Consider the following 72089-nt stretch of genomic DNA (forward strand, 5'->3'; position numbering starts at 1 on the left):
TTGGGTATTAAATCAGATTTCATGCTCCAGAACTGTGATCAAAATATTCCCATGCTACTTTTTCCTCCCAAATGGAACCAAAGTGCTTTAAGAAAATTTACTGAATCCTTGAAAACCTAATGATCCCTTAATAGCCTTAGGTAAGTTACTGCAAAATTTAATTTCTGCTAACCTACCTGAGATTGCAAACAGAAAAATAAACATGTGATACTTACCTGCCTGCTGCATTCTCCTCTCTGATCCACAATTCAGAGTGTGCCATACTCTTGTAAAACAATCAAGGATGCCTATTGTCTTGCAGTGACTCCAGGCATCTGTAGCATTGACTTTTGTCCCTCTTGGGCCATAGATAGAGAGTCTCATGGTTCACCCTTTAAGAGCCCATTTATCTTGTTAAGAAGGCCATTCTACAACTTTTTTTCTTAACCAGAATGAACATTGACTTGTTTCTGAGAGTCTGATCATTAAAAACAAAATAATAGATACCAAGGATTATATATTTATTTAAAACATTGTTTCCGTACATTTAATCATTTATTGTATCGGTATGCTTTAAAATGTGTGTGTGTTTTTTTTAAATCTTGAATCTCTATTCTCCCCCTGCCTTTTTAGACAGCAGCACCATGCTGTCCTTTTAGTGAATTATGTCTCCCCACTTTGTGGGCCCTTGATGCGGCCATTAATCAAGGCATGCTTCTCTCCTCTAGTCAAAGGGCAGGCCAGTGAGCAAGGCTAGACCAATTTTGAGTTAATTGATAGGAAAAGAAAACAGTTGGCACTGACCCCTTTCAGGGCTGGAACCCTGATGAGTTAGTATCTAATTAGGGGCCATAGATTGGTTTCTACTATCTAGTTCTCCAGAACTACCCTGAATGCTGTTCCCTTCCCAGCCTGGGTTTGCAGACTTTCCTTCAATTCTGTATGCAACTAATACCTTTTTAATGTATATATTTTTTTCTGCTTGATAAACCAGAATAGATTTTGGTGCCTGGAACCAAAGAATCCTTATTATGAAAGAACTTAAAACCAGATGTGATGTTAAGGATAAAGACAGGGAACATTACAAAAATAGAGAAAACAACAGCTCACTGTGTTAGTAAGAAACAATGGGAGGATAGCTAGCAAGAATCACAGCCAAAATCATGCCACAGACTCAGTCCAGGGAGAGGAGACCACTGCTGGTACCAATCTTCACCAACTGGTGCAGCAGCCCTGAACTCTGGATGTCACTACTGTCCCCATGGCATTGCTGCCTTTGAATAATGGATATGGTTGCTGCCTGTTCCACCAAAACAGAAATTTTTACTGTCCCAAGTAAAAGATCCAGTGGGTGCATCTAATTGACTGAGTCAAGGTTACATGCTCACACTGCAGCTTTCTAAGGGTGTTACAGTATCTTGCCATTTCCACTGTTAGTAAACATTCCCAGTTAGTAAACTTGATTGAATTAAAAATTTCATTCCACATCAGAAACCCCAACACCAAGGTAGCCATCCAAGTTGCACCTGCATTCCTGACCCACGGAAACTGTGAGAGAATAAGTATTTGCTGTTTTAATACACTATGTTTAAGAGCAATTGACAACTAATAAACACTCCAATTAAAAAACAGGGATATTCCAACTGAATATAAAAGTAAGACTCAACTATATGCTGCCTACAAGAAACATACTCTATAAAGACATAAATAGTTTAAAAGTAAAAATGTGGAAAAAGATGTATCAGGTTAACAATAATGAAAGACAGCTGGAGTGACTCTATTAGTAATAAATAAAGTAGATTTCAGAGCAAAAATATAACTAGGGAAAAATATGATCATTTCATAATGATGAAGGAGTCAGTTCACCAAGAAGACATAATAATCCTAAATGTTTATGCACCCATAACGGAACTTCAAAATATATGAAGCAAAAACATATAGAACCAGATACATCACAATTATACTAGAAGATTTCAACACCCCTTTATCAATAATTGATAGAATAGTTAGAAAATTAGTAAAGTTATAAAAGACTTGAACAATACTATCAACCAACCTGACCTAATTTTTTTGTTTTTTGAGACAGGGTCTCATTTTGTTACCCAGAGTGGAGTACAGTGGCATGATCATGGCTTACTGCAGCTTCAACCTCTCAGGTTCAAGTGGTTTTCCCACTTCAGCCTCCCAAATAGCTGAGACTACAGGCATGCACCACCATGCCCATCTAGCTTTTTAATTTTTTGTGGAGACTGGCTCCCACTGTTACACAGGTTTGTTTCAAACTCCTGGGCTCAAGTGATCCTCCTGCATTGGTCTCCCAAAGTGCTGGGATAATAGGTATGAGGCACTATGCCTAGCCAACCTGACTTAATTGATATGTATAGAACATGCCACCAACAGCAGAATATACATTCTCTTCAAGTACACACAGAACATTTAGTAAGATAGGCATTCTGAATTATAAAATACATCTCAATAGATTTAAAGGACTTAAATCATGTTCTCTGACTACAGTGAGATTAAATTTGAGATCAATAACAGAAAGTACACTGGAAAAAAACCCAAGTATTTGAATATTAAGTAACACACCTCTAAAAAATACTTAGGGGGTCAAAGAATAAATAAAAAGGAAAATAATAATGTATTTTGCGCTGAATGACAAAAACACAGCATATCAAAATTTGTGGGGGCAGTGAAAACAGTACTTAGAGGGAAATTTATAGTGCTAATTGCCTATATTAAAGAAAAGAAGGTCTCAAATCAGTGACCTTGGTTTCCATGTTAAGAAACTGGAAAAACAAGAGGAGACAAAAATATAAGTAGCATAAGAAAGTCTGTAGTAGAAGTAATGAACAAGTAAAAAGTATTAGAAGAGAGGAAATTATAAATATCAGAACAGAAATCAATGAAATAGCAAACAGAAAAAAATGAACAACAAAGAGCAAACAGGAAAAAATCTGTTCTTTGAAAATATCAGTAACATTGATAAATGTTTAACTAGACCAAAACAGAAAATAAGAGAGAAGACACAAATAACAAAATTACCTTATATCTATTAAAGAAATACAATTTTAATAAATTTGAATCATCATAAAGAAGACTTCAAGCCCAGATGGCTTTGTTGGCAAATTCTACTAAACATTTAAGGAAGAAATAATACCAATTCCACATAAAATATTCCAGAAAACTAAAGGAGGAGGGATAATTTTCTTCTCCCGCTATGAGGCCAGAATTATGATACAAAAGATAGGCAAAGATATTAAAAAAAGAAAACTGGCCAGGCATGGTGGCTCACACCTGTAATCCCAGCAATTTGGGAGGCCGAGGCGGGTGGATCATCTGAGGTCAGGAGTTCAAGACCGGCCTGCCCAACATGGTGAAACCTCATCTCTACTATATATACAAAAAATTAGCCAGGCGTGGTGGCAGGCCCTTGTAATCCTAGTTATTCAGGAGGCTGAGGCAGGAAAATCACTTGAACTTGGGAGGCAGAGGTTGCAGTGAGCTGAGATTGTGCCATTGCACTCCAGCCTGGGCGACAAGAGTGAAACTCTGTCTAAAAAAAAAAAAAAAAAGAGGCCAAATCCTTCATGAACATAGATGAAAAAATTCTTAATAATATTTTAACAATTTCAATTCGACAATACAAAACAAAAATATCATGCCAAGTGGGGTTTAGATGAGGACTGCAAATTTGATTTAATAGTTGACAATTATTCAGCGTATTTTTAGCATATTAATAGACTAAAGAAGAATACTCATATGATCATTTCAATAGATGCAGAAAAAGTATCTGATGAAATCCAACATCCATTCATAATAAAAACTAGAAATAGAGGAAATCTGAAAGAAATTATGTGGCTGACATACTTAATGGTGAAAAACTGAATGTTTTGCCCCCATACTAGGAATAAGGCAAGGATGTTCATTCTCACTTCTCTTCAACATTGTACTGAAGGTTCTAGCCAGGGCAATCAAGTGAGAAAAAGAAATAGAAGACATATATTTTGGAAGAGAAAAAGAACTAAAGCTATCCTAATTCACAGGTGACTATGATCATCTTCAAAGAAAATCTGAATCTACAAAAACTGGTACCAGAACTAATAAGTTTCAGGATATAAAGTCAATATATAAAATTAATTGTGTTTGTAAATACTAGCAGTGAACAATGGGAAATTAAAATTTTTTTAAAATTATCAATTATATAAGCATTAAAATATCACTTACGGATAAATCTCACAAAAGATGTACAATATCTGTAAACTGAAAACTATAAAACATTTCTGAGAAAAACCAAAGAAGACCTAAATAAATGAAGCTATATACCATGTTCATGAATGGGAAGCATCAATATTGTTAAGATATTAATTCTTTCCAAGTTTATCTATGGATTCAATACAATCCTGCTAAAAAATCCCAACAGAATTTTTTGTATAAATTGATAAGCTATTTCTAAAATTCATGCAAATATACTAGAATAACTAAAACAACTTTGTAAAAAAAAAAAAAGAATAAAGTTAAAGTACTTACACTTCCTGGCTTCAAGACTTACTATAAATCTATAGTGAGCAAGATGGGTGGTAAAGATAATAGATCAATGGAGCAGAAAAGACCCCTTAAGTAGACCCATGCATATAAAGACTATTATATTCCAAGAAATGTGTAAGTATGGAGAAAATGTGTGTTTTTTCCTACCCTTTTTAACAAGGGTGAAGAAAGGATGGTCTATTCAACAAGGTACTGGAACAATTGGATATCCATATGCAAAAATATGAACTTTGATACATAACTTGCACCATATACAAAACTTACCTGAAAATGAATCACATATGTAAATGTAAAACTGAAAAATATACAACTTTTAGCAGAAAACATAGGAGAAAATATTTGTGTGTTTGGGTTGGGTAAAGATTTCTTCCACATAACGCCTGATAGATTACTGTAAGGATTAAATAAAATAATAAGAGGAAAGCTCTTAGGAGAATAGCCATGGAATATGCAATAAATGTAATCTCTTATTGTTAAATGCATGCATTACTTTGAGGTTTTGAATATTTTTAAATTTGAACCTTATAATGACCAAAGGTGGTAGGAAGGGATTATTACCCACATTTCTATAAAATAAGGAACTGAAGTTCAGAGAGGTTAATGACTTAAGTTATTCAAAGTTACCATATTAGACAAAAGTGAATTTAGCTTCAAGTTTGTTAGCTTCTCTTGGGTAACAGAAACTTTAACAAATATGAGTTAATTTATCTCAAATAACATAAAATTGGGGGAGGGCACTGCTGGTGTTGGCTCAGTGGCTACACAGTCAAGTCAGTTTTCAAATCATGGCTCAGGGTACATGGCTCTTGATTGTTTTGACTTTCCTCTTAGGGATGTGAGAAGGCTACTGCATCTCCATACACCCACTCAGAGGAAGTTCAGCCCAGAGGGCTTTTCTTCACATCTTCCTCTCATCATGGAAGAGATATCTCTTCTGGTAACCCCATAGACTTCCTCTTACTTCTCACTGTCTAGAGGTGAGTTATAATTTTCACCCCTGGGTTAGTGGCTGGGTCCACTTTCCTTGAGATGGAAGAATCTCTTTCATCTCATCACACACTTGAATAAAATTGGGATTTTGCTAGTAGGGAAAACAGGACTAACTTCATTACCAATATCCACCACAACCACACAGACGATCATGGAGATGCCTGGATTCAAACTAGGTTTTATGACTTCAATTCTAGTCTACTTGCCACTACATAAAACCAGCCTAGCACAATGGCACTGTGCTAGCATTGGGCTACAAGGATGAAAAGCCATATTCCACGACCTCAAGAATATTCCCTGAGAAGATAGAAAACATTTATAATAATAAGCAAATAAAATACTTGCTTTGGAGATATATATATGTCTCACATTGTGGTAGATGGAGATGTCTGACTGGAGGAGTAAAGCCTCCCAAAGTAGCATTTGAAGAGTGAGTTGGAGTGAGTAGGCATTTACCAGGTAGACTTGACTGATGGTGAGTAAGGAGTGCCCAGCATGATCAAGGGCATGGAGGTGCAAACAATATGACATTTTCAGAAATTCGATATTACTTTATTAAAGCTTAAAATACAGGAGGTGTGTATTAGTTTGTTCTCATGCTGCTATAAAGAACTGCCCGAGACTGGGTAAATTATAAAGGAAAGAGGTTTAATTGACTCACAGTTCCATGGGACTGGGGAGGCCTCAGGAAACTTACAATCATGGCAGAAGGGGAAGTAAACATGTCCTTCTTCATATGGCAGCAGGAAAGAGAAGAATGAGAGCTAAGTGAAGGGGGAAGCCCCGTATAAATCTTACTCACTATCACGAGACTAGCATGGGGGAAATCACCCCTATGATTTAATTACCTCCCATCAGATCCCTCTCAGGACACATGGGGGTTATGGGAGCTACAATTCAAGATGAGATTTGGGCAGGGTCACAGCCAAACCATATCAAAATGAATAATTGGACTACCAAAAATTGAAGCTGGACAAGGAGGCTGCATATGTACTGTAGTTGATGGGACACAAACAAACAAAGAAGCCTGTTTGATCAGGGAATTTCAATTTGGTCAGGGAAGGTGATTGGAAAGATCATAGTAAGGTTTTTAGTTAAAAGACGATTCTGCTTCTGTCTCTATATAAAGTAACCTAGATGACAGCTGAGGTCACCTCATCCTTTGAAGGATGAAAATTAAAGAGAATGAAATTTTATCCTTTGAAAATTAAAGGAGTTCAGCTTCTTCTTTGGGTTGTCTGTCCTATGGAAAGTTTGATGCCCACCCTAAGATTCTGGCAACTTTTCAGGAGCTGTATTAGTTTTTGATGGCTGCAGTAACAAAGTTTCAACAAACTGAGAGTCTTAAAACAATAGTAATTTATAGTCCAACAGTTCTGGAGGCTGGAAGTCTGAATTCAAGGTGTCAGCAGGGCCACGGTCCCTCTGAAGGCTCCAGGAAAGAGTCCTTCCTTACCTCTCCAGCTTCTGATGGCCAAGCCACTTGACTTGTAGTGGCATAACTCCACTTTCTGTCTCCATCTATACAGGGCCTTCTTCTGTCTGTGTCTCTTTGTCTTCTTCTCTTTTTATAAGGAGAACAGCTGCTAGATTTAGGACATCATCCTAAATTTAGGATGATTTCTTCTTGAGATCCTTAATTATATCAACAAAATACCCTGTTTCCCAATAAGGTCACATTCTGAGGTACCGGGTGGACATGAATTTTTGAGGGACACTATTCATGCTACTGGAAGAGCTCATAGTCTCATGGTTAGTTTGGCTCTAAGTTTCTGCTCATAATAAAATCTTAATCTCAAATATCACATGTTCTTACTCATATACAGGAGTTAAAAATGTTGAGCTCATAGAAGTAAAGAGGAGAATTGTGGTGACTAGAGGCTGAGAAAAGTGGAGTGGCGATAGGGAAAGGTTGATTAATGGACACAAAATTACAGCTACATAGAAGGAATAAGTTTTAATGTTCTCTAGCCCTGAAGAGTGACTTATAGGTAACAATAATTTATTACATATTTCAAATAGCTAGAAGAGAGGATTTGGAATGTTTCCAACCAACAAATGATAAAAGTTTGAGGTGATGGATGAGCTAATTACCCTGATTTGATCATTACACGTTGTATACGTGTATCTTGTATACAGGTACCGAAATATCACTGTTTCCCATATAGGTACAACTATTATGTATCAATTAAAAATAAAATTTAAAAATCTTAATCTCACATCTCATTTTCCATGGATATATTATTTTCTTTGCTAGATACCAGCCAAGATATAGAACTCAGTCCTTTTCCTTGATGTGCCCCAAATCTGTTCAACTAAGTTGTTTATGAGCACAGAACTTACAGAGAAATGGATGATGCACACATTTCAGCAACACACACATTAACTTGGAGGATGAGGAATTTGTGTTCTTAAGTGCCCCTTGCTAGGCTGGGTGAGGTGGCTCATGCCTGTAATTCCAGCACTTCGGGAGGCTGAGGTGGGCGGATCACCTGAGGTCAGGAGTTGGAGACCAGCCTGGCCAATGTGGTGAAACCCCGTCTCTACTAAAAACATAAAAATTAGCCAGGTGTGGTGGTACACACCTGTAGGCCTAGCTACTCGGAAGGCTGAGGCATGAGAATCACTTGAACCCATGAGGCAGAGGTCGCAGTGAGCTGAGATCACACCACTGCACTCCGGCCTGGGCGCCAGAGTGAGTGAGACACCGTCTCAAAAAAAGAGAAAAAAAAAGTAAAAAAAAAAAAGTGCCACTTGGTGAGCTTGCTTCTGGAAATTTTTCATTCTCAAACTCATCAGAACCCAGAACACTGTTTTATTCCTGTCCCTTTCTCCGTCTTTCTACCTACCCTGCTATCTTTTCTTCCTGGCTCCTCCCTTCTGCCTGCCCCCTACCCACCTCCCCCGACTCTGATTATTCTTGTGAGGTTTGTTCAGTTTGTTTCACTACCCTTTCATATCCAGCCCTCAAGAGGTCATCTTCTATGTGTAGCAAAGAGTTCTCTTCCACAAAAATAGTTCTCTCCCAGAGGAACCCAGGGGCCATCTGTCAAAATATTAATATTAGTTGTTTCACCCTACTACAAGGCAAAGAATGATAAATAGCACAAAAATCAGAAACGTCTGTACATAGATTATGAAGTCTACTCTTTGAAGGGGTTGAACACTTTTATTTCAATTAAGTTTCATTATAATACACTTGGGAGGCTCATTTAAGTAGTTAATGAGCTAAGGCACTGATTGAGACAGATGTGTTTATTGCTGCCTCACTAATAAGAAACAGAATTTTATACCGTGTGTGTGTGTGTGTGTGTGTGTGTGTGTGTATGACATACTTATGATATATGTATGTATATAATTAGCATGTAGATATTTAATCAGTATGTATGTATATGTTATGTATATTGCTAGTATGTATATATTAAGTACATAGTATATATGTATTTAAGTAGCATGCATGTATATTATGTATATAATATGTTATGTATATACTATGCATGTATACATTATGTATATTAGTATTTGTGTATATAATATATGTATTCTATTAATAGTACGTATTAGTAAGCACTTTGCTGAGTAATATCCATTGAGTTCCTTATCTAATCCTCATAATTAGGAGTTAGCTATTGTTATTTCCTCCACTTTACAGATAAGGAATTGAGACTTAAAGTTGTGAGATGCCTTTCCCAAGGTAAATAATTAGGAAATGACAGAACCTGTCTCTAGTAGTGTCCTTGCTCTTAACCCAATGATTATCACTGCTGAAGAACATATACTAAAATGTTAACAGTGGCTATATCTGGGGGGAAGATAACATTTAATTAAAATATGCTTTTCTGGATTTGTTAAATTTTCTCCAGTGAACACATATGACATTTGTAATAGGAAGCCTGCTCCCCCCTCCCACCAATAAATTTTATAAACAGACAATCACACCAGTTTCTTAACTGATTGAAAATGCAGGGCTATTATTTTTTAAAAGTCAACATTAAACTATGATAATATTATTGCCTAATATTTTGTATATTGCTTTATAAAATACAAATTATGTTCACATGCATTTCTCATTGAGTCTTTCCAATCTCTGTGGATTAGAAAGGTAAATATAATGAGGTATTATTATCACCCATTTTGTTTGTCAAATGAAGATGAAAGAATCAATTCACTCTCCGCTCTCATAAAATCATGAAAAAAACTAGCTTGACTTCAAGCTTCCTAGGGACTGGGGCCGTATCTGAAATGCCCGTGCAGCTACATCTCCAGCCCATAGCACAGAACTTACCACATAGTAGGTGCTAAACAAAATTTGAAAGAATGAAATCCAGTGCCTTACTCTTGGTCATGTCTTCTACCCATTGACCTCTATCTCTGGCCAGCTGAAATGCAATCTTTTTATTTGTACTCTCCAGTTAGGACTTTAAAAAGTTTGTTTTCTTAGACACCACCCTTAAGAGGGATTGCACACAAAAATGGAGGAGTTGCAGAGAGCCATTTTAGCATTTGTGTGTGTGTGTAGTAAAATATACATAATAAAATTCACTATACTGTACAATTCAAGGGCACTTAGTAAATTCACAGTGTTATGCAACCATCACCATGATCTAATTCTAGAACATATGCATCACCCCCGAAAGGAAACCCATGCCCATTAAGCAGTCACTTCCCAACTCCCCATCCCCTCAGTCTCTGGCAACCACTATACTGCTTTCTGTCTCTATGGATTTGCCTCTTCCAGATAGTTCATATAGATAGACTCACACAATATGTGGCTTTTTGTGTCTGGCTTCTTTAACTTAGCATAATACTTTTGCGGTTCATCTGTGCTGTGGCATTTATCAGTATTTCTTTTATTTTCCTAGCTGAATAAAGTCCATTGGCTGGATATTCCACCAAATCATTTTCTAAGGGGAGAAAACAGGCCCTAGTACGAAGAGAGGTTTGCCCAGGGAAGAGGAAGTTCACTCAAGCTTGCCTTCACTTGGACTTTCCAACTCAAGAAGAGTTTGTTTCAGGAAGATACTGAGGAGTTATTCTCCATGTCTGTGGAGAACAAAATGAAAGGAAATCCATGGAAGGAAGAAGAGATTCTTGACTGAGCATAAGGGAGAAGTTCCTGATGATCTGGGCAGTTAAACCAAGAAACCCAATCAGGACCGCCGACCTTGAGAAAGAGAAGGGTCATCCCTTCATTCCGGATCAGTATTTGTGGGGCATTTACCACCTAGAAGCACAGGACTAGGCCAGGTGACATTTCAAAATCATTCTCACGCTGTAATTCTAGGATCATGGGAAGGAAAACTTAAAGGATTGAAAAGTAAATCACAGAGAGTTTGTGAAGATAGAAAACTGACCACTTAGGTAACTGCATAAATAGCTTAAAATTACATAAATTGGCTATAATGTTAGAAAGGGGCATGTGACATTCTAACAGAAAAACAAATTAACTAATGGAATAAAACAGCAATTGATGGCATTGATTATAATTTATAGTGCAAAGAAAAAGGTCAACTTATCTCCTGAATTTTATTTGGGTTAATGATAATTATGTTTAGGTAAAAAGAAATGAAAATCCTAATTGCAAGATAATGTCAGCTCTTTAGAGAACATTTTGTGCCCAACCTAAAAGAGATAGAGAGAGAGAAGAAAGCACAATTATTATTTCCTTCATTTCAAACCCAAGTTAATATAAATTATCTGGAAGGAAAAATTATCTGTGCAGATTTAAAATATTATAAATTCTGAAATAATTAGACTTAGATATCTTAAGAAAAACACTCACCAGTGCTTTTAAGCCAGTTTTAAGTCCTAATCCTTGTATGCTTAAATAAACATTGCACACACAGATCTAGTGTGTGAAGCAGGCTCTGCTTTAAGAGGGGAAAGATTACGTTTCTGTGTTTACCCAAGAGCTGACTAAAACACATTCCATTTGGCCGGGACACACAGAAATTAGTTTGGGAAACTGGAAAGGGAACTTTATGTGTTTTAACATAACAGACTGAACGTGGTGTATATTTTACAGATATCATGAGAAGTTTCTCTCTTCCACCTTTTACTGAGCCATCAAAGAGGCAATTGTGTGAACGAAATAACACAGTAACATGTCACATTCCATTTACATCGATTTATCAAATCCAGGAAGAAGCCTTTGCACTTTCCGGACTAGTGCTCAGCACTAGGCCAGTATGAAAAGCTGAGAAATGGAGAGTTTTCAAGGAAAATACACATTAAAAATAAGTACCAAAAAATCATTTTTTTTTTTGCACATACTTTTATTGACTTAGGTTTTGAAAAGTTAGTCTAGGGTAGCAACATGACTTTTGGGGGACTTAGGCACCTTTACTTTGATGGATCTCATTCTTCATTTAAAAAATATTAAAAATTATATCCTATGACTGCATTGGTATAGAGATGAATATAATCCAGAGTGGTTTTATTGTTATATATTCACTATTATTCAATTCAATAGTTTCTCCTGATTTTAAAAGAAATGAAAATGAAACCATTTTCATGGGCCCCTAGAAATGTTGTGGGCTATAAATCTGTGTCTGCTGTGCCTGATGGATACATCAGCCCTGAGTCAGCCAGTACGCAAATAGCCCATATGGTGAGCAGAGGTCTGGACTAGGCCCAGAGGCAATGCAAAGAAGTGTAAGATGTAACATAAAATGCAGTTGAATTGAGGAAACTTTCATTCATAGAGGGATAAGGAGCTAAAGACTGATACGAGACACTGGGAATTATGGGGTGGATGGGAAGGACAGACAGGGGTGAAGGTGAAGGGTGAAAAAGGTGAAGGTAGCAGATTATGTAGGAGGTTACTGCTGTATCCAAATTAAAGTTTTAAGGACTCGAGTGAGCTTGACGACAGTACATATGTAACTAACCTGCACATTGCGCACATGTACCATAAAACCTAAAGTATAATAATAATAATAATAATAATAATAATTTAAAAAGAAAGAAAAAGACTTGAGAGAAAGGACATAAAGAACAAGGAAGGGGAAGAAGTCACCAACAATGCTGTGGTATTAGATGGCATCTTATGCCTCAATTCTTAAAGGTTTTATGTCACATTATTATGATTTTCTTACATGCTGGCCTTCAATATTTCACTTAAAATGTTCTCTCTTTATTTCCTGTTCCCACAAAAGACATAGCCAGACTTATAATTAAAATGTGACTTTAATTGAGCTATGTGACCATGTTTCCATCTTGTTCTTAGCAGCCATCTCATTCTCTCCCTACCCCCACCCCCAATACTCTGCATTTGTCAAAATTGGAAGTGCATTTTAAAAGGAGATTGGTTCAAATTCATGTATCTGGCCTTTTAAAATTGTGGCAGCCTGGACAAAATGTCCTTGCCACCCATCACATTCTGGGCCATTCCCTAGTAACAGATACTGAAGAGATGACCCATTTGAGTGGAAATTGAAATCAGCATTTCGATACTATTTTTGGTTTGGTTTCAAAGCCATGTGCTCCTTCCTCTAAAACTGGCACCAAGCACAGTGGTAGCTTGTAGTACTTTGGAATAACCTTCCAAATATTTTTAGTGTTTTCTCTCTGAAAATATCAATGTTCCAAAAAAGGGAGACGAGTGGAAAACCCAGACCCACAAGATGCTCAGAGATGCATTCAATATGACCAATTATTTAGGGACCAATTCCCCAGGCCCTGTTTTAGGAAATTCATGTATGATAAAGATGGCACATGCATCAAAGAGCCTATAGCCACTGGAGAAGAGAAGCAAGCAAACTAGATGATGACAACATGATGCAGTATGTATTCCTACGGAGCAATATGTATGCCTGTGATGCAACAGAAACACAGAGGGAGTTTGCCTAATCGCTGAAAGGACAGAAAGATGAAAATGACTCAGAAAGGTTTATAAAAAGAGGTGGTAGTTAGGCAAAGACTGTTAGTTGTGTATTTAATATTTACTCTTTTCCTTATTAACATGATGGCAATTTTTATTCAGTGTGGCAATATGCTCAGCTGAGAGATCATATTTTTCAGCCTAATGAACATACAACTACCTTTTGACTAGTGAGAGGTAAATGGGCATTTTGATTAGTTTTCCATGAAGGCTCCTTACAGGGAGAAACAGACAAAACTCTTTCTTTTTCCTTTCCTTTCTTCTTCCTACCTGGAAGGTGGGTGTGATAGCTGGAGCTCCAGCAGCCGTATTGGATGATAGGTGAGCTTGAGAATAGGATCCAAGGACTAAGGATGGCAAAGCAGGAAAACATAAGGAATCTGAGTTCCTAATGATCATGGTGCCCATTATACAGTTCTAGACTGCCTCTCAACTCCTTTTACATAAAACTAAATAAATAAATAAACTCATATACCTTAGCTATTATTCTTTTGGGCCTCCTTAATGCTAACCTATATTGTGCTCATTGAGCTAAGTTTTGAGAGATTAGTTAGAATCAACAAGGTGGACAAAAGGCAGAAGGGAAAAGCTTTAGCAAAACCCCAGGAGCATGAAGGCATATGCAGTACTCAAGGACTTGAAGGTGGTTCTGCTTAGCAATGAGGTTGGGAAATAGAGCAGCTACTCTCTTGCAGGCAAACTACCTCTACTACTACATCTAGGTCTTTAGTCATTAATGTGTGGCCACACCTGAGGACTGCCACGTACTTACTAGATCCAGGACACAGGTGAGAGCATTTGCCTTAATGAGATAGAGAGAAACTACCTGCACAGTAATAGGAGGGAAAGAGGATAAGGAGGGAGGAGATGCCAGGAGAGGTGTATGTTTAGAAGCTTCTGCATCTGTAGGTTGATATTGTTTGTTTTCCCTGTGAAAGAGAGAGCCTGGAAGAGATGGGGTTTGAGGAGAGCAGGGTAAGTTTGAAACAGCTGCTGCTCATTTATGCCTTTGTGTCCTTGTGTATCAAGTATTCCCCAATTAAAATGATTTCATGGTTCTTCTCCAGCTCCTGTCTACCTGATCAAGAATTTGTTTTGATTCCCTCTTATCGAATCTCCACTGTGAAGACTTCCTTGGCTGCTGAGACAAGCTCTCCTTTCTCTGAACTCTTTTACCCTGTATTGCCCAGTCATCATAGAGAGCTTTGCTTTGTGTTGTATTGTATCTGCGGTTGTCCATGACCCTACCTTCAATCATGGTGATGAAAAAAAAGAAAAAGAGAAAAAAAAACAGAAAGGGTTTTAAGATGACCTCAACCTATGACCTTGGATATTCAATATCTCTAAGCATCATTTTCCTCAACTGCACAATGAGGGAATGTTGCTATCTTGAAGAGCTGTTATGAAGATTCAGAGTATGCATGTAAAGTGCTTAGCACTGTGCTGGGTGCATAACAGGCATTTAACTGGAGGTGGCTTTTGGCATTATCTCTACAATACGTACTATACACTTAATAATCACTCTCAGTTGAGGCAGATCCAGACCCCAGGGTCTCCATACATTGTAATCCTAGACCAAGTTGTCCATCAGTTGGAAACTTCTGTCCACAGCCCCTTTGCTGCCTCAATGACCATATCACCTCTTGGTGATAGAAGGATCCCACAGTTCACTCTGGTTTTGAGCAGGGGCTGAGTCTCAATATAGGTAGGGCCCGGCACAGTGAGGAACATGCAGGGATCACTCAATGCATCCTTATTTCATGAATGAATGAAAGAATGAAGAATGAAATAATTAACGAATAATTAATTCTTTTTGGGAGAAAGCAGTTCCCTTTCCCTTGATTTCCACTTGGGTCAAAATATCCCTGTCCTTGCAAAAATTAGGACTTGGGTGCTTGAAACTTTATCTGTGCAACTTAACTCCTCATTTCTTTATTTTTGTCAATCTAGTTTGGACAGAACAGGCAGTAAAATGCAAAGGAAGATCTCTGGGAAAAACGAGACTCTTGAAAACCTTTTGAAAGACTCCTGAGCAGGCCAAGTATACATTTAGCTCCTACTTATACTTCAGCAGGCAGCAGTGACACAAAAGCTGGGCCTGTGTTCCTGCTCCACAAAGCACCTGATTCATGAGACAGCTTTGCGGGAATTTAATTAGTGAAGGAATGTGCAAAGCTTAAGCGCTTCAGATGTCATTAACCATTGGGGAGGGGAAAAGGGAGTCAAGGAAGGCCTAACAGACGTTTGATTCAGCCTCGTTCCTGCGAAACAGATCATTGCACACATCGTTTTTCTATTTGGGTAGCTCTTGGGTAAATCTTGTTAATGATATTTCATTCTTTCAGGAACCTAGTTTAACATGTGTCCAGTTTAAAGCAGAGAAATGCACCTTCTGCCTCTCAAGGGGAAATAGGCTGACATTTAAAAAAAAAATCTGGTTCTTTCATGATTGCTTTTCTAAAGACACTATTTCAACACATTGCATGTGGAATCCATGAGTTGAATAAACATGAATCTTTAGTTTCAGAAAGTGAAATTGTGGTCAATCTGTGAAGGAACTGCATGTTTTGGTTTTGATGGCTCTAAGTGTTTAATAGCACTTTACTCCATCTAAACCAGATTGCCATTTTGTTCATAGAGAAGTATTCTGTGAGGTTTTTAGCTTAAGTGGCCAGCCATCAGGGCTGCTTCCAGTCCTGGGTTGGCAGTAAAGGCCTCAGCTGGTCTCAGAGGCGGAGTGTTGCTAGAATAGACTCAAGCTGGACTCCCACTGGTTGAAATGGACAGCATTTGCTGCTCTTCCAACAAAACTAAAACTGCCTTTTTTACAAATAGGAACAGGCTACTAGATGTTGTCATAGAAATAAGAGATGCAAGAATCTCTAGGCCATCTGATTTATCTTTCTACCAGCTCCCGTTTACAGCCTGTTTGTCAGTGCCCATTCCAAGTTCTCTGTTCTTAACATCTCAGGATGCTCACTTTTGGGGACAGACTTAGAAAAGGAAGGAAAAGATGATACCAACTAGACTTGCTTTAAATCCATGTAGGCTTCAACTGACTTTTGAGTATTTTAAAGAGCAAGTTCCTAGAACTTTTTTTCTGTGAAAGTGTTAGTGTAATGGTGCTCAGAAACTGATTGCTGCCATGCCTAAATTACCCTCTATCAAAGCATAATACTAACCACTCATAAGATGAGAAGAAGAAAATCAGCAAAGCAGATTTCCTGTCTTGGTCTCCTTGATTTCTGGACTTCCCCACTCCAAATCCTTAGAAATGAACACTTAACTATCTGCCACTGCCATCAAGGCTGCTTTATGCCCTTTTCTAAGTGTGACCATTTCAATATTTAGCAGTGAATTGTCATGTACGGTAATTGATCCCAAGAATAAAAAAAGTTTTCTAGTATTTGGACATGATGCAAAACGTTCTGGACAGCCAGTAATATATCTTCCATAGCCCTTCTCTTTCAATTTTTTAAAATTGCAATTAGTAGTTTTTAATTTACTTGTTCATTCAACCAACAACTATTTGTTGAGTGTCTCCTCTGTGTCAGGTTCCACAGAGAGAATGGAGAATAAGACACCATCCCTGCATTTGCAGTGAGGTTGGCAAGCAGCAGCATTTAGAAAGAGAGAGTCGAAGCAGGGCTGGAGCCAGCTGCACAGAGGAGGTCAGAGACAATTGTCAGGATCAGGGTCTCCATGTACAACTGTGTTGCCCAAGATGCAACTGATGGGGGGCTTTGCACCAGTCTGAATATGTCTCCAAATGGAAGAAGGGAACCTTTTCTTACATCTCACAAAGGCATTATATGTGTTAGCAGTGAACCAGTCAGGATACATATATCCTTTACTAACCATAGTTTTTAGGTAATTCCATTTCATATTTCTACACTAACATTTTTAAAGCTTCACATTTTTATATTATGCTTGCTCAGTTCAATATCCTGGAAATGAAAGCATACAACTCTCATAGAGTTTGTAGACAGGTCTATGGAATGATTAAGTTAGTACATAAAGAGGAAATTGTATTTGTTCCACTCTTTTAATACTTCCTGGACCTGGAAGAGCAACACCTCTATCCCCCCACCCTCCAAAAGCATTAGAAAAAGCCAGCTGGCCGGGCACATTGGCTCACACCTGTAATCCCAGCACTTTGGGAGGCCGAGGCGGGCAGATTACAAGTTCAGGAGATCGAGACCATCCTGGCTAACACGGTGAAACCCCTTCTCTACTAAAAAATACAAAAAAAATTAGCCGGGCATGGTGGTGGGCGCCTGTAGTCCCAGCTACTCAGGAGGCTGAGGCAGGAGAATGGCATGAACCCGGGAGGTGGAGCTTGCAGCAGTGAGCCGAGATCGCGCCACCGCACTCCAGCCTGGGCGACAGAGCGAGACTCTGTCTCAAAAAAAAAAAAAAAAAGAAGAAGAAGAAAAAGCCAGCTGGTGAGGTGACAAGGGCAATTTGCTGAGTCTTTTAAAAAGGAAACAAAGCTAAAGCAAGTTCAAACACATTACATTTGAAGTCAATAGAGGCAGGCTAAAGAATGTTAAAAAAGGATAGTCTTTTGGGAATAAATCTTGTGGCAAACTATCTCTCAGGAGACATGTTTTTATACCAATGCTTCCTGAACAATTGAAGAAGAGCCAAGATAAGGATACTTTCCTGGAAAAAGTTTTAAATACCATCAAATCAGTGTTTCAGGGCTTTTTTTTTTTTTTCAGTGCTTTAAAAATATTTAGCATCAGTCTTTTCTTTTTTTTCTACAAATTTATCTATTTTCTAGGAGATATTACAAACCCTCCAGCTTGCCATCCATATCTGTTTCAAGAATGGAGCCCAAATGTTAGCAAAGAATCACTGTAATCAAAATGGTAAGTCCAGAGGGTGCTGCTTGATTTTGACTGTCATTTATCACTCTGTCTAAATGGTTTCCATTTATCATTGAAATGTTATCTGGAAGGCAAATCCTGTGTCTGGAGGCATGCAATGTTTTGCATCTACTCTACAGAAATAGGTGGGATCAGATTTGGACAACTATAACCCAGTAGATTGAGAACATTCCCCTGAAGATAGGACTCCAGACAGGTGTTCATGGGTCTGGTCCACCATTACTGCTCAATCCATCTCCCAGAGCAGTGTTGGATCACTGGGAAAGTGGCCTGCTGCTCTCTCAGAAGGTCCAACCCAGAATGGAGTCTTTGTGTCCCCTGCCTGTTTTCTCACTGATTTTTCTTTGTATGTCTCTTGCATTTCCCTAAGCTCTATTGAATGCTTAGTTCATTGCTCACTGATTTCCATTGTGACTTAGTAGAGAAACCGAAACTCAAAAGTCTTTGAAAGAAATCACATCTCTTTTCTTAAAACTATAGGGCTTTGTGATGGGGTTTACTGGGTGTCTTTGTGGCAGGGGGGTTCCATCCAGTCGTATGTTTAGTACTACTGCCCTGAGTAGTGGATTTAGTTTCTTTAAAATCCATTATTCTCCCTAATGGGAGTTACAGAGGAACATACCTTGTCCCCTTCTATCTTTTCTAGGTAAGACCCTAGAAATTTATGCACAGAAGCTCTAACTACATTTCTGTGAAGGGGACAAGAGTTTGTCTCATTCTTCCTTAGGATTGTTGGAGCTGCACTGCCACTGGCCAGTGTCATACTTTGACCCAGGAAAGTAGCATACTCCGCCCCAAGCCTCAGAGCACCATGTACTTTCATGCACCTTCCTCCAAGGAGGTCCTGCACAGGTGCATGAAACTGGCTGGGATGGGTAGTACCAGCTGAATGGAGAACCATGAGGCCAAATGGAACCCTGTGGCCCCCATCTCCATTTTTCCCTATAGTGGTGGGATCAAGCAGATGCCCTGAGGAGTTTCATGATTCTTGTCTATGGATTTGTCCCAGCCCATGGCCAGTAGGGTCTTGAATGGCCATCTGGCCAGCAGACGAGAGTCACTAGTCTATAAGGTATTTCCTTCATAGGATTATGCAAGATTGGGCCACCAGAATGGTGCTGATATATGGATTTGGGGTGACTCTCACTGATGCTGGACATAAGATAAGGTCAGGGCTCTGAGCTCTGGATCGTCCCACCCTGGAGCTTGAATTGCATTTGTTGGCCTTTGTTGGCTCTCACCCATTTGTGTTCTGATTATGGTACCAGGTCTACAGTATCCAAGCATGGGAAGGTGGTGCAAACATCCTTCACCCTGTATGCCCCACACAATCTCCCTACCCTCTTTACAGGCTCCATGCCATCTTTTGGGCTGGTCCCAAGGGGTGACTGCTCTTGTGCTCCAAGAGCTTTTGAGACTGTTGCTTCGTAACTCCAATAGCCCCTTCCAATTGATGCACTCTCTTGCTTCCAATCAATATGATATCATCTTACTCTTACTCTTTGTTAGGACCGGTCCTAACGAGGGACTGACATCTCTCCAAGGACTAGGATTGCTTTGCCTGCTCAGCCTAGAGGCCCTCTGCCTCTCTGCCCCTGTGGTGCTGGTGTACAGGCCTGCAGGCAATATTGAGACAGACCACAGTCTAGAAATTCACTGATTGTGGTATAAAGAGAAATATTGTCTTATGCCTGTGCTATAAAATTCCAAAAGGAAAATTTTACATCATTTACAAAATTGTTGTATACATTTGATTTTTCATCACCATCAACAAAGCACAGTAACAACCTTTGAGAGAGCCACTGGAGCAAGTATTCATGGGCTGCAGGTTGCATGGTGCATGTCATGAGTACCCCTGTGACCGACAATAAATAATTAGAGTTGGAGAACTGCAGAGGCAAAAGATATGTATCGTTTCAATGCAAATTGCTTCTTTGTGAATAATAACAACATTGCTACCTTTTACTTGTGGAGAGAGATGTAAAAAAAAATTAGCCAAGACCAGCACATTTGACAAGAAAGAAAATAACAAGATGGCTTGTGGACTTAAATGGGAAATGTAGTGTCAGGATGCCATGAAGAATCTTCATGTGCACTCATTGGACTGTGAAGAAATATGTAAGTACCTCTTGTCTATCCACTATTCAAAATTATCCTCACTAAATTATGATACCTCACATGGGCCTGTGAGCTTTGTAATATATTATTATAATCAAAATGTTTATATAGACAAGGGTCTCACAAAAAACATTTACCTGGATTGCCCACATAGTCTTAGAGCAGCCCTGTCTCTTGACTTATGCAGCTGGGGGAATATGTTTGACTTTAATCTCCAAGATTTTGCTCAATATTCTGATTCTCAGGACACTCCTTAGGGTCCCTTGAAGATGGTGATAAAGCCCCTGCCCTTCTAGGACAGCAGGTTTCCCATTCTCCTTTCTTCTGTCCCCAGAGAATAGACCTGCTACCATTCTCACAGGATTTGATGCTTGCATCTCATTATATGGACTGGATTCGGGCTTTGGGGATTTTAAAATTATTTAATATTTCATTCAGCAAAGACATTTATTCAGTTCAGTTCTTGCTATGTACCAAGCAATGTAATTGGCACAGGGCTTACAAAGATGAATAAGACTTGGTCTGCATCCTCCAAGAGCTCACACTATAGTAGGAAGATGTCAATAAACAGGGCACCAATGAATAGGTGCTATCAGCAGACATATGCAGAGTGTAGACGAAGTCTAGCGAGATGATCGGGGGTCCTACACAGAGAAAGGCTTGAGGAGCTTCATAGAAGTCTCTTTAAACTAAGCTTTGAAAGATGACTTGGGGATTCACCGGGCCAGATGGGATGGGAGGGAGGGAACGGGCAATCGAGTGGCTGGGCGGAGGTGAGCAGATGGACCGGATGAGAAGCATATGATACACCGGGGAAATTGTAAGTAGGTTCTGTGTGGCTGGGGTGTAGGGAGGGGCTCGGCAAAGGAGGAGGCTGGAGAGGAGGGAAGGACCAAGATTACAGTAGGCTTAATGTGGTCTGCTCGGGAATCTGGGCTTTAGACTGTGGACGGTGGAGAAGCGCTGATGGTATTATGAAGCACATGATCTTATTTTGTTTTAGAAATGTAAGTCTCTAAGAAGTATAGATTATAATTTGGGGAGAGATTGAGGGCAGGGGAAAGTTAGGAGGATGTCATGGTACACAGTCCAGAGGGGATTGAGAATCTAAGGTTGCAGCCCTCGGAAAGAAAAAGGCAGGTTAATGATTCGAAAATCCATGTGTAGATAGTAATCACTCAAGATAAAGGCAAGAGTCAGGATGGCTTCTCTGTTAGAAATGTTTGGGCTGCAAGAAAACTCAACTAATAGTGGAGTTTTTCCTCTCCAATAAAGATTCTGGAACTAGAGGCTGCTGACATTGGTTGAGAGTCACAACACTATCTGGGTTTCTGCTCTGGACATCATGCCAACATTCAAGGCAGGAAGAAAGGGGAAGAGGCAGCACAGGTAGTATCTGTCCCAGTTTTCTTTCCATCCCAACTGTCCGCTGTCTTCTGTCTTGATCAAGAAAAGAAAAGGAGCAGCAAACAGTCTAAGCCTTATCAGAGGGCACCAGGAGAATAATGCAACACATCCCCACCACTGGAGACTCAATTCAAGTTGAACTTGCCCAGGCTTTGTTGGTGCCTTGCTGGTAGTTTGCAACCTCTAGAAATCGAAAGAGCAAGAACAAGAGGCATGTATGTATGAGAAGGGTGTTTATGAAAGGGGCCTTTCCCCTAGTTTAAGCAACAGAAGCTATAAGCAAGGAAGCTGAGTCTACTTCCTCAGGGACCTTTATAAGGAGAGCAAAGTGGCTACTATTTATCAAGCAGTTTCCATTTGCTATGTGTCAGGCCACACACTTCATGGCTTACATGCTTTTACTCCACTAATCTCAGATTCAAGGTAGATAGCATCATCACATTTTGAATAAAAGAAATTGAAGCTCAGGGTGCTTCCATTGCCCAAGACAACCCAGCTAGCAAGTGGCAAGCCAGGAGTCAAACTAAGGCAGGACAACTCTGAGGCCACAAACATGCTCAGCTGCCTTGGTGCTGCTGGGTACAGTCTTGGCCCAGGAGAACCAAAGCCCTAAAGTCCATTATGGCTGGGCACAGAGGCTCATACCTGTAATCCCAGTACTTCGGGAGGTCAAGGAAGGTGGATTGTTTGAGCCTAGGAGTTCAAGACCAGCCTGGGCAACATAGTGAGACCCTGTATGTACAAAAAATACAAAAATTAACCGGGCATAGTGGCACACCTGCAGTTCCATCTATTCGGCAGGCTGAGGTGAGAGGCTAACTTCGAGCCCAGGAGGCAGAGGTTGCAGTGAGCTGAGATCGCACCACTGCACTCTAGCTTGGGCAACAGAGCAAGATCCTATCTCAAAAAAATAAAATAAAATAAAGTCCATCATAAGCTGAAGTTTTAAGGTTGGGAAAAATGCTACTAACCAGGACAGGATCTTTCCTGACAATAACTTTCCCCTTAGCATCCCGTGCTCACAGCTCAGTAGCTGTATACCAGAAGGTCTCTGCACAGTTTAGAAACAGAATGCTTTTCCCTTCTCCTTATCATCTGAATGATTACCCTAAGTGTGTCCTGACCACCAGCTCCTCTTCATTTCTTGTGAATAAGCATCAAGGGCTCCGAGATGTACTAAGTGCTATCAGGCCACAGGGATGACATCTTGAACTCTCCCTTGATTTCCACATCCATTGTCAACTACCAGAGACTCATTCTGTCTCCTGTTAAAGCCACAGCATTAATATTGACTCTCAACAGTACCTCTATAATATTTTATATGCTTAAAACAAGTATAAATGTTGTTTATAATAATAACAAGGGGTCTGGAATTATAAATGCTCTTCTTAGAGAACATTTTTTAAAAAGATACTTTTTTTTCTTTTATTTTTGTGGATCCTGGGTACTTCAACAGCATGCTTAGTGGAATAAAGACAGCAAAGCCTGAACACAATAGCTTTTGGGGATAAGAAGGTGAACGAGGCTAGGCCTCTGCCCTGGGAGAGCCAGAGCTCTCATTAGCATTATATGCAACCTCTCCTGGGGGTTCTGACTGGGCCAGAGGAGCGGTCTCAGGCACACAGGAATTGCTTGAATCAGATGCTGAATAATTGCCATTAAAAAAATAACAGTTGAATGCCTTTTCAAAGAAGATCGTGAAGTCTGTTCTGGGCGGCTTTAAATGAAGGACATTTGCTTATCTCCACAGTTATTTCACTACAGCTCTAATGAAGGTGGACATATGATTTAGTGACCTCGTAAATTCCTCTCCAGTCCCTGGATTCCATAATTCTGTTTCCTCTGTGGTGGATGAAAAGCAACCGTAGCAAACCTCTTTGGCTTCTTTATACTTTTCTACACTGTCATCCTCCTTGGCTTTAGAGTATACTGGTTACCATGGAAACAGCAATGTCCTCACTGTGGACAGAACTTAATCACATCCAAAAGGGTGAAATAAAGTACATTTTTATCTTGGATTGAAATTTGTATCATGATTCATGAAATGGAAGAGAGAAAGTAGAGGAAGAAAGCAGGAGGCTAAGAAGGATGACAGGAGGGGGAAGGAAAGAAGCGGAAAGAAGGGAAGAGGTAGGAGCTGAAAATGATACCCCATGTGTCTGCCTGAAGAAACTGTCTGAGCGGAGCCTGTCGGTTGAAGTGCACTGCATCCCTTACTACAGGCCACACTGGGTCTCTTCCAGGTCTCACAAAGACTCTGTAAAACTAGAGCTGAGGCCGTCCAGGCAGGCTGCTACCCTGATATGATTTGATACGCGCTTGCCCAAGACCATATCCCCCATGCACCAGTTGCCGAGCCTGAAATCCCACCATGAGTGGTAAATACCCTTAGGAACTGTTTTCAGTCACGACACAAGTCCCACTAGTGAGTTAACAGCTTAAGCCATGATCAACTCACATATTTGGAGGATATTCTGCTCAGATCCCTCTCAAGCCCTGGCAATTAGTTGAAGGACAAGTGCTCTGGCAATTAGAAAATGCTTAATAAAGTTTCCAATCTCCAGAGACATTCCCACCTTCCTTCCTTGTCTCCTGGCCTGCTGATGTGTCAGCTGTTTCCTGCCATCTGAGCACCCACCTCGGAACAGACCCGGGCTTGTGGGGTTTGAAGCTTGTATGATTCTGGACCCTCTTTAAGAAAAAGGATAGAACATTATGAGTATAAAGTTAGGCACAAGGTCTTGAAAGGGACACATGCAAATGAGGGGCTTAAGCATCAGTAGCTTCATGGTAATTTGCTTCTGCATCTACTGTCTAATCTAATCTTTAAACAGCACCACAGGTACATGATTATATCTATTACCAGATAAGAAAACTGAGGCCCTATGCGAGTCATCAAAATTTACTTAAAATTACTGAAAATGTACTAGACCAGTGTGGTTCAACTGTCACTCCTTGAAATTGATAATTGGAGATTGATCATGGGAGGACGTCTCCACAGCTGGTCTTTTGCATAAGCATCAGTTGTAACATGCAGAATCAATCCCACTTTTCCAAAATGTGACTTTCATTTCCCCTCCAAATCCAAGCCAGCTGAGGGAATTGGATTTCAGCTGTGGTTGGAGTGCTGGAGATGGTATCGCATATCCCGCTTGCAAATAATTGATCGGCTTCCTGCAATGCATTGCGTGCTCTCGCCCCAGAACAGAGATGAAAACTGAAACCATCAATTGGATGGCTGGTTAATATCCACAGGCAATGTGCGTTCAATGTATGAGGAACAGAAATCAGGGCCAGCCTACAAAACAGCTGGACAGGGCACTTTCTGGAGTCCTCCTGGTTGTCCTGCATTACATAGATCCTGTCAGAATGACAATGGAAACAGCCTTTTTTTGCCCTTATTAGTATTAGCACTGTTGTCCAGACTTTCATTTCAGCCCTAATCAATTTAATATAGCTACGTGCACAAACATCCTCACGTGCAGAGTACCTAAGCATAGCTCCTCTAGTGTTGTCTGAGAAATGGTGGAAACTCAGAGGAGTCAGAAAAATGGAATACTCTCCTACCTCACACTCTACAGAAATCCACAGGGGGCACATCAGTGGAGGGGCTTTTAGCATGGTGCCTTACAATTGGCTAACTCTCAGCCCCAGCAGGGTGCACCAGTAGGGATCTAGCCACGGCAAAGTCACAGAGAGCAAAGGCTGGAATAGGAGAAGCTCCCCTTAAAGAAGAGAATAGGCAGGAGAATTGAGACCCCTGACTAGAATCCAGATTCACATATTATGGGAGGTAGTTGCATCTGAGGCATGAAGCCTCCACTCCAAATTTATTTTAACAAGCTTTTCCTATGTTTTTGTTTTTCTTTGTCAAACAAAGCACTGTTCTAGGCCCCATAATGATAGCACGAGTTTATTAAGAGATTGCTAAGAGCTATGCACGGGACAAAGCATGTTTATGTCTATGATATAATTTAATAGATTATCAAATTTATACTGACACCACCTTGAGGAAGAAAGAAAGCTAGGTAACTTTTTTTACACAAGAGAAAACTGAGGCTCCATGAGATTAAATAATTCTCAGAGTCACCAAGCTAGCCAATGGTGGAGTCAGGGTTCAAATCTAGTTCTGTCTGACCCTAGAATCATTGCTGCAAACCTTGGTGACATTTCTGGAGTGGTTACAATGTGCTAATCCTCAAGCTAGCAATTTTCATAGTCTCTTCTTTGACCTCTACACTTATCTGTAAGATACTTTATTCCTGTCTTCCATGACTCTTTAATTTGGTACAGGAAACAGAATGTGGTAAATGAGAATTATTAAATATATATATATATATCTCCTCCAAAACAAGTCAGAGTAAAATAAATGTCAAAAGGAAGATGACGAGTTCATCAAGTCAGTGGCCCAGAGATGGATTTTTAAGGATAGTTTGGATTTTCAGCCCATTGAATTGGCAAAACAGGGCATTCCCTGTGGAAGGACCCATGTGAATAAAGACAGGGGCATGTCTGGGAATCAGCATATCTTGTTATTGTGGTTTGACCTACACATAGGTTGTGTGCAGGGGAGATTTGGCTGGGGAGTTTGACTGGCATTGATCACCAGATAGAAAAGTTTTCAATTCATCTGGTAGACAACAAGAGAGAGATCATAAGGTCAGAGATAAACTTTGGAAAAGAAAATACTGCAGCATTTGTGGACAAGACCAAGGCAATCGTTTGCACAAGAGGTAATAAAAGGTCTGAATGTGGGTGGGGATAGGGAGGATTGAGGGAAGGCTCATGCAGAAGACACATCTGAAACACCGGATTTTATGTTCCAGCCTCTGCGGAAAAGACTCATACCATGCTCCTATTCACTCTGCCCCAGGGTCTTTACCCCAGAGCCAGTATCCCCACAGGAAGCCAGGAAGTGTCTCTGGGAGAGACTATGGCTTCCAAAAATGTTGACCCCCCTAGAGAGCTGGAAGCCCTGCTGTCCACCTGGCGATGGCCCATCTGCAATATTGACTGTGCACTGTTTTTCCCACATCTGTGAGCCTGGAATCCCAACGGGTAGGAAAGAGAATGGGTGAGCAAAGAGCTTAAGAAATGATTTCTGGGAGAGCATAGCAGAATATACCCCTTGGGTCTGGCAGGACCATTGGTTATCATAGGACACAAAATCTGTATATTGTAAGCATAATTGTTTGACAGCTTTCTGTATTTTCTTCATTGTTTTCCATTTGTGCTTTCTTCGGTGGTGTTTTTAAAAATGAAGGTCCTTCTGAAAATTACTGCCTGTCTCAGCTATGCTGAAAGCAAATACAAAAATGAAGGATTTTTTCCCACTTGGATCCAAATTTTAAAGTTGGACTTGGAAATGGGGTGGGAGCAGGTAGGAAGACCAGTGAGGATTTAGGGAAGAGTCAGGGTGGGCCTAAACAGCTATTACTTCTGACCCAGAGAGTCTCCTGCCAGCCTGTGTCTTCCAGAGGGTTTGGGTTTTGTTTGATTACCTTACTTCTGGATACACCATGGACTTTTGGTGATTTGTTTATGTAAGAACAGAGATTGAAGTGACCCTGAAGAACAAGAAGAGCTTCAATGTGACTCCAGTGGTTTCCAGCCCTCCCCAGTTCCTCACCCGTGAAGCTGCCAGAGTGATCAATCTAAAAAGCAAACATTATTCATCACCCCAGAATAGAATCTCTCCATGCCAACTAACCTGGTTTGATTCCCATTTACCTTTTGGGCTCATCTGCCCTACATATATTTTCTAGCCATGCTGAACTGCTTGATTTTTTTATTGTTCCTCCTCCTTATCTCCGTAACATGTGCACGAGTATATGCACAAACACACGAATACACACTCACACACACACACACACAGACATTTCTTGCCAAAGTACCCATTCCCTCACTTAGAATGGCAAATCTTTCCCATCTTTTAAGATATAGGAAGCCTTCCCTGACTTTATTCTGGCTGACTCAAATGCCTAATTTCCAGGCCCCCGAAATACCCGTAACACATGGCTACAATTGCACTTATTAACTTGTATCATCATAATCTGTTTATAAGTCAGTTTTCTGAACCAGACCATGGGCCATGGGCTCCTTGAATGTAAAACTGAATCTTCTTCATGTTTGTATCACTGTGTCCAATAGTCACTTATAGCTGCTCAATGCATGTTTGAAGAATGAATGAATCCTGGGAATTGCCTGATGTAGCACTGTTTCTGTGTAGAACCAACTTTAACGCAGAGATGTAATAATCACGTGCAAAAGGAGAAATAACGTTCATATGGGGAGACTTTACACTCATTCCAAGATAACGATGAAAATCACATTAATTGTTTAAGCATGGGCTCCATTCAGAACCTTCAGGTTGGGAGCTTTGAGCCCATTGGTATTTTATATTTATTTACACATGGCAAAATCTGGTTTCCTGTTTTCAGAGAAAATGTTTTTCACAAAGCTTTATTAAAACGTTCAAACAGTCTCACAGACACCACATCTCTCTCACAACACAACTCTTTAGTGTAAACAAATCAGAAATGCAAGGATTAAATTCCCCTTCTAGCATATGTGGGCTTAAAAAGAAACCAACCATGCTTGACAAAATAAGCTCTGAGCTTTATTCCACCTCTGTTTAGATGGAAGCTCAAGACCCCCAGTCAACCAGAGATGCATCAAGGGCCCCCTATGCCAACTGCAAGGAATCAGATAAAGAGGGACGGAATGCACAGAAGGAGATGAGCCAGAACAACGCTTCAAGCCAAATGCTTTCATCTTCTATACAATAAGAGGAAAAAGCTTGAGTAGACGTCATTAGCACATCAGCTGGGCTGGGCACCCATTCTTATTTTTTCAAATAAATAGGCTTAAAAGCCAGGCCCTCTTATTATCAGTATATAATTCCTATCGACATGGAAAGGGGTAAGCAGGGTTTTTTGTTTGTTTTATTTTTAAATGAATGATAGTTTGGGAGTCTGAAATCAGACACACCAGGGAGAAGACAACTGCATGTGTCTTCTCCGAAATGCAGCAGTACACACATATCGAAGTGACTGGCTGTCACCACTATAATGTCGCCGTCTTCCCTAAAGTGAACAATTGGGAAACAAACAATTGGGAAATTAGAAAATGGCTTTTCTTGCGATTCTCCTTTCTGAAGGTCTAGACTGCTCTTGCTTATGTGTACAATAGATCCACTAACAAAGAAAATTTTGAAAGCACAGCATATATGCTCATCTGTACATTCTGAAAGCCACATGGGATTTTTTTTTCTACATTTTAGCTTACTTTCAGAAGCTGAAGCTGTCATTAAGTAAAGGGAAAAGGCTGCTTTCAAGCATGAATCATTTTTCACAGACTTCATTAAAATAAAATAAACGTCTTTGCTAGTTAGCGAAAGGCAGCCGGGGAGGGTGGGAAAGGAAATTCTAACTCTCCCTTCTGTGCTGAAGATAAGGAAAGATGGTTCCATTCCTGCCTTTTAAAAGAGGTGGAAGACGACACATCCATCCTAAAGATAGATAAAATGAAACACGAGGATGTCTTTGGAGATAGACTGGCACAGGGACTCAAAGTAAATCAACAGCAGAAGCACGGACAGAATTTCGGTTTTCTGATTCCAAGGCTAGTGCTTTGTACCCTAGGTTTAGGGATGCTTCCAAATTTGGGGCCAGGTATAAGCAGTTTCCTACTTTATGTACAACATATTCCAGAAAATGTTACCAAAATTGAAGGTGCAAAAACTAGGACTAATATATTTTAAGGGAGCTTCTCTTCCCAGATGACATGGTTTGGCTGTGCTCCCACCCAGATCTCATGTTGAATTGTAGTTCCCATAATCCCCATGTGTTGTGGGAGGGAGTCGGTGGGAGGTAATTGAATCATGGGAGCAGTTGCCTCCATGCTGTTCTCGTGATAGTGAGTGAGTTCTCTGAGGTCTGATGGTTTGATAGGGGCCTTTTCCCCTCTTCACTCTGCACTTCTCCTTGCTGCCACCATGTGAAGAAGGACATGTTTTGCTTCCACTTCTGCCATGATTGTAAGTTTCCTGAGGCCTCCCCAGCCCTATGGAACTGTGAGTCAATTAAGCTTCTTTTCTTTACAAATTACCCAATCCTGGGTAATTTTTTATTAGCAGCGTGAGAATGGACTAATACACCAGATTTCTGAAAGATACTACAATATCAATCTTTAATTATAACTTTTCCCCCAACAAGTTTGACAATTTATTTGAAATAGTTTATGCATCCCCTTTTAAATTTTCAAACATTTTGACCCATCAAAAAGAATAATATAAAAACATCTGTGTGTCCACCATCCAGCTTAAGAAATAAGATATTTGAAATTTAGTGGAAGCCCCCAATATTCCTTTTTCCTCCCACACCAGTGACCACTCTCCAGAATTCAATGTTTATTGCTCGCATTTATTTGACAGATACAGGCATTCTGACAGGTGCTGTTCTATGTCATTTACAAAATCTTTACAAATACTAACAATCCTTACAATAACCAATCCTTCTAATAACCCAGTGAGTTGGAGAGTACAGTTATCCTTGTTTAACAAAGGACAAAACTATGACACAGAGAAGTTAAGCAACTTGCCTAAAGTCACACAGTTAGCAAATTACAGAGCTGGAATACAAATATAGAAGTCTGGATCCTGAGTCTGTGCTACTAGTATGCTGTGCTACCCAATTCCTTCCTTCCTTCCTTCCTTCCTTCCTTCCTTCTTTCCTTTCTTCCTATTCGCCTATTTATCCATCCTTAAACAAAACACATTACCATTTCAGCATCATCATGATGCCATAATCATACAGTATATATCCTTCTGCAACTTGCTCTTTTCCTCTTAATGTTATATTTATGAGACTAATCCACATTGCTGCAGGTAGTTCTCACTCATTCATTTCATTGCAGATTATTACACCCCAGTGTAAACATACAGAATTATCCATTTTAATGTCAATGAACACTTATGGGCCTCCAGAATGTTTTCCTATTACAAACATTGTTGTTACGAACATTCCTGTCCATGGTTCCTGTGCACATACGCATTTTTTTTTTCTCAAGGGTATTTGCAGGTGTAGAATTGCTGGATCAAAGGGTGTGTTTATCTTTAAGCATATCACATATCACCAAATTATTCTCCAAAGAGGTTGTACTAATTCACACTCTTCCAGCAGATGAATTTCCATTTTTCTACATTATTTGCAAAACTAGGTACTGTTAGACTTTTATAATTTTGTCATCTTGTTTTTAATTTGCATTTTCTTGATTACTAGTTAGGTAGAAGAGTCTTTTAAGTATGCTCTTCTGAACACTGCTTGGTCACAATTTTTACCTTTTTTCTATTGACTTGTCTTTTAAAATTAATTTATAAGGGTTCTTCGTGTATTCTGCCTAATAACCCATGTCTGTTATATTCATTAGAAATATTTTCTTCCAAAGTGTTCTTGTAATAAATATAATGGACATGGGTTCTGAAGACTACTCAAAAAGGCCAATACATATCTAGAAGTAGACTTTCAGAATCATAAATTTATGTTTAACTTTGTAGGAAACTTCCAGATAGATTTCTAAATTGGTTGTAATATTTTAAGCTCCCACCTAGTTGCTCCATATTCTTACTGATATTTGGTGTGGTCAGTCTTTTTAATGTTAGCCATTCTAGTGGGTGTGTACTGATATCTCCTGTTTCAATCTGAATTTCCCTGATGATTTATGATGTTGTGCATTTTTCCTTTGCTTCTTGGCCACTTGTATATCTTCCTTGTGAAATGTCTATTAGATCTTTTGCCCACTTTGAAAAATTAGGTTGCTTCCCTTTTTTTTTTTTTTTTTTTTTTTTGAGATGAAGTCTCGCTCTGTCGCCCAGGCTGGAGTGCAGTGGCACCATCTCAGCTCACTGCAACCTCCGCCTCCCAGGTTCAAGCAATTCTCCCGCCTCAGCCTCCCAAGTAGCTGGGACTACAGGCACGTGCCACCATGCCCGGCTAATTTTTTGTATTTTTAGTAGAGAGGGGGTTTCACCGTGTTAGCCAGGATGGTCTCGATCTTCTGACCTCGCGTTCTGCCCGTCTCAGCCTCCCAAAGTGCTGGGATTACAGGCATGAGCCACTGCACCTAGCCTAGGTTATTTGCCTTTTATTATTGAGTTGTAGGAATTGTAGTGTGTATATATAGATAACATATATTGGGAATCTTTTATCCCAGTATGTAACTTGCCTATTTACTTTTTAACAATGTCTTTTGAAATGTGGAATACTTTCAGTTACTCTATTTTATCAGTGTTGTGTGCATCAGTAATTTCTAGGGATTCTGTCTAAGTAATCTTTGCCTATTTCAAATTTGTACATATGTTCTCTTATGTATTTATCCAGAAACACTAAAGCTTCAGCCATAATGTTTAGGTTATATGATCCATCTCAAATTAATTTTTTTGTGAACGTGAAGTATGTCAATTTTTTTTTCTTCCATACATCCAGTTATTCTTTTTCATTTGTTGAAAAGATATTTCTTTCCTAGAGATGTTTAGGTGCTTTGTCACCTTGGTCAAAATCAACTAGTCATATAAGTGTAGGTTTACTTCTGGTCTCTTTGTTTCCACTAATCTCTTTGTCTACCTTTTCAGCAATACTAAACTATCTTAATTACTGGAACTTGCATTTAATCTTAAAATTAGATAGTTTAAGTCTTCCACTTTCGTTTTGTTTTTTCAAGATTGCGTTGGCTATTCTAGGTCCTTTGCATTTCCATATAAATTTGAATCCATTTACAAGTTCTACAAAAATCCTGCTGGGATGTTGATTGCTATAGCATTAAATCCACAGATCAACTTAGATAAAGTGCATTAAACCTACAGATTAACTTGGCAAAAAACAGACATCATAACGGTATAGAGTTTTCCAATGCATGAACATCATATATTTCTCCATCTGTCTATGTCTCCTTTCATTTATTTCAGTATTGGTTTATAGTTTTCATTATAGAGGTCTTACATATATTTCATAAGATGTGTTTTTCACTGTATTGTATTTCTGATGATATTTTAAATGGTATTTTTAAAATTTAATTTTTAATTTTTTTGTTGCTGAATTATAGAAATGCAATAGTTTTTTATAGAGTGACCACGCATCTTGCATGTAGTAGACAGCTTTTGATGGCCTCCAGTGATCCCTTCTCTTTTTTTTTGAGACAGAGTTTCGCTCTTCTTGCCCAGGCTGGAGTGCAGTGGCATGATCTTGGCTCACTACAACCTCTGCCTTCAGGTTTCAAGCAACTCTCCTGCCTCAGCCTCCCGAGTAGCTGGGATTACAGGTGCCTGCCACCACACCCGGCTAATTTTTGTATTTTTAGTAGGGACAGGGTTTCACCATGATGGCCAGGCTAGTCTTGAACTCCTGACCTTGTGATCTGCCCGCCTCGGCCTCCCAAAGTGCTGGGATTACAGGCATTAGCCACCGCACCCGGCCCAATCCCTTCTTTTGATATTCATATCCTTGTACAATCCCCTTCCCTTGTGTGTGGACTAGACCTAGTGACTTTCTTCTAACAAACAGAAAATGGAAAAAGAGATGCGATATCACTTCATGTTAGGTTACAAAAATACTGACTTCTGCTAACACTAACTTGCTTTCATTTGCTTGCTTGCTCTGATGGAAGTCAACTGACATGTTGGGATATGTCCAGTGGAGAAGGACCATATGGCAAGAAATTGAGGGAAGTCTTCAAACACAGTGCAGTGAAAAATTAAGGCCTTCAGTCCAACAGCCATCAGGAACTGAATCCTGCCAACAACCACATGAGTAAGAGAATCCTTTACCAAGCCTTCAGATGAGTCTGTAGCCCCAGTTGAAACTTTGATTGCAGCCTTGTGAGAGAACCTGGGGCAGAGGCAGTCAGCTAAACATCACCTGGATTTGTGATCCCTAGGAATCATGATATAATAAATGTCTGTTGTTTTAAGTTGTTACTTTTTGAGGTAATGTTATGCAACAATAGACAACAAATACACTACAATCCTACTAAATTCACTTATTAGTTCTAATTATTATTTCATCGACCCTAAGATTTTCTACCTATACAATTATGTTGTCTACAAATAAAAACCAGTTTTACTGTTTACTTCCCATCCGTATTCCTTTTCATTTGCTTGTTTTGTTTTATTGCACTGACTAGGAACAGGAATATAATGTTGAATAAAAGTAATGATATTGCCTATCCTTTCCTTGTTCTCCTTAGGAAGAATGTGTTCAATTTTTCAGCAAAGAGTATAATGTTAGCTGTAGTTCTTTGTAGATGTCTTCCATCAGGGTAAGGAAATTCTCTTTGATTCTAGTTTTCTGAGGATTTTTTTTTTTTAAATCAGGAATGGAAGTTGAATTGTTTTAAAATGTTTTCTCTATTTTTATTAACATGATTATATTAATTTGATGATTTACATTAATTAATTTTAGAATGTTAAACCACCCATTAATTCCTGGCATAAAGCCAATTTGGTCTCGAAGTATTATCCTTTTCATATATTGCAGAATTAAATTTGTTAATATTTTCATAGGGAGATTTGAATTAATATATATGAGAAATATTGTACTTTATTTTAATGTCTTTTTCTGGTTTCGGTATCACAGTTATGCTAGCCCCATGAAGTAAGTTGAAATTGTTTCTTCCTCTCTATATTATAAAAATGTAAAATTATTATTTGTATCTTAATGTTTGATAAAATTCAACAGTGAAGCAATCTGGGTCTAGCATGCCTTTGCTTTGCTTTTATTAATTTAATATAAATTTGTTACTGTATTTTAACTACATATTAAATCTAATGGATATAGGGCTACCCAAATATTCTATTTCTGCTTGTGTCCATTTCAGTAATTACTGTCTTTCAAGAAATTTTCTATGTTATATAAGTTGCCAAATTTGTTGGCATAAAATGTTTCATAATATTTCCTTATTGTCATTTTAATGTAGATGATATGGATAGTAATTATTCCTCTTTATCCTTGATATTGGTTATTTGTTGGGTTTTTCTTTTAGCCTATGAGTTTCTTTATTTTTATTAATCTTTCAATGAATCAACTTTTATGTTTATTTTTGTAGAGATGTGGTCTCACTACATTGCCTAGGCTTGTCTTGAATTCCTGGGCTCAAGCAATCCTCCTACCTCACCCTCCCAAAGCACTGGGATTGCAGGCATGAGCCACCATGCCCTGATTGAACTTTTTCGCTTATTAATTTCTCTCTATTGTTTGTCAGCTTCTTATTTTATATATCTTTTCTCTTAACTTTAGGAATTCATTTCTTCTAATGCTACTGGGTTTGATTTGCTTTTCTTTTTGAGCTTTTTAAGTTGGTAACTTGGATCATTATTTTTAAATATTAGTCTTTTTCAAATAAGAACATGAGCTATAGGTTTTCCTCTTAACATTATTATACCTACAACCTACAAACTCTCATATGTTGTCTTTTTATTTTCAGTTCAAAATATTTTCCTAATTTTCTTTCACATTTTTCCTGCTCCAATTTGTCTCTTTTCTCTATCTAATATTGTTCCATAAGGCATGAAGCTTGGTTTATTCCCATAAGCCCTTTGTTTTTCTTTCTGGGCTTCAGTTTGGATAGATTCCACTGCCTGTCTTTAAGTCTGATTTTTTTTTTCAGCACGATTTCATCTGCTAATAGTCCTGTCCAATCAATATTTTGGTTTGGCTATTTTATCTTTCAGCTTCATAATTTGTAACAATCTTTTTAAATTTTTTATCATCTATTTTTTGTTTTCTTTGCCAAGTTGTGATGGAATCTTCTTTTCCTTTTAAAATAAGTTTCCCCTTCTCTATGGAGACTCTCTATTTGTTCCTTCAATATGTTTATGTTTTTTTTTTCAAACATTTGAACAATTTATACAGTCTTTTTCAATTACTCCCATCATCCTATGACTTCTGGGTCTGTTTCTGTCAACTGACTTTCCTCCTGGTTAAGGGTACCATTTTCTTGCTTTTTCACATGTTTACTAATTTTATTAGATACTGGACATTTTGAATGTTACATTTTTAAGTATAGTTGTCTTTTTCAGAGTGTTAAGTTTTTGTGGGGGCATTTAGTTTCTTATGAATCCACTTGATATTTTTAGGAATTGTCTTTAAGTTTTGTTAGGATGAGTAGTGTAGCCTTTATGCTAGGGTCAGTTGTGCTCTTTTGGGGGCCTCTACCAAATGCCCTAATGGGTTCAGTGAAGCCTTGTCACTCTGTCTGGTTGGAACTCAAATGCTTTCTGGCCTTCGTGAGCTCCACTGTTCAGCTCACTAGTAGCTCCACTAGTATTTCTTCCCTGGTCATTCTTTTTTGCTCAGGCTTGTAGAGTCTCTGCATATGTGCAGCTTAATATTTGCCAAAAACTCAGAGAATCCTCTAAGTAAATATTTAGGCCTCTCTTTTGCTGCAGCTCCTTTTTGGCATTCTGCTCTGTAAATTCCAGCCACTCCAAGGGTCCTGAACTCCAGTATCTGTCTCTCCAATTCAGCAAGACTGCCGTGCTCTGTTCGAGCTCCCTCTACCTATGCCACAATCCGCAAAGTGCCTTCAGGCAGGTGATTGTAGGGCTCGCCTAATTTCGTTCTCTTTTCTCAGGGATCACAGTCATTTGTCACTTTTGTCCAACATCTGAAAACAGTAATTAATATATTCACCCTGTTTTATAGTTGTTTGAAATGAAAGAGCTAATCTGATGCTAATTATTCCATCATGGCTTAAGAGTTTTTAGTTTTTAATCATAAATGTGTTTTAAATTTTATTGAATGCACTCTTTTTCACCTATAAAGGTTATCTTGTGACCTTTCTTCAATTTGTTATGGTGATGAATTACTAATAACTTTTCTAATGATAAAATGTCCTCATATGCCTGGGATAAACCCAACTTGATAATGATTAAAAAAAATACTTGCTAGCATTGTTTTGCCAATGTTTTATTTAGGGTGTTCACATACTTAAGAATGAAATCAGCTTATCTATTTTCTTTCTCATGCTGTTTTTTATTTTGGTATCAAAATTACACTAACTTCTTTTTTTTTTGCTTTTATTACTATTTTAATTGACACATAATAGTTGTACATACTATGGCACACAATGTGATATTTTTATACATGTATACAATATATAATTATTGAATCAGGATAATTAGCATATCTATCACCTCAAGCATTTATCATTTCTTTATGTTGGGAACATTCAACAATAAATTGTTGTAAATTATAGTCCCCCTGCAATGCTATACAGCACTAATTCCTTCTATCTAGCTGTAATTTTGTGTCTGTTAACCAACCTCTGAGTAACCCACTTTTTCTGCAACCCCCAACCATTCCCAGCCTCTAATAACCACTATTCTAATCTCTATTTCTATGATACCGATTTTTTTAGTTTCCACATACAAGTGAGAACATTTGGTATTTGTCTTTCTGTCCCTGGCTTATTTCACTTACATAATGCTCTCCAGGCTCATCCATGTTGTCACAAATGACAGGATTTCATTCTTTTTTATGGATGAATAGTATTCTGTTGTATATATATACACCACATTTTCTTCTTTTTTCCAACTTTTTAGATTTATAGGTTCATGTGTAGGGTTTTTTTCCCCCTGGGTATATTGTGTGATGCTAAGGTATTGGGCACGAATGATCCTACCACCCAGGTACTGTGCTTAGTACCCAACTGTTAGATTTTCAACCCTTGCCCCTCCTTCTAGTAGTCCCCAGTTTCTATTGTTGCCATCTTTATGTGCACGAGTACCCAATGTTTAGCTCTCATTTATAAGTGGGAACATGCAGTATTTGGTTTTCTTTTCCTGCGCTAACTGGCTTAGGATAATGGCCTCCAGCTGCATCCATGTTGCTGCAAACGACATGATTTCATTCTTTTTTATGGCTGTGAAGTATTTCATGGTATACATACACCATATTTTCTTTATCCAGTCCGCTGTTGATGGGCACCTAGGTTGATTCCATGTCTTTGCTATTATGAACAGAGCTGCGATGAACATGTGAGTGCATGCGTCCTTTTGGCAGAATGATTTGTTTTCTTTTGGCTATACACCCATTAACAGGATTGCTGAGTCGAACATACCACATTTTCTTTATCCATTCATCTGTTGATGTACACAGTTGATTCCATGTCTTGGCCATTGTGAATAGTGCTATGCTAATATTTTATAAGATACAGGGAATGTGTTAGTTTCCTGTTGCTTCTGTAGTAATTTACCACAAACTTAGTGCCTTAAAGCAACACTGATTAATTATCTTGTAGTTCTCATAGTCAGAAGTACAAAATTAATTTCACTGGCTGAGATTAAGGTGTCATCAGTGCTGTGTTCATTCCAGAGGCTCTCAGAGAGAATCTGTTTTTGTTGCCTTTTTTATCTTCTAGATGCTGTCTGCATTCCTTGGCTCATGGTCCCCTTCCAGACAGCAATCGCATGACTCAGAGCTCTGTTTCTGTGGTCACATCCCCTTCTCTCTGACTCTCCTACTTTCCCTTCACTTAGAAAGACATGTGTGATTACACTGGATCCACCTAAATAATTCAGGATAATTATCCTGGATATTACCCAGGATAACTTAATTATATCTGTGAAGTCCTTTTGCTAAGGCAGATATTCACAGGTTCCAGGAATTAGGATGTAGATATCTTTGCGAGGCCATTATTCTGTCTAGCATAAAAGGGGAGAGCATTTCTCAATTTTCTTCTTTTTAGATCTTATATAAGATTAGAATTATCTGTTCTTTGAATATCTAACAAAACTTACCTGTAACATTGTATGTGACATTTTTGTGGGTGAATTTAAAAAAGAAACCAGACAAAGTATAAGTGTATGTATATTTCAAAACAACCATAACAACATTATTATTAAGGATGTGATGATTACTTTGCAGTATTTTTTGACCATAAGATATATCTGTCTACCGTCAAAATACTATGCTTTAAATAGCTTTAAATATTTTTTCTCTTTTTAAAAACATATATATATATTCAAATTAAAGTTGTTATGGTCATGACTGAGGCAGATATGCTATTGAGGGCTTCCTCTATATTGGAGCTTTTCAAACTTCTTTTTTTTTCAGGCAGGGTCTCACTCACACTGTCACCCAGGCTGGAGTGCAGTGGCACAATCTTAGCTTACTGCAACTTGTGCCAACCACTTTTGTGATATAAATTGCTAATGTTTTTCCAGATTTATCACTTGTCATTGACTTTGCTTGTGATGTATGTTTTAAGTGGATTTTTTATTAGTTATTTTACCTTGTCATGCAAAGTATTTTTACCTTTTATCTATATGTAATCAAATTTATTAGTCTTTTCCCCTTGTTGATGCTTGTTTTCAAATCATACTTAGGAAGAGTTTTCTCCATTTCCAAGCTATAAAAGCATTTATGCATGTTTTATTCTAGTACTTTTACGGTTTTATTGTTTACACAAATCTCTGACCCATCTGGAATTTATTCTAGCTTCAGTGTGAAAAATTGATCCAATTTTACCTTTTTTAATTTAGTTATCACAACTCCTCTTATTTAAAATTTTACCTTTTTTCACTAATTTTACATGTTTTTTGTCATGTACTAATTTTTATATGTATTTGAGTCTATTATTGGGTTTTCTATCTGTTCATTGATGTGCCTATCTACTCACAAGCCACCACCTCACAGTCTATCTGTTCATTGATGTGCCCATCTACTCACGAGCCACCACCTCACAGTCTATCATCTGTTCATTGATGTGCCCATCTACTCACGAGCCACCACCTCACAGTCTATCATCTGTTCATTGATGTGCCCATCTACTCACGAGCCACCACCTCACAGTCTATCTGTTCATTGATGTGCCCATCTACTCACGAGCCACCACCTCACAGTCTATCTGTTCATTGATGTGCCCATCTACTCACGAGCCACCACCTCACAGTCTATCTGTTCATTGATGTGCCTATCTACTCACGAGCCACCACCTCACAGTCTATCATCTGTTCATTGATGTGCCCATCTACTCACGAGCCACCACCTCACAGTCTATCATCTGTTCATTGATGTGCCCATCTACTCACGAGCCACCACCTCACAGTCTATCTGTTCATTGATGTGCCCATCTACTCACGAGCCACCACCTCACAGTCTATCTGTTCATTGATGTGCCCATCTACTCACGAGCCACCACCTCACAGTCTATCATCTGTTCATTGATGTGCCTATCTACTCACGAGCCACCACCTCACAGTCTATCATCTGTTCATTGATGTGCCCATCTACTCACGAGCCACCACCTCACAGTCTATCATCTGTTCATTGATGTGCCCATCTACTCACGAGCCACCACCTCACAGTCTATCTGTTCATTGATGTGCCTATCTACTCACGAGCCACCACCTCACAGTCTATCATCTGTTCATTGATGTGCCCATCTACTCACGAGCCACCACCTCACAGTCTATCATCTGTTCATTGATGTGCCCATCTACTCACGAGCCACCACCTCACAGTCTATCTGTTCATTGATGTGCCCATCTACTCACGAGCCACCACCTCACAGTCTATCATCTGTTCATTGATGTGCCTATCTACTCACGAGCCACCACCTCACAGTCTATCATCTGTTCATTGATGTGCCCATCTACTCACGAGCCACCACCTCACAGTCTATCTGTTCATTGATGTGCCCATCTACTCACGAGCCACCACCTCACAGTCTATCATCTGTTCATTGATGTGCCCATCTACTCACGAGCCACCACCTCACAGTCTATCTGTTCATTGATGTGCCCATCTACTCACGAGCCACCACCTCACAGTCTATCTGTTCATTGATGTGCCCATCTACTCACGAGCCACCACCTCACAGTCTATCATCTGTTCATTGATGTGCCCATCTACTCACGAGCCACCACCTCACAGTCTATCATCTGTTCATTGATGTGCCCATCTACTCACGAGCCACCACCTCACAGTCTATCTGTTCATTGATGTGCCCATCTACTCACGAGCCACCACCTCACAGTCTATCATCTGTTCATTGATGTGCCCATCTACTCACGAGCCACTACCTCACAGTCTATCTGTTCATTGATGTGCCCATCTACTCACGAGCCACCACCTCACAGTCTATCATCTGTTCATTGATGTGCCTATCTACTCACGAGCCACCACCTCACAGTCTATCATCTGTTCATTGATGTGCCCATCTACTCACGAGCCACCACCTCACAGTCTATCTGTTCATTGATGTGCCTATCTACTCACGAGCCACCACCTCACAGTCTATCTGTTCATTGATGTGCCCATCTACTCACGAGCCACCACCTCACAGTCTATCATCTGTTCATTGATGTGCCCATCTACTCACGAGCCACCACCTCACAGTCTATCATCTGTTCATTGATGTGCCTATCTACTCACGAGCCACCACCTCACAGTCTATCATCTGTTCATTGATGTGCCTATCTACTCACGAGCCACCACCTCACAGCCTATCATCTGTTCATTGATGTGCCCATCTACTCACGAGCCACCACCTCACAGTCTATCTGTTCATTGATGTGCCCATCTACTCACGAGCCACCACCTCACAGTCTATCATCTGTTCATTGATGTGCCTATCTACTCACGAGCCACCACCTCACAGTCTATCTGTTCATTGATGTGCCTATCTACTCACGAGCCACCACCTCACAGTCTATCTGTTCATTGATGTGCCCATCTACTCACGAGCCACCACCTCACAGTCTATCTATCTGTTCATTGATGTGCCCATCTACTCACGAGCCACCACCTCACAGTCTATCTGTTCATTGATGTGCTCATCTACTCACGAGCCACCACCTCACAGTGTTAAGCACAGGATCCTTCCAATTATTGTAATGTTATGCATGTATTATATTTAGTAGGGACACCCCTCCCCCATCATGGCCTTTCATTCTCAATGTTTTTCTGGCTGTTCTTTCTTCTTATTCCAAATGTACATTATAATCAACTGGAAGCAGCTCCAGACAAAAAATACTCATGGTATCCGTAATTTTATGTGAACTGTATTGAATTTATAAATTGAAGAAAAATTTACATTTTATGATGTTGAATCTATTTGCTTATGTCTATATTTTGATCCCTAAGAAAAATTTTATAGTTCTTCTCATGTGTGGTTTGGATATTTCTTGTTATCTATGCTTATCATTGTTTTTGTTTTATTTTCCTTTGCTATTGCAAAATGGAATCCTCTCTCTCATTGTATCCTATAAGTGGTTGTTTATATATATGAAGGTTATCAATTTATGATTGTTGCTTTTTGTAATTTGTTACTTTACTAAATTCTTTTATTGTTTGTAATAGTTTTTCCATGATTCTTTTGAGTTTTCTAGAGAGAGAATCATATTGTCAACAAATAGTTTTACCTCAACCTTTCTAATTCTTATACCATTAATAGCTTTGCTTGTCTCATTGCATTGCTTATACACATTCTTTAATTTTATTCTTTTCCTTTACCTATGATTGCTGAGTTGAATGATTTGTCCAATGAATTTTCAAATAAGGTTATAAATTTTTATTACAAATATCTATCTTTATTTCAATTATCTTAGATAGAATACAGAGCTGATTTTATTATATCAACACTTTTATGCCTATATTTTCTCTCATTTTAAAAAAATAATAAGTGCAAAATTGGTAAACTATGCTAACAAAACCACAATCACTGCTAAGTAGACAAAGGGAAAATATAGTTAAAATGCTAGTATTGGACAGCAGAGAGTACCCCCATGAGGTGATCTCTTATGTGATCTTGTAGCAAAGGCAGACTAGCAACTAGGAAATGACTCTAACAATATTAAAAATAATGCAGATAAGTCCAAGTGTTGCAAGAGTTAGAATTTTCACATGTTGAAGAATAACTGCATTTTCTTTTACACCTGAAAGGTTTCTGGGGCAATCCTCTCCATTAAGATATAAACAGATTATCACAAATTACTAGTGTGGATAATCACATCTTTTTTCTATTAAATGATTCACATGTAGTACTAGTGCATCCTCTCTCTCTAAGCCTTCTTCTATTTCTTCTTCTACTAGAAGACAGGGGATAGGGCAGCAAAAATATGCTATCCCTTCAAAATATCAATTATCCTTCTAACTAACTGCTTCTAATTTTTTAGCTGGACTCACTTTCTTTTGCTATCTACCACTAACAGTCAAGGCAAGATTTCCCATTAGCTTTCAGTTCCCCTACCTAAGCAGAGACGCTTGAAAACTATTGTTTTATCGTGAAGTAAAGTATACCAATAGTGAGAAATACAGTGAGAATGTCATGTCTATTATTCTGTAATTTCATCATCCAAATACAAATATTAGCATTTAACATATATTTTCCTATTTTAAAAATACATTGTTTTGCAATGGTGGATTTGCTACCAGAAAGGGGTCCTGATCCAGACCCGAAGAGAGGGTTCTTAGATTTTGTGCAAGAAAGAATTTAGGATAAGTCCACAGAGTAAAGTGAAAGCAAGTTTATTAAGAAGGTAAAGGGGCCAGGCGCAATGGCTTACACCTGTAATCCCAGCACTTTGGGAGGCCAAGGCGGGCAGATCACCTGAGGTCAGCAGTTTGAGACCAGCCTGGCCAATATGGTGAAACCCCGTCTCTACTAAAAATACAAAAATTAGCCGGGCGCAGTGGTAGATGCCTGTAATCTCAGCTACTAGGGAGGCTGAGGCAGGAGAATCGCTTGAACCTGGGAGGTGGTGGTTGCAGTGAGCTGAGATTGCGCTACTGCACTCCAGCCTGGGCAACAGAGTGAGACTCTGTCTCAAAAAAAAAAGAAGAAGAAGAAGAAGGAGAAGGAGGAGGAGAAGGAGGAGGAGGAGGAGGAGGAGAAGGAGAAGAAGAAGAAGAAGAGGAAGAGGAAGAAGAAAAAAGAATAAAAGAATGAAAAGAATGGCTACTCCATAGACAGAGCGGCAACATGGGCTGAATATACTTAGCGTTATTTCCTAATTAAATGCTAAACAAGGGATGTATTATTCCTCAGTTTTCCAGGAAAGGGGTAGGGAGTTCCCAGAACTGAGGGGTTCCTCCCCTTTTTAGACCATATAGGATAACTTCTGACGTTGCCATGGCATTAAACTGTCAATGGTGCTGACGGGAGTGACTTTAGCATGCTAATGGGTTATAACGAGCAATGAGGACAACTAGAGTTTGCTTTAGTTGCCATCCTGGTTCTGGTGGGCTTTGCCAGCTTCTTTAGCGTATTCCATTTTATCAGCAGGGCCTTTGCGACCTGTATCTTGTGAAACTAGTCCTGCCAACCTCCTGTCTTATCCGGTGATTAAGAAAGTCTAACCTTCTGGGAATGAAGCTCAGCAGGTCTCATCCTCATTTTACCCAGCCCCTATTCAAGATGGAGTCGCTCTGGTTCTAACATTTCTGACAGATACACAGGATATACATTTGTCAAATCCATAGAATGTATAACGCTAAAAGTGCATCCTAATGTAAGCTATGGATTTGGGTTGATAATTGTGCGTCAATGTAGGTTCCTGTGTTGTAAGAAATGTACCACTGCTGTGTGGGATGTTGATAGTGGTGGAGGCTGTAAGTTGGAGAGCAAGAGATATAAGGGAAATCTCTGTACTTTCTGCTCAATTTTGCTGTGAACCTAAAATTGATCTGAAAAATAAAGTCTATTAAATTAAAATTACTGTCGACCCTGGAACAACACAGGTTTGAATTGTGAGGGTCCACTTATATGCTGAGATTTTTCAGTAACAGTTACATCAAGTATGCCTGCCTTTCCTGCCTCCCCTTTCACCTCTTCCACCTCTTCCACCTCTTCTGCCTCTGCCACCCCTGAGACAGCAAGACCAACCCTTCTCGTCCTCCTTCTCCACAGCCTACTCAACGTGAAGACAATGAGGATGAAGGCTTTTATGATGACCCACTTCCACTTAGTGAATACTAAATATGTTTTCTCTTCCCTATGAATTTCTTAAGAACATTCTCTTTTCTCCAGCTTATTTTATTGTAAGAATACAGTATTTAATACATATAACATACAAATATGTATTAATTGACTGTTTATGTTATCAGTAAGGGTTCTGGTCAAGAGTAGGCGGTTAATAGTTACATATTGGGGGAGTCAAAGGTTATACACAGGTTTTTGACTGTATGAGGGCTGGTTCCTCTAACCCCAGTGTTGTTCAAGGGTCAACTGTATATATATATATAAATGAGTTATCTGCTATTTTTATTTAAAAATACTATATATTATATGGTATATTTTATTGATATATATATTTTTTGAGACAGAGTCTCAATCTATCTCCCAGGCTGGAGTGCAGTGGAGCAATCTCGGCTCACTGCAACCTCTGTCTCCCAGGTTCAAACAATTCTCATGCCTCACCCTCCCAAGTAGTTGGGATTATAGGCATGCACCACCATGCCCAGGTAATTTTTTGTATTTTTACTAGAGACGGAGTTTCATCATGTTGGTCAGGCTGGTTTCAAACTCCTGGCCTCAGGTGATCCACCTGCCTCGGCCTCCCAAAGTGCTGGGATTATAGGCGTGAGCCACCGCACCTGGTCTGATACTTTTTAACTTAAGTTTTTAAATGTTTTATATTGCAATTGACTGTCCTTATAAGTAAATTTATGACTATTTCCTAGTAAAAATCATAGAAGTAAAATATTGGCTCAAAAGAAATGCTCATTTTTAAAACTTTTTTGATACTTATCATCTCTCATAAGGGTATAGTAAACCTTTGAATTGACATTTGATTGAATGAATGATAACTGGTAGCTTTTTGTGGGGAGGAAGGGAGTGAAGGTTCCAGGCAGCTGGTTTTCACTGGTGAGAGCAGTTGATACTAGAGAGAAAAGGGAAGAGTAAAAATTCCTGTTTTTTTCAAACTATACCCTACCATCTCATCACTCAAAAAGATGTGGCACCTCTCCAAAAGAAAAATCTCCAATGCTACACAGTTGCTGAAATGCCTGTGTTATAAACTTCTCCCCCACTGAGACCCACAGCCAATAGGACTTGTTATTCTATAAGAGAGGATATATTGAAAAAGAAGGCAAGTATGTTCACTTATGAATGGCAGAAAATTAGACTAATGAATTTCAAAATTTCAGAATGAGGGTCTAACAAATTAGCAGGGGCTTAGTTATCCGTGAACCTGCACGGAGCAGTGGGAGGAGCTGGGCTTTGGTCAGACGGAGCCTGGGCTCACTGGACTCGACTCTGCCACCCACTGTTTTCTTGTTCTTGGCCACTGGACTCTCCTGAGTCTCAGTGACATCTTCCATTCTAATTGGTTTGTGAGACACGGTGAATATGTGTGTCCAGTGCCTAGTACAATGTCTGGCACATAGTATATGCTCACTAAATATGTGATCCCTCCTCATTTTGTAACAGAATGCCCCAATAATAGAGACTAACTGAGGTATCATGTTCTTTTTCACAGTAAACTCTATTGTAGTTCTCTACATATTAAAATCCTACTTCAGAACAGCCTGTCCACAGAGATGACAATGGGCAGCCTGGTCAACCCCTCTCCCACACCTGCCACCAAACCTCTGTTGCTACTCCTATGGGAACCTCCTCCCTGCCCAAACCAATGCCCCCATCACAAAGGGCACTACAGACATGCCACTTTTTAGCTGTCTCCCAGCACTACCATCCACCGAATCTTCTGCCAGTCAATATTGCCAGAGGCCCCTACCTCCCCCTGGTACTACTCTACCCCATGCCCTCTAAAAATTGCTCCATCTAGAAGCCTTGTTCCCTTGTCTCTGGGCTGGGACTGCATATCTTCTGGCATTTTTAGTTAGAGCTGGAGCAATTTCCCACAGTCATCTACCCACAAATGGTGGGGAGGTTGAGCTCACTGATCTTTGAGCTCCTTTGTGATAATAAGCAAGTTGATACAGTAGGAAAAATCTTGACTATGAACTCAGGATGCCTGATTTCTAGTTTCCATCCTGCCACAGTCTAGCTGGGGCCTTAGGCCTAGTCATTTCACTTCTCTGTGCCTCAGTTTCTGAATATGCAAAAAGAAGAGGTCAGACTAATAATCCTCCTGGTTGAGCATTCATCTTGTTCCAGATCCTATGCTGATCTTTTTACACATGATGGGGACAAAATAGTGGCATTGTACATTCACAGTCTCAACCCTAGGGTTTTCTAGGGGTATAGAAATACTAATGCATCAAAACCCTTAGCTCTCAGCCCTCGGGGTGACCGAGCAAAGCCTCAATTACTTTCTCATGCAAGACCCAGATTTCTTTAACATAACATGGTGTGGTGATGGCAGCAAGAAGCAGTTCAGCTTTTACACATTACTCAGCATCATCTCATGTAATCCTCATGACAAGTCTGTGAGGTTGGTATTGTTTTGTTTTACATATAAGGAGAATGAGGCCCAGAGAGACTGAATAAGATACAAGGTTACCTAGTTAGTAAACGTGATCTGATTTCAGAATCTGTTTCTAAATTACTATGCTTTCTGCCTTAGTGTACTGTTCGTGATAATCTCTAAGCTCTCTTCCATCTTTACGATTTTAAACAGGCTTTTGTGGACTAGCCTGGGAAATTTTCTACTGTCGTCTTGATGAGAGAGCATGTTTAGATGTGCTAACAATTGACTTTCAAATAAAAAGCTTTAAATTTATTTATTTATTTATTTAGAGATGGGGTCTCACACTGTCAACCAGGCTAGAGTACAATGGTGCAATCATGGCTCACTTCAGCTTCCAACTCCTGGGTTCCAGCGATCCTCCTCCCTCAGTCTTCCAAGTAGCTGGAACTACGGATGTGTGCCACCACGTCTGGCTAATTTTTTAATTTACTTTTTTGTAGAGATGGGGTCTTGCTGTGTTGTCCAGGCTGGTCTCAAACTCCCCCCCTCAAGCAATCCTCCCACCTTGGCCTCCCAAAATGTTGCGATTATAGGCATGAGCCACCTCACTTTGCAAAAAGCTTTCTTAATAATAATAATAATAATAACAATAATGCAATCCCATTAAATATCACCTATGTGTGTATCTGGTGTAAAAAACAGCAAATCAAGTCTTTGTCTTTTTTTTTTTTTTTTAAGACGGGGTTTTGCTCTGTCACCCAAACAGGAGTGCAGTGCTGCATTCTTGGCTCACTGCAACCTCCCCTTCCCAGGCTCAAGCAATCCTCCCGACTCAGCCTCCTGAGTAGCTAGGAACGCAGGCGTGTGTCACCATGCCTGGCTGATTTTTAAATTTTTTGTAGAGATGGGGTCTCACTATATTGCCCAGGCTGGTCTTGAATTACTGGACTCAAGCAATTCTCCCACCTCGGCCTCCCAGAGTGCGATTACAAGTGTAAGCCACTGTACCTGGCCTGTCTTTATCATTTTAGCTGCACACTCAGCCTCAGTTCTGGTCTCCTGCCCTGTTCACTTCCCACTCTCAACAATATTCAGTCACTTGACCACTCTGGCCTCACCATGTCTCATCACCCTCCCTGCAAGCCCAGCCCACTGCATAGATGTTATCAATCATCAAATTTAGTAGTTTTTCTTTAAAAATCCCTCAAAACCTGTTTCTTCCTTCAAAATTTTACTGCCACTCCCCAGGCAGGCCAGTCTACCTCACATGTCCCCCACAGCAGCATCTTAAGTCCTTCTCTCTCCTTCCAACTGGCCAGAGTCTGATTCAGTCACATCACATGGGACAGCAAGAACCAGGTTAGGAGCAAGAGACGGGTTTCCAGGGACCTGAAGTCCTAGGAACCCCCATAAATGTGAGGAGAGACATTAGGCTGTATGCAGGCTTTTGACTGTATGAGGGTTGGTTCCTCCTTGCAAAAGGCAAGAAGTCCAGGATGTCAATGATGCAAGCAACCTTCTCACCTTGACCATGGACAAAGGGACTTTTCCAGGCCATTGAAACTGCAAGACAGCTTCAGAAACTGAGAAAACGATGCTATGCCCTTTCCAGAATGCAGAGAGAAATGTGTTGGGAGGGTCGAGTTGCTCTCTTCTAAGTCTGATATTGTTAGAGAAGATAGCTAGGCAGACATGAGTAGGGCAGGAGAGGGCTTCCCCTCCAGGAATGTCAGACAACCATCAGGTGATGGTCAGGTGGTTATCAAACTGTCTCTCTAAAATGATAATTCATTGCAGCTGGTGCCAGGGAAAGGCTGTCTCCTAGAAGACAGAAAACACCTAAAACTGGTGATCAGCATCTTCCCAATAAGATCTCAGGAGTTGGGTGAGCAGGCTTAAGCATGTACACTAGAGGCAAAATAGAAGAGTTTAACTGTTATATGACCTTCCTCTAGGAATACTCAATTGTTAAGGGAAAAATGCCTCAAACAAGCATGCACACAACTTCAGTAAACACACCACTGCCTGTGGCCCCTTCCAAGTGCTGGCAGGCCACTGCTCATGCAAAGACCCTGCCCCAAGGAAAAATCAAGGGAGGAGAGATGCAAACCCTGGAAGCATGCCAATGATAAAACTCCAAATCAAGGGTCAGACGGGGCACTTGCATCTCTCAAGTCACACGATTGGCCTTCTTCCAAGTGTACTTTACTTCCTTTTGTTCCTGCTCCAAAACTTTTTTTTTTAATACTTTAAGTTCTAGGGTACATGTGCACAATGTGTGGTTTGTTACATATGTATACATGTGCCATGTTGGTTTGCTGCACCTATTAACTCATAATGTACATTAGGTATTTCTCCTAATGCTATCCCTCCCCCATCCCCTGACCCCACGACAGGCCCCAGTGTGTGATGTTCCCCGCCCTGTGTCCAAGTGTTCTCATTGTTCAATTCCTACCTATGAGTGAGAACATGCAGTGTTTGGTTTTCTGTCCTGGGAAGAGTTTGCACAGAATGATGGTTTCCAGCTTCATCCATCTTGCTACAAAGGACATGAACTCATCCTTTTTTATGGCTGCATAGTATTCCATCGTGTATATGTGCCACATTTTCTTAATCCAGTCCATCATTGATGGACATTTAGGTTGGTTCCAAGTCTGCTATTGTGAATAGTGCCATAATAAACATACGTGCGCATGTGTCTTTATAGTAGCATGATTTATAATCCTTTGGGTACATACCCAGTAATGGGATGGCTGGGTCAAATGGTATTTCTAGTTCTAGATCCTTGAGGAATCGCCACACTGTCTTCCACAATGGTTGAACTAGTTTACACTGCCACCAACAGCGTAAAAGCTTTCCTATGTCTCCACATCCTCTCCAGCATCTGTTGTTTCCTGACTTTTTAATTATCACCATTCTAACTGGTGTGAGATGGTATCTCATTGCGGTTTTGATTTGCATTTCTCTGATGACCAGTGATGATAAGCATTTTTTCATGTGTCTGTTGGCTGCATAAATGCCTTCTTTTGAAAAGTGTCTGTTCATATCCTTTGCCCAGTTTTTGATGGGGTTGTTTGATTTTTTCTTGTAAATTTGTTTAAGTTCTTTGTAGATTGTGGATATTAGCCCTTTGTCAGATGGGTAGATGGCAAAAATTTTCTCCCATTCTGTAGGTTGCCTGTTCACTCTGATGGTAGTTTCTTTTGCTGTGCAGAAGCTCTTGAATTTAATTAGATCCCATTTGTCTATTTTGGCTTTTGTTTCCATTGCTTTTGGTGTTTTAGTCATGAAGTCCTTGCCCATGCCTGTGTCCTGAATGGTATTCCTAGATTTTCTCCTAGGGTTTTTATGGTTTTAGGTCTAACATTTGAGTCTTTAATCCATCTTAAATTAATTTTTGTATAAAGTGTAAGGAAGGGATCCAGTTTCAGCTTTCTACATATGGCTAGCCAGTTTTCCCAGCACCATTTATTGAATAGGGAATCCTTTCCCCATTTCTTGTTTTTGTCAGGTTTGTCAAACATCCAATGGTTGTAGATGTGTGGTGTTATTTCTGAAGCCTCTCTTCTGTTCCATTGGTCTATATCTCTGTTTTGGTACCAGTACCATGCTGTTTTTGTTACTGTAGCCTTGTAGTACAGTTTGAAGTCAGGTAGCGTGATGCCTCTAGCTTTGTTCGTTTTGCTTAGGATTGCCTTGGCAATGCGGGCTCTTTTTTGGTTCCATATGAACTTTAAGGTAGTTTTTTCCAATTCTGTGAAGAAAGTCATTGGTAGCTTGATGGGGATGGCATTGAATCTATAAATTACCATGGGCAGTATGGCCATTTTAGCAATATTGATTCTTTCTATCCATGAGCATGGAATGTTCTTCCATTTGTTTGTGTCCTCTTTTATTTAGTTGAGCAGTGGTTTGTAGTTCTCCTTGAAGAGGTCCTTCACATCCCTTGTAAGTTGGATTCCTAGGTATTTTATTCTCTTTGTAGCAATTGTTAATGGGAGTTCACTCATGATTTGGCTCTCTGTCTGTTAATGGTGTATAGGAATGCTTGTGATTTTTGCATATTGATTTTGTATCCTGAGACTTTGCTGAAGTTGCTTATCAGCTTAAGGAGATTTTGGGCTGAGATGATGGAGTTTTCTAAATATACAATGTCATCTGCACACAGGGACAATTTGACTTCCTCTTTTCCTAAGTGATACCATTTATTTCTTTCTCCTGCCTGATTGAGCTGGCCAGAACTTCCAACACTATGTTGAATAGGAGTGGTAAGAGAGGGCATCCCTGTCTTGTGCCAGTTTTCAAAGGGAATGCTTCCGGTTTTTGCCCATTCAGTATGATACTGGCTGTGTATGTACGATACATACAAACTGTATGTTTGTCATAAATGGCTCTTATTATTTTGAGATACGTTCCATCAATACCTAGTTTATCAAGAGTTTTTAGCATGAAGGGCTGTTGAATTTTGTCAAAGGCCTTTTCTGCATCTATTGGGATAATCATGTGGTTTTTGTCTTTGGTTCTGTTTATGTGATGGATTACATTTATTGATTTGTGTATGTTGAACCAGCCTTGCATCCCAGGGAGGAAGCCAACTTGATCTTGTTGGATAAGCTTTTTGATGTGCTGCTGGATTACATTTGCCAGTATTTTATTGAGGATTTTTGCATTGATATTCATCAGGGATATTAGTCTAAAATTCTGGTTTTTTGTTGTGTCTCTGCCAGGCTTTGGTATCAGGATGATGCTGGCCTCATAAAACGAGTTAGGGAGGATTCCCTCTTTTTCTATTGATTCGAATAGTTTCAGAAGGAATGGTACCAGCTCCTCATTGTACCTCTGGTAGAATTCAGCTGTGAATCCATCCGGTCCTGGACTTTTTTTGGTTGGTAGGCTATTAATTATTGCCTCAATTTCAGAGCCTGTTATTGGTCTATTCAGAGATTCAACTTCTTCCTGGATTAGTCTTGGGAGTGTGTGTGTGTCCAGGAATTTATCCATTTCTTCTAGATTTTCTAGTTTATTTGCATAGAGGTGTTTATAGTGTTCTCTGATGGTAGTTTGTATTTCTGTGGGATTGGTGGTGATATCCCCTTTATCATTTTTTATTGTGTCTATTTGATTCTTCTCTCTTTTCTTCTTTATTAGTCTTGCTAGCAGTCTATCAATTTTCTTGATCGTTTCAAAAAACCAGCTCCTGGATTCATTGATTTTTTTGAAGGGTTTTTTTGTGATTTTTTTGAAGGGTTTTTTTGACGGCTATGTGTGTGTGTCTCTGCACGTGAGATGGGTCTCCTGAATACAGCACACTGATGGGTCTTGACTCTTTATCCAATTTGCCAGTCTGTGTCTTTTAACTGGGGTGTTTAGCCTATTTACATTTAAGGTTAATATTGTTATGTGTGAAATTGATCCTGTCATGACGTTAGCTGGTTATTTTGCCTGTTAGCTGATGCAGTTTCTTCCTAGCTTCGATGGTCTTCATAATTTGGCATGTTTTTGCAGTGGCTGGTACCAGTTGTTCCTTTCCATGTTTAGTGCTTCCTTCAGAAGCTCTTGTAAGGCAGGCCTGGTGGTGACAAAATCTCTCAGCATTTGCTTGTCTGTGAAGGATTTTATTTTTCCTTCACTTATGAAGCTTAGTTTGGCTGGATATGAAATTCTGGGTTGAAAATTCTTTTCTTTAAGAATGTTGAATATTGGCCCCCACTCTCTTCTGGCTTGTAGAGTTTCTGCCGAGAGATCCGCTGTTAGTCTGATGGGCTTCCCTTTGTGGGTGACCTGACCTTTCTCTCTGGCTGCCCTTAACATTTTTTCCTTATTTCAACCTTGGTGAATCTGACAATTATGTGTCTTGGGGTTGCTCTTCTTGAGGAGTATCTTTGTGGTGTTCTCTGTATTTCCTGAATTTGAATGTTGGCCTGCCTTGCTAGATTGGGGAAATTCTCCTAGATAATATCCTGAAGAGAGTTTTCCAGCTTGGTTCCATTCTCCCCGTCACTTTCAGGTACACCAATCAAGCATAGATTTGGTCTTTTCACATAGTCCCATATTTCTTGGAGGCTTTGTTTGTTTCTTTTTACTCTTTTTTCTCTAAACTTCTCTTCTCACTTCATTTCATTAATTGGATCTTCAATCACTGATACCCTTTCTTCCACCTGATTGAATCAGCTACTGAAGCTTGTGCATGTGTCACATAGTTCTCGTGCCATGGTTTTCAGCTCCATCAGGTCATTTAAGGTCTTCTCTACACTGTTTATTCTAGTTAGCCATTCGTCTAATCTTTATTCAAGGTTTTTAGCTTCCTTGCGATGGGTTCAAACATCCTCCTTTAGCTCAGGGAAATTTGTTATTACCGACTTTCCAAAGCCTACTTCTGTCAACTTGTCAAAGTCATTCTCCGTCCAACTTTGTTCCATTGCTGGTGAGGAGCTGCGATCCTTTGGAGGAGAAGAGGCACTCAGTTTTTAGAATTTTCAGCTTTTCTGCTCTGGTTTCTCCCCATCTTTGTGGTTTTATCTACCTTTGGTCTTTGATGATGGTGACCTACAGATAGGGTTTTGTTGTGGATGTCCTTTTTGTTGATGTTGATGCTATTCCTTTCTGTTTCTTAGTTTTCCTGCTAACAGTCAGGTCCTTCAGCTGCAGGTCTGTTGGAGTTTCCTGGAGGTCCACGTCAGACCCTGTTTGCCTGGGTATCACCAGTAGAGGCTCAGTTGGAAATGCAGAAATCACCCATCTTCTGCATCGATGACACCAGGAGCTGCAGACTGGAGCTGTTCCTATTTGGCCATCTTGGAATGGACCCTCTAAACCTTTTTAATAAACTTTTCCTCATGCTCTAAAACTTGCCTTGTCCTCTCACTCTGCCTTATGCCTCTCTGCTGAATATTTTCCTCCAAGGAGGCAAGAATCAAGTTGCTGCAGACCACTACAGATTCACTGCAGCTAACAAAATCACTGCTGACCAACTCATCTCAGGATAAAAGTCAGGGTGGCTCTGTTTCGCTGGCTTATTCACCAACACAGATCTGGGGCAAGGAAAGGCGCTGAGACCTGTGGGCAAGAGAATCTGAGAACTTTGTCATCCTTTAAATTCTAGACTCTGAGAAGTCCAGCCTGCTTTTAAGTTTTGACTTGAGCTCTGTTAGATTCTTTACTGCATGCCTTTTAATCCCTGCCCGCTTCCCAGAGAGTGGCCTTGACTGACCCTTAGTTCCTCGCTAACAAAAGAACTGGCCAAACCAGTGACTTGTAAACTGCCCTGAAGAGTTGTAAACTGCCCTGAAGAGTCCTTCACCTCTCAGCCCCAGAACCATTGCTACAGCTCTTGTAAGCAGTAGGTTTGTGGAGGATGGATCCCCAAACAGCTGCAGGGCAACCACAGCCTATTAGCAGACTGCCTAGCACATAGAATGTTTGTTGAATTAAATTACTAATAAAAGGCAGGCAGAAGGATTACATTGAAAACACCCTGGAGCATATGTTCCCATGAGGTGCTGCCACTGTAGGCTTCCAGCAAACAGCAGCAGCCAACACCTCAGGCTCATAATCAGAAAAGAAAATAAGATGTTGGGCAGACCTGGAGGTCACAAAACAAAGCTACATACAAGTCCTTTAAACTACAGACCTGTGAGTAACAAACAAGCCTTTGCAGACATAAAGTAGGTCTTTCCAGGCATGTCTTCCAGTCATAGTCTCAGAACTGACGAGCTCATAGCAGGGAGGTAGCCATTCTGCATCCCCTATGCTTAATGGCCAATGTTGCTGACCAAGCACAAGGCTTTTCCAGTGAGCCCAGAAACAGCTTCAGAATCCTTCTCAACATAGTGCTCCAGAAAGCTACTACATGTCAAAAGGTTGGCATTTGAGATGAAACTTACTTGCCATCTGAGGAGGATAAAGCAACTCCATCTTGGATGCTAACCTACCATGTTGACTTCTGATTAACCCCAGTTCTGGGAAAGCCTCTAAGAGTTCTATTTTCATGTACTTACTGTAAATTCTGCCTTTAAGTCAAAACAATCTTGATTTTATCATAAACACACGCTTACCATAAAGCCTGTCCTTAAGCAAATTCCCTATGGTATATAAGCCTTGGGTCTGGTGGGTAAAAGGGCAGAGATCCACCATCTCACCTCATGCGTGCCCAAGACATGTCTTCTGTTTATAAATTCCTATAAAATGTTTCTTTCTGAGAAACTGAATTTGTCAGCCTCTTTCTTCGGCCTCTCAGCTTCCTTGGCCTTTGGGAGTAGGTTTGCATGAACTGTTCACGCAGAACACCATCCTTGATGTAACACGCCTCCCTCATTTCAAAGGTAAGGAGACAGATACTCAATGAAGTTTATTGAATTTCCCATGCCACACAGTTATTCAGTAAAAGAACTCAAAGTGTAACTTAGATCTTTGGACTCTTTACCCCCTGCTTTTTCTAGTAAACTATCTCTGAACCTTGAAATGCCCATTTTCAATAATGTCATCTTGGAGGCCTAAGAGCCTCCCCAGCATTTATGATGCATGCGATGCCTTAGGAAATGCTATCTAGCATCCATCCCAAAATACAGGAAATAGAAGACCAGAATAACTCACTATTCATGAACAGGTTTACCATTAGGAATAACCACTTCAGGTGACATAAAAAACTTTGGCATAATTCTCTTTTTGTCACCATTTCCTGTCTTTTGCTTCTCTCATAATTTCTCTAGGAGTTTAGCAACTGAACCCAAATGACCATATAAATGGTAAATGACTAAGAGAGAGAAATGCTGAAGCAAAACAGTAAGCTTTTTGACATTTTTATGATAGATTTTTGTTTGCTTGAGTTTTTGGCTTTGTAACAAGATCATCTTTGTATTTTGCTGTCTTTGATTGTTCACCTTCTCATAAGGGAAAAACAATCTTAGTAAATCTTTTGTCTGTGTTGAACTTCACAGATTAAATTTTTTACTGTGCTAATATACTATATTGCTGGAAGAAGATAATTACGTGATGAAATTAAGACATTCTGCAATTATATCTTGTAATATCATTAATTTCCAGATACACACAAATTATATCTACCTCAAGAAGAATAGCAGTTTCCTTTGTTTCTCTCATAAAAGCAGATAATAAGAATCTTACTCCTGCAATTATTTTAGACAAATTTTTAAATTTGTTATCTTAGACCTCTCAGGGCAGTAATGATACATTATCTCAAGTTTCACTTTTAATCATTGCATTGCTACTGATCTTTCAGATTGAAAATGCTGTTTTCTTTTTGAGAAAGCATTGACACTTTTTGTCATATCTCTCTAGTCTCTTCATAATCTTAGGAGAAAAATCATTAATGGTAATGAATGAATGGGCTTATAGAAAAGATTATGCCATAGATAACTTGACCCCATCTATGTTGACACAAGAACTGTTTCATGTAAGACATAAAGAGACAAAATTAGCCAGGCATGGTGGCTCATACCTGTAATCCCAGAACTTTAGGAGGCAGAGGCAGAGGCAGATGGATCACTTGAGGTCAGGAGTTCGAGACCAGCCTGGCCAGTGTGGTGAAGCCCAGTTTCTACTAAAAATACAAAAATTAGCTGGGCATGGTGGCACGTGCCTGTAATCCCAGCTACTCAGGAGGCAGAGGTGGGAGAATCACCTGAACCTGGGAGGCAGAGGCTGCAGTGAGCTGAGATCGTGCCACTGCACTCCAGGCTGGGCAACAAAGCGAGATTCTGTCTCAAAAAAAGAGACAAAATTAATAGTACAGAATAAAAAAGCTTAAAGAAGCCTACTTATAAGGAGCTTATGAAGTTATTCCAATTTTTATTAGAACTTTTTATTCACAACACATCAAAAAATATTATTGAGCATTATTTTATGAAAAACACTATGTCGGAGAACACAGATGTCATTTAACCTTCTAAGAACTCATCTTCTAGCTAAGGAGTTGAGAATAAAAGAATCAACATGGAAGAATGAGTAATAACATGAAGAGTTGCATTAGTAATACGAGGCTAATGACCACATGAATCTTAAGGAAAGGCATTCTATGAGCTCAGAGAGAAGAGAGAACACAGAGCTTGATAAGTCTAGGAAGAGTTTCCACGCAGAAAAGATACAAACAAAAGTAAATATAAGAGGAAAAACCCCATGGCCATAGGGGAAATGTTGAACTTGAAAAGTAGGCATTCTGCATGATTCCATCTCTCATTTTTATTCAAATCTTTTCACACCTCACTGAGACTTGTCTTGTGTGGCCTCATTCCATTTTTTGATTCTGTTTCCTCTCTGCAAAATCACTGATGCTCATGGTTGCAATTATCCTATCTCTCAGGTACACTCTTAAATCTGAGCCTCCAGCAAATGTGGCTTCCACTTGGACCTTGAATCCTGCCTTGCCTCCTGTCTGGACTGATATCCTTCTTTCTATCCTGGTATGAACAAATCTTTTCAATCCATGTCAGCCAGTTAGATGCCAACTCCAGGGAAATTTTTCTTGATCCTTCAGTTGAAAGTCAAGCATCTTTTCTTTGAAGTCCTGTATCACCTTTTCTTACCTCTACCATGAACAACCCTTTTCATTTGCTAAAACCCTGAACCATGCATGGTTCCTTGCCATCATACTTTCTCCTGTAGGTGTTGGTGCATTTTTGTCCATTCTCTGAGAACCAGCTCTGCCACCAGCAGAGGTGGGCCCAGAAGCCTTATTTGTGCTGCATAATCCCATACTCTTGACCATAGATAACTTGGCCATGACTGGACATCTGCCTCCAGTTAGGCAATGCCAGTTTTCTCTTTCACAATCCGAATCGGGACCTGGAAAAGCAAATGAGTTTCTGTTGGTTCTCAAACTTAAAAAGGTATTTAGAATCAAAAGACACTATCAAGACTGAAAAAACAACCCACAGTATGAAAGCAAATAGCTTCAAGCCATATATCTTATAAGGGCCCAGTATGCAGAATATACAAAGAACTACTACAACTCAACAACGAAAGACAAACAATTCAAGTAAGAAATGAACAAAGGATTTGACTAGATATTTCCCCAAAGAAGATATACAAAGTACATGAAAAGAGGCTCAACATCATTAGTCAACAGGGAAATGCAAATCAAAACCACAATAAGATACTACTTCACAATCACTAGAATGGCCATAATAAAAAAAAAGGAAAATAATAATTGTTGTAGAAATGGTAGATAAATTAATACCCTCTTATGTTGCCAATGGCAATGTAAAATGGTGCACTACTGGAAAACAATTTTGTAGTTCCTCAAGAAGTTAAACATAGAATTACTATACGATCCTGCAATTCTACTCCTTGATATATACCCAAAAGAACTGAAAACAGGTGTTTAAATAAAAACATGTACATGAATATTCATAGAAACATTATTTATAATAGCCAAAAAGTAGTATAACCAACCCAAATGTCCATCAATGGAAAAATAAACAAAATATGATATACCCACGAGATGGAAAATTATTCAGCCATAAAGTGGAATAAAGTGCTGATACACACTACAATATGGATGAACATCAAAAATATTATACTAAGTGAAAGAAGTCAGACACAAAAGGCAACATATTATATGGTACCATTTACATAAAATATCCAAACTACACAAATCTGTAGAGACAAAAAATAGATTTCTGGTTACCAAGGGCTGAGGGGAGATGGGAAAGGGGAGTGACTGTTATTTAATAGTTATAGGGTTTCTGATTTGGGTGAAAACAAAGTTCTGGAACTAGATAATGGTGATAGTTGTACAATACTGTGAATGTATTTAATGCCTCTAAATTGTAGATACTAAAATGATAATTTTATGCTGTGTATTTTTCTTTTAATTTATAAAGGAAAGAGGTTTCATTGACTCACAGATCCACATGGCTGGGGAGGCCTCACAATCATGGTGGAAGGCAAAGGAGAAGCAAAGGCATGTCTTACATGGTGGCAGGCAAGAGGACTTGTGCAGGGGATCTCCCATTTATAAAACCATCAGATCTCATGAGACTTATTCACTACCACAAGAACAGTATGGGGGAAACCACCCCATGATTCAGTTATCTCCACCTAACCTTGCTCTTGACACATGGGGATTATTACAATTAACGGTGAGATTTGGGTGGTGACACAGCCAAACCATATCATTCCACCCCTGGCTCCTCCCAAATCTCATGTTCTCACATTTCAAAACCAATCATGCCTTCCCAACAGTCCCCCAAAGTCTTAACTTAAGTCATTAATGCATTAGCTCAAAAGTCCATGGTCCAAAGTCTCATCTGAGACAAGGCAATTTCCTTCCACCTATGAGCCTGTAAAATCAAAAGCAAGTTAGTTACTTCCAAGATACAATAGGAGTACAGGGATTGGGTACATACACCCACTCCATAGGGGAGAAATTGGCCAAAACAAAGGGGCTACAGGCCCCATGCAAGTCCAAAATCCAATAGGGCAGTCATTAAACCTTAAAGCTCTGAAATGACCTCCTTTGACTCCATGTCTCACATCCGGTTCATGCTGATGGAAGAGGTGGGCATCCAGGGCCTTCAGCATTTCCATCCCTGTGGCTTTGCAGGGTATGGCCCTCCTCCTGGCTGCTTTCATGGGCTGGTGTTGAGTGTCTGAAGCTTGTCCAGGTGCACCATGCAAGCTGTTGGTGGATCTACCATTCTGGAGTCTGGAGGATGGTGGCCTCTTCTCACAGCTCCACTAGGCAGTGCCCCAGTGGGGGCTCTGTGTGGGGGCTCTGACTCCACATTTCCCTTCCACAATGCTCTTGTAGCAGTTCTCTATGAGAGCCTGGCCTGTAGCAGAATGAGCTGCAAACAAGAACCACTCAGACACCGAGTTGTAGAAGGAAAGGGCTTTATTCAGCTGGGAGCATTGGCAGACTCATGTCTCCAAAAACCGAGCTCCCCGAATGAGCAATTCCTGTCCCTTTTAAGGGCTTACAACTCTAAGGGGGTCCAAGTGAGAGGGTCATGATTGATTGAGCAAGCAGGGGGTATGTGACTGAGAGCTGCATGCACCGGTAATCAGAATGGAACTGAACAGGACAGGGCTTTTCACAGTCCTTTTCCATACAATGTCTGGAATCTATAGATAACACAAGAAGTTAGGTCAGGGGTTGATTTTTAACTACCAGGCCCAGGGCATGGTGCTGGGCTATCTGCCTGCGGATTCCATTTCTGCCTTTTAGTTTTTACTTCTTCTTTCTTTGGAGGCAGAAATTGAGCAGCATAAGACAACATGAGGTGTGGTCTCCTCCCTTAGGCCTATCCAGAAGACTTCTGCCTGGACATCTAGGTGTTTTCATACATACTCTGAAATCTAGGCAGAGGTTCCCAAATCTCAATTCTTTTTTTTTTTTTTTCTTTTTTTGTGGTTTGAAGGAGCAGAGAGTTTAACAGGCAAGAAAGAAAAGAAAAGACAGAAGGAATAGGCTCCCCCATACAGAGACAGAGGGAGTGGGGGGCTCCAAAGCCAAAAGAGGAAACCCCAAGTGGGGCAGAAACCAGCCTGGTATATGTAGAGGCTGCAGGAGGTAGTGTCTGATTTACACAGGGCTCAAGGGATTGGTTTGACCAGGCATGTCATTCACATAGCCCACAAAAAAACTGGCCCCCCCACCCTAGCATTTTAATATGCAAATGCAGGGTGCCATGATGTTCTACACACATGGGGATATGTGGGGGTGGCCATATTGTCAGGCACATGTGGGACAAGGGCAAGAAGGCGGCAGTAATCACCATGTTTGGGTGGACCCAGTTTCTACTGGCTGGCATTTGCATATCAAACCCAAACTCAATTCTTGATTTCTGTGCACCTGCAGGCTCAACACCACGTGGAAACTGCCAAGGCTTGGGGCTTGTACCCTCTAAAGCCATGGCCTAAGCTGTGCCTTAGCCCCTTTTAGCCACAGCTGGAGCTGGAGCTGAAGCAGCTGGGATTCAGGGCATCAATTCCCAAGGCTGTACACAGAAGGCAGGTCCTGGACCCAGCCTAGGAAACCATTTTTCCCACCTAGGCTTCTGGGCCTATGATAGGAGGGGCTGCCTTGAAGATCTCTGACATGCCCTGGAGACATTGTCACCATTGCCTTGGAAATTAGCATTTGGCTCCTCATTACTTACACAGATTTCTGCTGCCAGCTTGAATTTCTCCCCAGGAAATGGGTTTTCCTTTTCTACTGCATCGTCAGGCTGCAAATTTTTCAAACTTTTATGCTCTGCTTCCTCTTGAATGCTTTGCTGTTTAGAAATTTCTTCTGCCAGATACCCTAAATCATCTCTCTTAAGTTCAAAGTTCCACAGATCTCTAGAGCAGGGATAAATGCCACCAGTCTCTTTGCATAGCAAGAGTGACCTTTACTCCAGTTCCCAACAACTTCCTCATCTCCATCTGAAACCACCTTAGCCTGGACTTTGTTGTCGAATCACTATCAGCATTTTGGTCAAAGCCATTCAGTAAGTCTCTAGCAAGTTCCAAACTTCCCCACATCTTCCTGTCTTCTGAGCCCTCCAAGTCTCTAGGAAGTTCTAAACTTTCCCACATTTTCCTGTCTTCTTCTGAGTCCTCTAAACTGTTCCAACCTCTGCCTGTTACCCAGTTCCAAAGTCACTTCCACGTTTCAGGTATTTTTACAGCAGTACCCCACTACCCAGTACCAACTTACTGTATTAGTCTATTCTCATGCTGCTAATAAAGACATACCCAAGACTGGGTAATTCATAAAGGAAAGAGGTTTAATTGACTTACAGTTCCACATGGCTGGGGAAGTCTCACAATCATGGCAGAAGGCAAAGGAGAAGCAGAAGCATGTCTTACATGGTGGCAGGGAAGAGCTATGCTATTTTTTTTATCACGGAGAATTTTAATATTTTTCTTCTTTTTTCAATAGAGATGGCAGATGGCTATGTTGCCCAGGCTGGTCTTGAACTCCTGGGTTCAAGCAATCCTCTGCCTCAGTCTCCCAAAGTGTTAGGATTACAGACGTGAGCCACTGCGTCTGGCCACAGTAATTTTTTAAAAGATATTTAAAGGGTATTTTAAGAGCCCCCAGCTAAATTGGGGTTTCAGTACCAGAACAGCTAGCAACTCTGCCCTAATGGGATGTCAGTGTTTATAGTATGCCTTCGTGGGATGCTTCTTTTACCTGGCAGATGACCTAATGCCTAGTTGTCTGACCTGCAACCAGGGAGTCCCTCACATGGGAAACTTGTTTATACCAGCAAGGCTCCCTCGTGGCTCTTACCTGAGCTGTGTTCATTTTATGCCTGCCTGACTCTCTTTCTGACCCTGGGAGCCTGACCTTGTGTTCAGCCCAGAGCCTTGAGGAAACTGGCCAGGGACAGCCCCTCCTTCTTCAGATGGAAGGCAACAATTCACTCCACCACCACAATAGGAAATAAGGTCAAGGATTTGTATGTGCTGATCCTGGGAAGGTAGGGTATAATGAGTCCGGAGGGCAGTCCTTGGTCCCCAGGGTCCTGTGAGACAGGAATAAAAAGTCAGGCAGAGAGAGGAAAGCACAGAACAACGAGCAATGTATGTAAGGAAATAATAGGGTGAGGATAGCCTTAAATTTGCATGCAAATGCCTGAATGGTCTTTTTAAGGAAGCAGCAGTAAAACAAGGAGCCCAGGCTTCTAGGCAGGAGAGATGCCTCTAAGTTCTTGTCTCTGGCCACCCGCTTAAGCCATTTGGATGTGGTGGAGAACTGGAAGCTGTGTCAAGGGTGACCGAGCCCTGCTTCTGGTATAAGAAGGGTAAACATATTCAAAATGGATGCTGAGGCAACATAAAATTATAAGAATTCACTACAGACAGCTTGGGTGGCTTTTTTCATCACATTCATGGGGAATCAGAACAGCCAGTTCACAAAGAATGAATGATGAAGCAATTGAGTAGAGAGAAATATGAAGCCTGAGAACAGGGCTGCCCTGGTTTCTCCTATCCCTCAAGATCTGGGCTCAGCCCCCATGAGGCTCAAATGCATTCCCAGCCTTAGATTTCTACACTCTTATTAAATTCCCTCTTTGCAATTCAGCAGTTTCAGTGGGTTTCTGTTACAGCCCCAAAGAGCCCTAAGATTCTCTGCCTTAGCTTCTTAAGGGCATGGTGTGTAGGATAATTCTCCATTTGTGTTCACAGGACCCTCCTAGTCTAGTATCCAATATTTAGCTGGCCACACAGGATCATGTGTTTTAAAAAGAAAGACAGAAAAATAGATTCAAACCAAGACAGGCGAAAAAACTTTCTGACCTAAGTAAAAACAGACCTAATGGAAGAATTTCCTCCGTCTCTCATAATAATTTAAATCAGGTTGCTTGGTAACCATCTTCCTTAAAATGGTACATTTGTTTTTTAAAAAAATAGTGTTTTTATAAGAAGCTGCGGATTTCCAAGCCAGGTTTTATAACCTCATGCAGGCCCATATGTCTTTTTTCCAGGCCAAATTCCAACTGGTTTGCAGAGGGATATGCATGCTGAAAAGCAAGACTGAGCATCGATGGTCAGGTCGAGAGAGGAGGAAGGGTTTCAGTGTAACAGTAATATCAAAAGGGTGCCCTAAAATGAAAAAAAAGACCTCAGTTCTTCTGCTGTATATTTACTCTCTTAGAAAGAACGATTGGATAATATTGGCAAAGGCTGTCATGCCAATGACTACATGGTGTGGTGTTCCCATTAAGTCACAAGAAGCGGTATCCAAGGAAGGTAGAGAGGAACTCAATCATTTGGATTTAATATAAAACTCTAAAGCCCTGAACAAAATGCAACCTAGGAGGTGGAATTATTTAAAAACTCTTTTCGGCCAGGCGCAGTGGCTCACGCCTGTAATCCCAGCACTTTGGGAGGCCAAGGCGGGTGAATCACGAGGTCAGGAGATTAAGACCATCCTGGCTAACACGGTGAAACCCCGTCTCTACTAAAAATACAAAAAATTAGCCGGGCCTGGTGGTGGGCACCTGTAGTCCCAGCTACTCAGGAGGCTGAGGCAGGAGAATGGCACGAACCCGGGAGGTGGAGCTTGCAGTGAGCCAAGATTGCACCACTGCACTCCAGCCTGGGCGACAGAGCGAGACTCCGTCTCAAAAAAAAAAAAAAAAAAAAAAAAAAAACTCTTTTCATTTAATGCAATTTGTGTATTCAATCTCTATTATATATCATAATAATCATTATTACTTAATATTATATTATTACTACACTGACGTGGTACTTGTTAGTTTTTACTGACCATCTCCAAGAACAAGAATGCCTTGAATCAAAGGATGAAACAGTATAATGGTTTGTTTTTTAAAAAAAAAAATACTACATCCACACCAATTTTTTGTTGCCCTTGGGGCAAAAAGTATATCTCCTTGCATTGTTTCTAGGTTACGGTGTCTTTCTCTGTTTGCTGTAGAATACAGGTAGATACTAGAAGGGAAAACACTCCATCTCAAACATTCTAAGTCAGGGAAGTCAAAAGTCAAGTAGGTAGTGCTCAATTGAAGTAATTAGCAGAATAGTCTGTCTAATGTCGAAGTGCCAGCAGGTAACCAAAGCCACATCTTGATTATTGCACTGTTTCAATGCACTCCTAATATAATATTCTACTACAACTAAAGACCCCCTGGCATTTTCTAAGTCAGCTTCCCCCTAAGATGCTTGTTCAGTCATTTTCCCGGGGTTAAGATGGCTGGACAATATCTCGTTGGAAATAAATATGAATTTCAATAAGACTGTAAAGGAACATGTTTGAGGGGCTCAGCTGTGCTTGAGTTTTCAGTTAATAATTTAGAAAACTCCTTCTTTCTGCTTGAAATCTCCCTAATTGAATGACAAGAATGAACTTGTCATAGGAGCTGACAGGCATCATTCTGAGTCACCCTCCCCTGATCCCAGTGTCCAACTGAGGTGCATTTTTCTTTTCACATAATCACAATTTTTTGTGTGTGTTCTGAGAGTGAGAAATGAGGTCACCTGCAAGGTAGAGTTATAGCAGGAAGCCCCAGCTCAGGGGCCACCATAGTCAGAGGGGCTTAGGATGGCTCCTCCCCAGGCCACCACACCTCACTCCAGCAGCCAGTAGTGGCAGCAGTGTACTCTGGAGATGGACAGAAACCTTAATAATGGCCCAGTGACCCAAGAGCCACTTTCAGGAGCTATTGCAGCCTGGTCTAGAGCTCACAGCCTAGCCCTTCAGACAAACGATTTTGCAACAACCATGTCTGTTCATAGTGAACCCGGATACTTCAGAGGGTGTTTAAAGCCTTAGAATTTGTGGCTCCTATTCTCATATAGCTTATCATTAGTAGTCACATCCAGATATTAAAAGTTTGCAATACCTTATGAATTCCTTTGCATGTACACTATATTACTTAAGATTCAAAACCATTTTTCCCATAACTGACAACAAGCCATTTCTAATTAGATGAAAGAGATGTACTTAGGGGATGAGAGTGGGAATCTCAGTTCTACCCCTCTGTGTGACCATAGTCATGTCAACCTCTCTGGTCCTCTAGTTCCTTATGTGTAAAATGACAAAGGACAGGTATATCATGCAATCTCTAGGTTCCTTTTCAGCTCAAAAGTCAATATGAAGGGAGACTTAAAGTCACTAATAGTTTAGCAGGGCCATACTGTCATAAAAAGTTATACTCAGGTTAGGTTCTTCAATTCAACCATTTATAGCACATTTTCATTTTGGTTGGAACCCAGCTCCACTTAGAATTTAATGTGTCATTACTAATGGGTCATTCAAGTTGTGACATTATACAAATATTTATTCGGCACCCGCTGTGAGCTGGGTCATATGCTATGAGTTAGAAATAAATGAAGAATGAGGTATGACCTCTCCCTCAGAGACCTCACAGCCTAGTGTGAAATAAAGCTGGACCAGCTGGCAATTGCAGTACATCGTGATGGGGGTCAACAGTCATGCTGTGGGGACACATGTGGGGGTTGGAAGGGCCAAATCACATCTGAGGGCAGACCTGACAGAGAGGAAGTGAGCCAGACAGAAGGGAGACAGAGACAAGGAGCGGTATGTGCACAGGCCCAGGCAGCGTGGGGGCTGTAAGCAGGCTGGAACCCAGGAATTGAGAAGAGGACTGGAGAGTGATAAGGCTGAAAAGGTTTGGGATAGTTACTATTTAATACAATGAGCCAGAAATCACAAAATGCAAATTAAAACCACTGTGACATATCATTCTACAGTCAACACCTCGGCAACAATTTTTAAGTCTGACCATACCAAGTATTGTCAAGAAAGTGGTTTTATAGAATCTTCTGTATGTCATGTGTGGTGAGAATATAAACTGGTACAACCACTTGGTAAAACAGTTTTGACATAATCTCCTATGACCCAGCAATTCTGGTCCATTCATCACAACATTGTTTTTAATATTCAGAGCCAGAAAACAACTCAAATGTCCTTTAATAGTAGGATAGATATGTGCACTGTGGTATAGTCATACAATTACTACTATATAGTAATAAAATAAATCAGTGGTAAACACATACAACAATAGGATTACAGACCACAAGTTTAATGTTGAGGAGGAAAAAGACACAAAATACATACAGTAATAGTCCATTTACATAAAATTGAAAAACAGGGGAAATTAAACTTTACTCTTTAGGGATGCATAATAAAAGGGGGAAATACATTTTCAAAAATAATATTATGATAAAGGACAGGATAAGTTTACCTCTAGGGGAGAAAAGGAGCCTGTGCTTTGGAAGAAGCAGATTGGGAGTCCTGGGGTGTAGCAGTAGTATATCCACTTAGCTGGTTTAAGGGAGAGTTTTCTTTTTCTCAATGCACATTATATTGCACAAAAAAAAAATCTTAAATAAGGAAGAAAACATTAGAATCAGATATGACAAAGAAAGAGGCAGTTGCAACTCATGGAGACAGAGAGTAGAATAATGGTTACTAGACACTGGGAAGAATAATCAGGGGAAAGGAAGGAGATGGTTAATAGGTATAAAAATACAGTTAGAGAGAAGGAATAAGATCTAGTGCTGAGGAGCACAATAGGGCAACTATAGTTAACAATAATTTATTATGTATTTCAAAATAACTAAAAGAGTAGAACTGGAATATTCCAAACACAAAGGAATGATAAATGCTTGAGGTGATAGATGCCCTAGTTATGTTGATTTGATCATTATACACTCTATACTTGTATCAGAATATCACGTGTCCCATAAATATTTAAAAAGAAAAAATTTCTTACAAAACAAACTAATCAATACAAAGAATGATTTGTTGTTGTTGCTATTTTTTTAAAAAAGAAAGAGGCAAAGAAGAAAGGAAAGAAAGAGGGGAGAGAAGATTAATATGTATACTTGGTAGCCCTGATTAATTTGGGGCTATGGCAAGAATGCCATGGCCAAAAGACATTTGGGAGAAATGGTTGTGTCCAGGTGAAGAATGGCTCATTCTAAGTATTAAGTGAGGTCTTTCTCCTTGAAGACTAGCTAAGGAAGGAGAAAGAATGGCAGATAGAGACAGCCTCCTGCCCTATCACTTTTGCCTTCAGGGCTCCCTTCCCTTCTCCTGGGAACCCCATTGCTGTTTCTGTGTCCCCTCACCCTGCTGTGGGAGTGCAAGGCTCTGGGGACTGTGGCCAGGAGGAAATTCTCAACCTTTGCACTCAGATTTCCAGCATCTGAGGTAGCCCAACCATGGAGCCCAATACCATTTACTCACATTTTCCACTTCTTCTGCTGTATTGTTTGTATTGCTGAAAGCCATTTCATGTGTTTTCTCATTTGATGCCTCAAAGAGCCTCCAGACATGGGTAGAGCAGGTATTGTTAATATTCATGGAAAATTGAAGCCGCAAATGAGTCATTCAGGGTCACTCAGCTTGGACAAGAATGCAGGCCCCCAATTCTGAATCTACTTCAATAAGCCATCCTACAAGCCCCACATATCACCAAAGTGTAGCGTCCACAACCCACATCCCAAGTTTAAGTGGCTCTGTACATTTGAGAGGGCCATTGAAAGCCCAGAGATGCTATGGAGGAAGTTGTGTTAACCACATGTCAAAGTACTAGGTGACAAGAAGATGGCATTCATATCAAATTCCGATCTCCTTAACTTTTCAGTAGAGTCTAAATATCTCTGCAGAGCTTGCTTTCTCTGCTATGAACTATACATACTTTCTTCATTTCACAAAGCATGGAAGATTCTACGATCCGCCAAAGGTTTTAGCCCTCCATTGTTTTATCTCAGAGAAAACGGGAGAAAGTGAGAGCTTCTCCTGTGTTTCAGAGATCTAATTTTTGGTGTGAAAGAGTAAGTGGCTCAGAGCTGACCTCTTTAAAGCATGTGGTGAAGAATGAAAAAGAAATGGAGAAGTGAAAAATCAATACTTCTTCACTATTATCTATCAGTCCAGGGAAACCAATCCCAAATGTACATTTCTTTTGCTGCTTCAGTTACTATAAATACTACACACTAATATCAAGATTTAGGATGTTTTGGTTGTGTATTATAGTGTTGTCTAGGAAAAATTTTAATGTTTAAAAACTTCTTTGTGGTGTGATTTTTTTTTTAAGAAAAATGTACTGTGCTAAAAATTGTTACTGGTAAAATAGATGTGTTGGTGGGTGACTATTGGTATTTCAAAATGATTTTTTGTTTTACAAAAGTATTCATTGATCCCAATCTTTCTCATAGCTCTCATACTAACATTGTGAAATTTGATTCAGTGCCCCCCTGAAAAAGATGTAATTACAGCCTCTTAGGATTCATCTATTATATAAAGTGAGGACCGTTTATATATTCATCTGAGCTACAAATTCAACAAAGCCCTTTTTAAAAATATTCCAGAAATTATTCCATCACTTCTCTCTATTTAAAATCTAAAATCAGCCTAGGCTGTCACTGAAGAAAAAGCAATGAGAATATGGCAAACCCAATGGTAAAGTAAATGTCCCAAGCCACCTCAAGATGTAAAAATCAAACTAGAATTTTAAATTACAATTAAAATAATCATAATAACAGATTTAAAGGATCTACAATAATAAATTTAAAGGATAATTTTTCAAATTCTAGTAAATATATCCATTTAAGTTTATGATCTACTTAAAACATCAAGCAGATTTGGAGCATTATACAGCTCTCATAGTCAATTTGAACAAAGATAGCAGCCTTACTGAATTTTTCAATTTGAGCAACTCTTCCACCTAGTTTTCCACATGCGCAGAAAACCTGCTATTTTGCTGAATCTGGCCTCTTCAAAACAATCCTCCAAAAAACAGGAATAAAGCCACCCAGTGTCTGCTCCAAAACACCTTGTTTAGGAAACATGGGCATTTTTCCAACAGGTTTCATCACAGAGTGACCCTAGGCAACTTCCTTCACTTCTCTAAGTTTCCATATCCCTGCCCATAAAATGGAGATAATAATCAGGACTTGCCTCCTAAGGTTGTTCTAAGAATTAAAATAATACACAGATAGGATTTAGAATATTGTCTAGAAAAAAAAAATGAACAGCAGCTGTTGTTCTTTGAGCTAGGAATTAGGGAATATAGGTTCTACCACTAATTGCCACAACTAGCTATATGGTGTTGGCAAGATTGACTCTCAACTCCCGCAGGCCTTTATCTCCTCATTGAAATATGGAGATGTTTTGGGGTCACTAACTCTGCTGTTTTCATTTACAACTCTGACACTAAATGTGTCAGTGTTTTTCCACACCAACAACCAGTTCTCCAACCCTCCAGAAGCCAACTAGATGTCCTACAATCCAGTTCAGTTCAGACACTATCCAGAATTAGTGCAGACTCCACAAGGTAAGGACTCAGGCCCATAAGTCTGCCCCCACTTCAGACACCAACGGCAAGTCCCCAGCCTCCTATACTTCTGACTGACTCTCTATGTTATTACCCAATGGGTTCATCTTGCTAGCTGCATAGATAAAACCAATTCACTGAGACAGAAGTATTGCAGCAAAGAAAGGATTTAATAATCAGAGGGCTAGCCAAGAGAAAGGATAGGAGTAATTATTCAAGTCATCCTCTCCAAATATTCAGAGGCTGTGGTTTTTCAAAGATAGTTTGGTGGGCAGGGGGCTAGGGAGTGAGGAATGCTGATTGGTTGGGTCAGAAATGAAATCATAGAGAGTTGAAGCTGTCTTCTTGCACTGAGTCGGTTCCTAGATGGGGTCATAGGACCAGTTGAATCAGTTTCTTAGTATGGGTCATGGGTCCTGGGGTCAGTTGGTTGCCAGAATGCAAAAGTCTGAAAAATATTTCAAAGACCAATCTTAGGTTTTGACAGTAGTAACGCTATCTTAGCAGAATTCAGGCCCGTCGCATAATCCCAATCTTTTGAGCTTTCATTAGTCCTAAAAAGGTGGTCTTTGTCACCAAGCAAGGATTGGTTAGTTGTAGGAAGGAACTGTTATCAACTTTTTTTTTAAGTTAACAAAGGCAGTTAGCTTGTGAGTTTAGAATCAAGATAGAGTCAGTTAGGTTAAATTTCTCTCACTGTTGTAATTTTTGCAAAGACAATTTCTGCTATAAATCTCATGACTCCCTTCTCAAATTTGATAATTTGCTAGAATGGCCCACAGAACTCAGGAAGACACTTCACTTACTATTACCAATTTATTATGAAGGATAAAACTCAAGAACAGCCAGGTGGAAGAGCTGCATAGGCCATGGTATAGGGGAGGGGCGTGGAGCATTTAGGCCCTCTCCAGGCCCACCACTCTCCTAGCACCTCTATGTGTTCACTGACCCAGAAGCTCCCTATACCCCATCATTTGGGGGCTTTATGGAGGTTCCAATACATTGGCATGGTTGATTAAATCATTGGCTATTGATGACTGAACTCAATCTCCAGCCCCTCTCCCCTCCCAGGAGGTTGGGGTGTGGGGCTGAATGTTCCAACCCTCTAATCAAATGGCTTATTCCTCTGGCAACCATACCCCATCCTGAAGCTATCTCAGGGCCTACCAGAGTCACCTCATTAGCATAAACTCAGGTGTGGTTGAAATAGGCTCATTATGAATAACAAAAGATGCTCCACTTACCCCTATTACTCAGGAAATTATAAAGATTTTAAGAGCTCTGTGACAGGAACTGGTGACAAAGACAAAATACATATCTTTCATTATATCACAATATCACACTAACTCTAGGCCCTCAGAGATAAGGCAAGGAATACACATGAAGTATGCCAGGTTTAAGAGAACAGAAAGGCTGGGAAGCTTTCATAAACTTGAGAGTTCTTCCCAACCTAAAAGCATTCAGATTCTAAAGGTGTTAAGCACACTGAGGCTGCCAGACCACATAAATACAGGTCTCATTCTGTGAATGATTTGACAATTTGCAACATCTGGTGACTATGCTAATATTCTTTTCAGCTGTGGCATTTTCTTACTCTTGTTTTCCATGCTTTTCCTTTTCCTAAAATCTATCCCAGGTAGATGAACAGTGGGTCAACCAAAGGAGTGAATGATTTTTGACATTGTCTTGTAACCACAATAGATTCATGGCCTGATGCACACAGCAGGTCAATATGCCAAGACTTCGGGTTGCAGAAGAGAAAGAGGTTTAATCGTAGGGTCACTGAATTAAAAGACAGGAGAAAACCTCAAATCAATCTCCCTGAGGAATTTGAAGTTAGGGTTTTTAAGAGTTTTGGAGTGGACCAAAGTGTGGAGATCATTGATTAATCAAAGAGTGCAGGGTGAAGTCATGGGACAGAGAGATGAAGAAGCTGTATTCTCATGCTAATTCTGTTCCTCTGCCGGGGGGCTTCAAACTGGTTGCTGGAATTCAGGGTCTGAAAATCATCTTAAGCAATACTTAAATAAAAGCTGTATGGTTCTAACGTCAGAGATTCTGTCTGTCTCTCTTTCTCTCTCTCTCTCTCTATATATATATATACATATATATTTTTTGGA

Source organism: Pongo pygmaeus, chromosome 11 (genome assembly GCF_028885625.2).
Source record: "Pongo pygmaeus isolate AG05252 chromosome 11, NHGRI_mPonPyg2-v2.0_pri, whole genome shotgun sequence".
In the NCBI taxonomy this organism is placed as follows: domain Eukaryota; kingdom Metazoa; phylum Chordata; class Mammalia; order Primates; family Hominidae; genus Pongo; species Pongo pygmaeus.